The sequence below is a fragment of the Aythya fuligula genome, chromosome 5 (genome assembly GCF_009819795.1).
Source record: "Aythya fuligula isolate bAytFul2 chromosome 5, bAytFul2.pri, whole genome shotgun sequence".
Lineage (NCBI taxonomy): Eukaryota > Metazoa > Chordata > Aves > Anseriformes > Anatidae > Aythya > Aythya fuligula.
In genome coordinates, this window is record NC_045563.1 from 10,706,659 (window position 1) to 10,777,087 (window position 70,429).

Genomic DNA, 70,429 nt, shown 5'->3' on the forward strand with positions numbered 1-70,429 from the left:
ATACTGGTTTCAGACACTGCTTGATCCAAAAAGTCCAGGTTCACTGAGTAAAAAGCCAGCAACTCCTCCTTGTGTTCTTTTGATTTTTGTTCAGTCAAAAGAATAAAGCGGCCACCTCCCCGCTTTCAAATGAGATGGAGAAGAAAGGAGCATTATAGACACAGCAAGCCTATAAAGTTGCTGAGGAAGTGGGAAAAGGCTTTCTTGCCTTTTTTTCTTTTTTTCTGAATGTGAGTAGGATTGTCCCCAGCACCTGCTGGACCACGACTACACCAGAGCATGGCTTTGGGCTCCCTTGTGCCACCCACTTCTGCCACAGCCCTAAACATGGGATTTGGCCTTTTGGCTTCCTGAATCAACTAAGGTTGGTCTCAAATCTTAAATACACTCAGGATGCTATTGTTTATTTTTAAACATATATCTGTATTACCTGGATAACGAATATTGCTAGTAGTTCACTCTGAAAATGTCCATTTAGTTTCTCTGGCTCTTTGTCTTCTTTCCATCTTTCGATTTCCTTTTCTAAACATTTGTTCAGTGAATTTTTGATGGTTGCCTGTAGGAAACAAAGAACAACAGCATTCACCACAAAGCGTCTGCAGCATCTGCTGGTGCAACTCTCCTCACCCACCTAGCCTTTGTCTTGCTCGGCAGACTTTGTCCTCTTCCCTGGCTGAGAAATAAAGGCTCTTTGTTACGAGACACCTCATGCACCACTTCACGGCAGCAAGGACAACTCCCTCACAGCATCCACCCACTCAGTACGGAGTGGAATATTCCAGGGAAGGAACTGGAGGCACCAACATCAGGACCCACCACCTCTATACGCCAGCAGTGACGTCTGGGGTGGGGGGACAGTAGCAGGTCAGAGGCAGCTACACGTGCTGGAGCCCAAATTCTCCGAGCCATGTGCTGTTGGTGTGTAACACTCAGTACTACCCACTAGGGCTGTTTTGCAATCATTTTTCATAAGCACTTCTGACGTCTTATGAGCTCTGGTGTGAATCAGGATGTTCTCAGCTTTTCCCTGCCCCGACCCCCCTCGGTGCACGCTGTGCAGCAAGGCGTTTGAGGTGGTCAGTACAGGGGCTGGCGTACGTCTCTGCTCTCTGCCCTCTTCGTGCACCTCGCGGTCCATCTGCAAGCCATCACACACTGCAGCTAAACCTGGAACTTATCTACTCATTTTCCAGGAACTCCAGCCCAAAGTGCCAAAAGCACCGAGCTACGGGAGGGCTGTGAAAGTTGCTTCTTGTGTCTGCTAAGGCAAGAGTCATCCAAAAATCAGAGTGACTGTAATTTCCCGCAGACCATGTGATTCTCTATCAAAGAAGCAGACTTTTCAAGACCAGACCTGTGTGCTTTGTGCTCACCCAAGGTCTGGCACTGCTACAGGGACCAGACTAAGGCTGAAAGCATCACCTGCGAGTGGGAGTGCAGGCTCCTCCTTCTGGGGATTTAACACACAACTGGAAAGTTACCCGTAAAGATCTGTAGTTGGACTTTTTCCCACCTTCCTTACACCAGTTTTGCAAGAGCAGAGTGGCAATTTTGTGCTGACTCCCGGGGCAGAGGGTTGGGCTAACCAGAAGGCAGCAGGAAGTTTGCTCTGCATGTCCCAACCAGCAGCAGGCCCACCTGTCCTACAGGGAGCAACAAAAGCTTTCCTGCTTTTGCATCTCTCTTGAAGGATGTGTGGCTTACATGGATGGCTGGGAAGGGAGCATTCAGGACAAGTCAGAGCTCCTCCAAGGAGTCATGGAGCAGTACAAGGCTGAGGAGGGACCGAGCAGATTCTCACCTCTTCACTCTTGAGGTATTTTCTTTCAAGCTCTTTGCTCAGGCTTGATGGCAAAAGGCTTCCAAGCTTAACTTTCTCCAGCTCCTCTGCTAAAACAGGATCTTTCCTCATATCTCTGGAACGAAGAAGCCAAACAATCATATTTTGCAAGGTCAGTGTAATTCAAGACAGCTGTTGATGCAAACCACTAACACTCCTTGAGGCCATCAGTGGGAAACCAGATGTAGATGTGCACAACCCTTAGTGCAGGCTGCTGCACTGCTGGGTTTGGGGTCCCAGAGCAGCAGGAGGACTAGCTCTGGAATATGGCCTCTTGCCATCGATACAGCAAGGCGATCTGATGAAGAGCTGGTGCTTTGTGGCTGGTCTGTGGGAGTGGAGCAGGATGTTCAATGCCTCCTGTATCTCCCCGCCATGTACCAGCTGAGCAGCTCCAGAGGGATGTGGTGGCACGGAGCCACCCAGCAGGGACCTGCCAGCCTGGGGGCCTTCTGCAGAGCTCAACGACGAGCATTGCCTGGTTCCCATGCTAGCATTAGGCCCAACTCCATGTGACTATTTTGCACGGGCTGCTTATGATATGAAGCTGGAACCTCAGCCCTGTTTTTATGCAGCCAGGCCCTTCCCTTTTTCTCCCTGCTCCTTGTGCTCCTGCTCACGAAGAGAGGAGCACCCTGCCAAGGGGCTGTTGCCCTGGCCAGCACCATTCCCACCACCCGGCTGCACTGCTTTTGCTGGGTCCTGCTCCTTACAGCTGCCAATTTCCAAACACGCAGTAGTTCAGGCTGCATGTCCTGACCTAGAGCACAGCAGCAGCTGCGGAAAGCTTCCAGTATCAGCAGTGACTCATTATATTCTGTCAAGGGGAGAACCAAGACGAGAAACAAGCAGAGGTGAAGGTGGAATAGTTTTAGCCTAGTCGAAGAAACACTGTTTGAAAATTTGCTGTTTTTCACCTAAGAAATGAGAACCCTCAATTCCCCACCCAGTACAATAAGCCACAAGGAGGAATATGTTCAGTTTTATAACATACAGGGCTTGTGAGGCCGAAGAGTGACCCTTGACTCATGATGAGCTCCCACAGGGGTTCACCCTTTCGTATCCTAACCCAGAGGAGATCACAGACTGTGGGCAATGCCTAGAAAACACCCTCCATGCTCAGGATAATTACATCCCAGGCTGTTCCATTTACTGGCTGCCCTCTGCTCCAAAGGCCAGAAGGCTGGAGTTCCCAAATTTTCCAAGAATGAGTTCAAGTCTGCAACTGGAGTAGAGATCAGGGCAAGGGGCCTGCCCAGTTTGTGCCAGAAGTGAAGTCCTAAATATCTGTGTAGACGTGTTGCCTAGAGGTGTGTAATGAGACTGGTTACAGACCAGTAGCCTTGTGGAATTGCCTTCAGGCTGTTCTGGCCAGCTGGTGTAAATCAGCACAATGCCAGTGACACCAAAACCTCGCTGTGGATCAGACTGCAGCCACGGTGACACTGATACATAAATCCAGCAAATCCCTGGTTTGGCAGCCAGGGAGCCTGATGGTCTCCAGTATTAAACATGTGTAAAAGCAAAAGCATCACTTACTTTGGGTAAATGTTGTGCACCCATGAGAGGAGAAGGTAGACGTCCTTGTCTTCCAGCTGGGACTCAGCAGCTTTCTTTGCCTCGGAGGCAAAGTGATGGTGATAGAGTTCTGCATATGTACCGAACACGTTAAACTCAGGGGGATAAAGCTGTCTAATGCATTTTGCAACTACTGTCAAATCTTCTTTCATTGTCTTCCCCATGTGCAGGAGGTTTTGGCCAACTGAAGAGAGGTTCTCAGTTCTGGGAGTATGACTTGTGTCTTTCATTCGAGTCTCTACTGACTCCTTCACTGTAGCCATCCAAAGCTCTTTCCATTTTCTGGGTCTAAATTGCACATTTTGGTCAGGCGAATTCTCCGACAGCCAATTCTGATCTTCTTTCTCCTGTTCTTTCAGTACCTCTACTGCTTGCTGCAGCAGTTCTGGGTTTGTTCTTGCTAGAAGTACAGAGTCTTTCAAGATGCTGAAAACTTTGTTTTTCAGGATTTCGCTGATGGACTCGATGTCTTGTTGCCTGGTGTTTAGTCCCTCCTCGCTTTTGCTGGATACGCTCTTCTCCAGGGCAATCAGAAGTAGGGCAGCATCAGAAAGCTTGTGCTTTTCAAGGAGATCCATGATTTGTTTGACTAAGGAAAAAAGAACAGCCTTCCTTTACCCAATGGCAAAAAAATAAATTTCTGTTTTGTATAAAAAGATGGCTCTGGAATACTATTTTAAAAGTGCTTTTATTTCTATAATGCTAGCTCTTAGGTTCCTTTACCACAGAGAAAATCTTTCTATTTATTTAAAGATCAGATTATTCCTGTTCTGCCACTGAATGTTATAATGTTAATTCCTGTGCTAACCATGATTTTTTTCCAAATTTAGATTTTTTTTTTTATCTGTTTGTGTTTGTTATCCCTTTGCTTGGGTTGCCAAGCAAGGCTCTGAGAGTCTTTTGAGTTTTTTGATAGCCCTGAAGATATTTTGCGAGTTTCCCAAGAAAGAATATGAAAGGGGGAGGATAAGCTCTATGTATGTAAATACCTAATTGTTCCTTGGAGAGGAAGAGTCTCAAAGGAACTGGCACTAGAGATGCTACCTGCATTTTTTCCTGTTCTGCACAACACGGTTGGTCAGCACATGGACTGGATGTGTAGACCAAAGGACTGTTGTAGTCTGGGGCCAAAGCAAGGAAATCAGAGCAAACGACTGGCATAGGTGTGCCTAATCCTGAAAGAAAAGTCAAATTCCTTAGGGTTTTCTAAGTGCAATCTTGACACAGAAGTCTGTTTTGTTGGGTTATAAGTAGAGAAATAGCTGGTTAGCACTGATAAACTGCAGTGTAATGTTGCAGTTGTGAGAACAGATTAAAAATTAGCCTTATCTTTAGTTATATTTCTGACATCCACCCAGTTAATCCCCTTAATTAATATGACCTTAAGTAAGGAGCATGGCTTTAGAAAAAATGTAGATGGAAAGATGTAGCTAAATAAGAAGTGCTAGAGGAAATACCACGTGGGTTTACCAGAAGTAGGCTGGCACGATCTGACCTGTGACATTTTTTGGATGACATATTTAGTCAGCAAAATAAGCACTATTGAGATATCCTATCTGAGCTACAGCCACTTACTTGATGTGGTGCAATCTGGGAAATTATTAAACTGAGGAAGTTGTATCCCAAAATAAGTTCTGCTAGGTGTGCAAGGTTTGTATTAAAAACTTTGGGTGGAGGAAGCTTCCACTAATCATGAACCTCATTTCAGTTAGAGCACAAAAGCTGGGAGTGCCCTGTTGGCATCTGCTGATTACACAAAGGTCAGAGACGTTACTGAAACTGAGGGCTTGGTGCATGATACAGGAACAACGGGATAACTTCAGCAGTGAATGGGCTGAAGCTTAATAGCACAAGGTATAGGATACAAATCTAATAGAACAAAAGTTACTTAGCAACAAATAGGATTTTCTGCTGCAAGCTGCGTGTGCATCAGCTTGAAATGGAGGAGGAAGAGAGTTGCCTGAAGAATTTAAGTAAATTGCTGCTGTGTGATGATGGTGAAAATGTCAGACCTGATCCCAGGATGTATCTGGTGTGGATTTTCCATAAAGGACAGAAAAATGGGAATGTGTTGTACCAAGCCTTGGTCAGCTGGAGCATTTTCTGCAATTCTGAATGATTTATTTCAAAAGACATTGGAAATGGGGCCGTGCAGAGTTAAGACCAAAGCTACGAAGGGCCTGTTTCCAGTAAGCTATGCTCATTTAGCTGAACAAGTTGGAGGCTGAGAAGGGAAACCACCAGTTATGGAAAACAGATGACACATGAAGAAAGAGATGTGAATTTACCAGGAAAAGTTTTGCCTAGAAATGAGGTAATTTGCTCTAAAATGGTGAGACTTTGGAAGAGCCCCTCCAATAAAGGAGGTAGGACTAAAACACTGACTCATTTTAGAGTGCAGCTGGCTCAGTTTAGGGAGCAGGTAATGTGACACATCACCTGAGCTAGCAGGTGAGGTTGGAAGTGCCAAGCTCCTCACAGTCCTGGGTTTCTCTGAGCAGATATTTCCCGACTCTCTAACCACCCTGCAGGGCTGGAGCCTGGGCCTGGGGGACTTGCACATTCAGATACCACCCTGGGAAGACCCACAGCAGCTGCTCGCTGCTGTCCTGGGGAAAAGGAGATTTCACAGGGTGGTTGGTGATGGGGAAGGAGGGTGAGCACTTACTGCTGGGTGTCCTGGTCTTTATCATCTTCTTAAATGCAGTCGTAAACATTCCCTTGATTCCTTTCTTCCCCTTCTCCGGACTGTCCCCAGCAGAGGTGCAGCTCCCGGTGCTCGTGATGGAAGATGCCCGCGAAGTTCTGCCGTCTGCCTCTGGCCTTTCACTCATCTTCTCCTGGTTTCTGGACCAGATCTCCTCTCCAGAAGAATCAGGACAGGCAGGGGCTTGCTCAGCTACTGATGTTGCAGGGTTTTCCAGCTGCCCATTTACCTTGATGCAACCTGCTGATCCATTGCGTATTCCAAAGGGACCACTTTGGGAAAAAGGTAACATTTTCAGCATTTTCCTTCTAGCCTGCAAATTTCAGAAAGAACTGGTCAGACTATAACAGTTTGCATAAAAATCTACCATGGCACAATATGTCAGGATGAACTCCCGTCAAAAGAAAAGAGTTTCTGGGCTGTGTGGTGGAGTAGGACAAGGGTCCTGTGACTGTTCAAAGCAACTCAACCCCCTCTTACATTTATACAGGAACGGGATCAATTTCAGCCTTCCTCAGGGCCTGTTTGAGCTGGTCCCTGCTCATCTGGCTGCAGGTCTGGTTGTGGAAGCCCCCGTGTAGCTACTTGCACATGGAGTTTGCAAGTACAGCATGAAAATGAGGTGAAGCCTACCAAGCGTGGTACACAGCTGCTTTTGCTGAGGAATCAGTCTGCCTGTGCCAAACTTTTGCTGGTTTAATGCTTTTCCCACTTAAGTAAGTTAGAAAATTCTTAGCTTTCCTGAGAAGCCTTTTCCTTGAGAAGCTCTCCAAGAGTTCAGAAGTGTCGAGGGTCATGAAAAAATACAGGATGTGAAAAAACGTGGGAAGAACAACAGCACAGTGGAAGTAAAGCAACGTCTCCTGATATGAGCATAGCTAGGATTGTCATTGCAAGCCCCCAAATCCCAGCCAGATGTACGGCTTCAACACTCCGCTTGCCGCCCCCAGCCCTACAGTGACAGATGCAAACTCAGGGATGCATCCAGACCCTTCAAACCTGCTCACTGTGTGATCTTGTATTCAGAATGGTCTCAGGGTGACTACAGCAAAACAATGAGGCTGCAGCACAACTTGTTGGGTTTCTCCAGATGCCTGGGAGCAATTCCTGTCCCATCTGTTATGTGGAAGCGTGGAGGTGTAGCACGAGCCATGGCTTGTGCAGAAAGAAATTGTGGTGGCGGTCAGCTTCTGGCACTAGGGACTGATGAGTTTGGGCTTTTTCCACAGCTGTCACACGAAGCTAGTGCCAGTGAAATGAAAGACCAGAGCAGTCCTCTCCCAGCTGAGGGGGAAGAGGAAGGTGACACAGGGTCGGGGCAGCTGAGCCTGGTGTAAGCACGCTCTCCTGCCACAGTCCTGCTCCAGCACCAAGATCCTGGGTGCTCCTGCACTGTAAATAGCTTAACGAGAGATACATCTGTTATTGTAACAGTCTCTGCTAAAAACTTATATTTCATTGTTTTATTTACCTTTAACGTTTAGTATGCTGCTCTAGATTTGTTTACATCACGGTTAAATCATGGCAAGATTTATTATTATTAGCATTGATTATGAATAAATAAAGCGACTGAGAGTCTCCAGCCCCCATTCCAACAATGCTCTTTCTCAGTGGCTTTCCAGGAAACCGGAGCAATTCTGCATGAAGAAACATCAGGCAAATTTTGGCTTACACTTACCGAGTAAGAGCAGAGGAACTGGGATGTAAATGTAGGGGAAAAAAGAATGACTTCAGTTTTAAGACCACAACGGGGTCTTAAAATTCCCTTGTAAGTTTATGCTGTTACAAACCATCGTAGTTATTTCTGGGAACCTGGTTAGAAAACTGTAGCTTTTTGTTTAAAATGCAATTCCTCCTGCTGTCTCCCTGCAGCTTGGAGAGCTCTAAAGCACCAACTCAGAGGCAGCAAGCATGTGATATAAATTTTGGATCTAGCATCACTGAAAATCTTTCTTTCTCCATGCTTTAGCTGCTAGGTCGCATTCAGGGATCCTAATGCCTCTAAAGCGATCACACAGTGACGATGGGAACCCCTATGGGGAGGAGAGGAAGGGGTGCATCGGTTCACTGCTCAGCAGAGCCCTGTGCCCCAGGGACGTGGCACTGGTCCTGTGGGGCGAGCAGGAGGAACCTGAGCATCAGGGCTGCTGAGGAGGCAGCCAGCCAGGGCCCTTCCCTCTAGCAGAGATCCTGGGGGAGCGAGGGGGAAAGAACTGTCATGCTTCACTGGGGCCACTCGGGTCACCATGCTCCGATAGAATAATAAAATTAAAAAGGCAGAAAAGAGCTCTTTTTATTTTATTTATTTATTTACTTACTTTTCCCTTAGAAAGAGATCTCACGGTCACAGGGATTCTATTTCAGCGTTTCTATTTAAATGTTCGGGACTTTTCTAATTTTTATAAGGCTATTTTCCTAGCCTGCGTTTCCCAATACCACACTGTGTTTAGATTCATCCTGCCAAATTTCTTCCTTCCTGTTTGTGCAAGCACAAAAATCAACTGAGCCCTATTATTCCAAACAAAGCACTTTTTGTTTTTCTAAACAAATGAAGCACCTCTCCCTTTCGTATAGCAGAAGGTGACGTTCAGGGAGCAGTCACTTCTGCCTTTTGTTTTGATGAATGATGATCATAAAGATGGATTTCAGGATGGTATTGCTGCTTCTTGGATACAAAGAGGGATGCCATTTGTCTTAGAAAACCACATAAATGAGAGTACACATAAAAGAGTCTTTGGGGAAAAGATCAAGCTTGTTAAGAGCTTGGATTTTAATGGCCAGCAGAACTTTGTCCCATTAAGGCTCTGCAGGGGCTGGCCATGGGAACGTGGCAATGCTCGGAGCAAGGCTGGTGGCTTGGGGCGTGCTGTGGTGGCACATCACTGCTCCCAGTCCCACAGCCGAATTAGGAGAAAGATAAAACAGCTCCAGTGTGTTCAGCCAGGGGCTGCACATTGGCACCGAGAGAACTGCTGGCAGTATTCGCGTCTCAGGGTGTGCTTTGTCCACTTGAGCTAATAGATGCTGAAGCAGCTAAGCATCCAAGGAAGGCTGTAATTGCAATAGCACTAAGGTTTGTCCATCTTGAGTGCTTGTCCAGAGTTTATTAGTTTGCTGCTGCTGCTATTTTACACATCCTTCTGGCTGTAGCTCCTTGCACCCCTCCAGCAGCATCCTCCCTGGGCCACCACAGCAGACCACACCGTGGCTCAGGTGGCCGAGGGCTTTCATTCTGCTCACAAATCAAAGCCTGGTAAAAATGCAGCCGTCTCCTAATCATTTTAGCAGCTAGTACTTTGGGAAGTGCTGAATCATTTCCAGGACACAACACTCATAATTGTGTCTTGGGAAATTTAATGGTTTAAGATCCTGTCTCTACGTAGATCCCAACTCATCACTACTGTTAATTTACTATTAATAGTTTTTATTATCATCATCATCCTCATTATTGTTCTGTGGCAGTATGGTTTGAGGCAGGAGAGTTTCCAGCACTAATTATCTCTGCCACAGTGTGCTCAGCTTTACAATTCCTAACCAGAAGAGCAGCATAGCCTGCGCAGCATCCTGTGCTACCCCAGATCAAGGGTGGGCAGCAAGACGAGCAGGTGCCAAGGCAGCACTGGGAGCAGTGCTACGAAGCACAAGAACAAAACCTGGACTCTGGGCACAACGGGTTCCCATGTTCTCATTTCCCTCCTCAAACTAAACAGCCTGTGCAGAAGCCCTGCACTTTGGATGAGCTCACTGGTGAGGGGTGGCTGATGGCACGCCAGCAGAGATCTGCTAATTAACGCCATTCCAAAATTTTTGCTGATCTCTTTCTCAAGTGCTTTTTTCCTGAGCTGCTGCCATATGAACAGGCATCTGTTTGGATTTTCATTCCTTTCCTGTCTGCTGACGTTCTCGGTCAGAGGGATTTATGTTTGGTTCCAGTGGAAAGCCCCACTGTCCCACAGCCTCTCCAAAGTTATTTAGCAGAGTTTGTTTTCTGCGTTTCCATCAGCTGCTCCTTCCCTCCCCTGCTCCCCCTGGAAGTGGGATCACTGCTGCCTACACAAGAAAGTTGCAGCAGACCAGACCTTCCCATCAAACCTGGTGTGAGGTGCCTTAAACTGCCTTTAAACCATCGCCTGTCCTGGGAGCAGCACAGGGAGAGCCACACAGAGCTACTTGGGCACTTCTAAAGCAGGGTTTGGGTTCCAGAAAGTGTAATCTGCTCCTTTTACTTCTCACTTCAAATGCCAGCAGTATAATTTTAAACTGCTGCGGCTGAAAGACAAACCAGCTGCTGCTGTCCAGGATTTTGTTTTCATATTTGCTATTCCTGAAGCCAAATCCTGCACCCACACTTGGAGCGTGCCAGGTTAGCTGGTAGAGATAAACAGACCACGAGGACACACAAAGTCTCCAGAGCCAGACCGACAGCTCCTGGAACTCCTCCTTTTACCATCATTTTCAGACTCTTTGGCTTTCCAGACCTCTTCTTACAGAAAGAGCCACTGAAGCATTAGCAAACTCAAACCCAGTTTCTCCAAAGGGCTCTGCCTGTTTCATCCCCTGCATCAGAAGTGGCAAACCCCGAAGTGCCTCGGCTGGGGCAGGCAGTTGGATAATTTGGAGAATGACTGTTCCTTCATGGGTTTGGCTCTGAACTTGGGTGTGATGGCAAGGGACCGTGCCTTCTAGGTCAGCCACACACTCCACTCACAGAAAGCCTCATCCTCACTTCGCAGCAGCCCAAGGAAGTGCTATACTAAGGCCACCGAGGATCCTAGCCCTGAGGTTGAACCCAGTCTTCACCTTGGGGCTGGGGCAGTGATGTGGGATGGCTGCCCAAGGAAAAAAGGGAATTTCAGGCTGGTTCTTCAGTGCCATGGGGAAAGGTGGGTCCTAAGGGCACTTCCACTTCCCTGACTTGCACTTCTAGTCCCAAAGCTGCGAGCACAGCCATGCAGAAGTGTGCCAACTTGGCACATCATCCCAGCAGGGAGCAGGGCACGAGGGCAGTCTGGGACCAAACACAGTCCAGACACCGATAAGGATTTTTTTTCCAGTGCGGTTGGGATGAATAAATCATAATCCAATTGTTTTCCTGTGATATGGGAGGAAATCACATCCTTCTAAAAAGAAAGGAACGCAGGAGGGGTGGGAAGTGCCTTGCTGAATCTGGAGCCTGGTGCCTGATCGGGGTTGAGGATGCTTTGGTGCCCAAGATCCATGTTTGGATTTTGGGGAGAGGGGGTTAAAAGGAATCACTGCTGGCTGCCTGTGTTCATGCCCTGAAGTCTGGAGGATGAGCAAGAGGAATCGGACCCAGCTGTCAGGACGGGATCACCAGACACGCAGTCCTGCGGCCCCCAGCCCTGGGATGCATCTGGAGCTGGGACAGCGCTGCGACTTTATCCCCGTTCTGGCCATCACGAAGCGGGACCAAAACCCGTCACCTCGTCGAGGAACCCCCCCTTTAGCACCTTCCTTTTAACTCTCCCCCTACCCCAGGCGCAAAGCAGAGCCCGTGCGCTCGCCAGCCCCGCACGGAGCGAGGCAGGAGGGAGGAGCGGGAGCGGCCCCGCGGGGAAAGGAGGCACGGAGAGCCCCGAGGACTTACTCTGCTGCGGCTCCCGGGCACCACGGCGAGGACGACGAGGGCGGCGGTGGCGCTGGCTGCGGAGCCCCGGGGCAGCCCGGCTATAAGGGGAGGGCGCGGAGGCGGAGACCCGGCCTCGCAGGGAGCCCCGAGCCGGGGAAACTCCGCCCGCAGCCTCCGCTCCCCAAAGGGGCTCGGACCAAAGGGAAACGAGAAATCCCCTCGGCTGGGGAAGAAGTCCCCTTCTGGGGAGCCGGCCGGGAGAGGGGGTCGGTGGTGGTGGCATCTGTCCCACGTCGGGACCGCGTAATGTCGCATCCCGATGCGATGGGGCAGCGGGGTGTAAATGTGTCGTGGCGGGTCCCCAGCTCAGTGCTGGGCAGGTCACTCCGAAATCCCTGTTCCTGCAGCCCTGGGTGGGCTGGCAGGATGAGGTGCTCAGGGGAACGCACAGCTGGGCACACCGGGACCTGCATCGCGCCCACGGCAAAGTGCCTCCTGCCTGGGACACCAACCACTAAGGTCCTTTGGTGTGGTGGGGCACGTCCCTGCCTCAGGAAAGAGTAGGTTTAGATCAGCTATAAGGAAGAAATTCTTCACTCAGAGGGTGTTGAGGCACTGGCACAGGTCGCCCAGAGAAGCTGTGGATGCTCCATCCCTGGAGGTGCTCAAGGCCAGGCTGGATGGGGCTTTGGGCAACCTGGGCTGGTGGGAGGTGTCCCTGCCCATGGCAGGGGGGTGTCATCAGATAATCTTTAAGGTCCCTTCCAACCCAAACCACTCTACGATTCTATGAATGGGAGATGTGGTCCTCCTTCCACACCCCACCTGCATCTGCTGCTTGCAGAAGAGACATTTGCTTTCCTGATTTTTCTCCCTGATTTCATAGGAGCCCACATCCCTGGGCACGGAGGCGTGGTAAGCCTCCACTGGGGAAACCTGTATGCTGCCATAGCTGGGGGGTGTGGTGGCTGTGGGGGATCACTGCAGATGGTCCAGGAAGCCCACGCTGTCCCCCACCTCAATGTGGAGCATCTTCTACATCCACCTAGGGGAGATCTTGGCTGAAGCAGCTGCCCTGCAGGCAGAAAATCAAAATATAGGCCTCTTGCAGAGGCTGACCTCACCGCTGGATTACTAATGTCACCTCCTTCCTCTCCTGGGAAGCTGCTGTGGGGCAGCCAGCGGACTCAGCACATGGTTACTGCACCTGGGATGAGTTCTGGTTCATCTACAGCCATGGTCTAATGCAAAGTGACAAAAATGGTACAGAGACATAAAGCTGAGCATGAGTCATGAGCTTGCATGGTGTTGCTGGAGCTCTCCCCTTCGGCCTGGCTGCTGACACCCACACTCAGTTTCAGGAGGGTAAAGGGGGGAGAGCCATGGAAACCCGGTGTGGGGGCATCCCCTGGTGGAAGATGTAGCTGAGGACTGATGTTTGTGCTGGAAGGAAGCTCTGGGCTGAGCAGGCATGGTGTCAAACTGCAGATCCTTCTTCTGGTCTGTGCCACTTTGGCATCCCACCCTCTGGGGCTGCTGCTTTCATCTCTGGGACTGCCTCCCCAAAAACGAGCACGGTAGCAGGAAAAGAAAATCCACCCCCATGATATCTGCCAAAACAGGAAGCAGAAGCAGGGGGGACACTCAGACCCATGATCTCTGGTCACTGGGAAACACTGATTCATCTCAGGGCAGCCTGCGGGCTGTGCTGCCACAGGGACCCCTCAGGAATTGCCTGAGCCTGGGTCACCTGCCTGACAGTTTGTGGCATTGCCATGGGACCAAAACACAGGCTTGTGTGTCAGATTGAAAATCATGGGAAGGATGAAATGGTGCAAGACTTGGTCCTGAAGAGCAGCGACTGTGTGTGTCTGATGGCAATGTGCTGTTACAGCTGGTTTTCAGGGCAGCACGGTGCAGCTGGAGGCAAGCTTGGTGCTGTACCTGCTGACCCTTCTGTGCAGGGGGTTGGAGGATGTGGTTCCTGGGGGCTACACACACCCCTGGCTCGGGGCACGGCCATGCCGGTGGTGCTCCTGGCTGTCTGCAGGCAGAGGATGCTCTTCTGGACACGGCGGGACCCCAGGGCTGCGTTGCTTCCCCTGCCCTTGGTTGTGTGATCTTTGCAGGACACACAGATGTCTGTCCCCAGGTACGCAGCAGATTTGCAGTGGGGACTCAGTGACATGTCCCAGGCCTGCTAAAACCTCTCTTTAAATATCTGGGGAGTCCCTGTAGCTCAGAAGCTTCCCTACTGGCTTCCGAGACCAGCGTCTCACCCTCAGCTTAACATAGGAGACTCCTGCAGCAAGCAACATGGGACAGACCAAGAGAGTCTGATGCTCAGCTTGTGTTAGCAAATGTAGCTGCTGCAAATCTGCAGGCATCCTTGGTTTTCTTGGATAAATGTCTGTACAGAACAATTTATGTGAGCTACAAAGTAGATTCACATCATGGGGTCTGTTGCTGGGCCTCATCTTTCGCTACTGTAAATTAACTTCAGTGGGGCCAGGGTTATTCTGCCAGCATGCAGGGGAACAGGAAGCATCTTGTAATTGGGCCTTAAATTAACAGCTCGGAGCTTAGGTGTCATCCTTCAGATGCTGCATTTACCCGAAACAAATCTATCACTTCAACCCCCTGCTGATCAGCAGGATCATTGCGTTGCTTGTCTGCGTAGTCTGCTCCCCGAGACGGGCATCTTGTATTGATGTATATGAAGCTGTCTAGTGGCTAACCAAGTTATTCCAGGCTGCATATATTTTGGTACTGCATGGAAATTTTTATGTGTTCTGTAACTACTACTCAGAATGCACTGCATAGGGCTACACTTTCTGTATTTACAGTTTGTGCTATCAAAGAAGTTATGTTAAATCTATGGTTCTGAGAATTCCCGGCTTTTGCAGTTTCTTTGTTAATATGCATGACAAATTTGTCAGCTGTAACCTGTTCTTAAAAGCAAGAGCTGCTTCAGAGATTTGTAATTTCATTTTGCAGTTGCTTCCACAAGTTTGAACAGCGAACTCACATGGGATCATTCACCTCTTCCCTGTTGAGCATTGAAGCCTTTCTTACTAGCAATCCTAACACCCAGATTTAGATGCACAGAAGACTACAAAAGGGATGTCTCTACCACAAAAAAAAAAATGCTGTGAATCCTTTGCACTAGAGAATGAATAATTTGTTCTGCCTATGAAAATGAAGAGAATATAAACAAGAAGTATTCATGAGGGCATTATTCTGAAGAGAAGTTTGAATTTCCTCTTTCTGCATGCTGGAAAGCCAATATCCTTCTCTGTCAGCTAAAGGTGTGTCAAGAAGCAGATCATTACAAGGGTAAAGGTTTCCTTCCTGGAACCTGCTAATTCAATACATTTATACAGTGAATGGTATTGGAGAGTTTTGTTCAAGCTTGTTTTAATTACTTTTATTACCATACAGGGAAACTATTAATTTCCCTTTGGGATTTTCCATCAGCTGAGCTAATTTGTCCTAAGTAAATCCAGCTGTGCATGCTTCAATATTAAGGCAGCAAGAGGGCTGGGTACAGGTGGTTGGCAGTGGCCTTGGGGGTGAATGGGCATCACCTGGGCAAGTCAGAAATGCATCTTCTGGTTCTGCAACCTGCTGGGATATTTTGATAGAAGTGGTGTGTATGCAGACAGGGTTAATAAGAGAGAATTTGGGATGCTTGTTAAAATGTGGGGTGAAAAGCCAGGAGTTCACACTAGCCATCTCTCTCCAGCTCAGTTCAGGAGTTCATGTGGCTTGGGATCAGCAAAGGGCTGAAAGTCTGAATTCTGAAGACTTGCTTGGATCTGGAGCCCCAGCTCCTTGTCCTGAGTGGAGGGACATGGGGGGTCAGCAAGCTCTGCAGGCGCCTTTTTGGCTCCAAAGGCAGCATCTGCTCAACATTTGAGGCAAAGCAGCTGGTAACCAGAGGGAGGTCTGGAGGAGATTGTTCCAGCTCTCAAGATTGATGTGTATTTTAACTTAGACCACTCAGATAATAAAAGGATTGCTTGGATGATGTTCTCACCAAAATATGTTGCTTCTGATTGACTGGAGTGCCTTTGCTTCCAGTCCTGATGACTGCAAGCAATGTAAACGAGCTTTCTTTCTCCATCAGCAACCAAGCTCAGAAGATCTGTGGTGATACGCCCAAATATCAGTTGGAGCACAGCGACATGGAGGTTGTGGGCGTAGGAGTGGAGCAAAGGAACCGAGAGGTGAGGGTTACAAAGTAGATTGTTTCAGACTACTAACTACTGTGAGAAAATGTCCTGTGGTAGGTGATGATGCTTCCTGTAAAAGACATAAGCATTGGTAAGCAAAGCCCAGGACTTCTCCTTCTAGACAAATACATGAAATTACTGGGATGAAGTTTTCCTTCCTCTTGGGGCTCCTCTGTGTGTCAGTGAACTGAGAGCCTCCTTGGCTGCAGCTATCTGGACACCTAGATGTGCTAGGGGCCAGCTTCCGTCAGTGAAGAGTACCCCCTGGTGAGGGGTGTCCTGCTGGACCACCAGCCTGAAGTCTTTCAGGCTGACAAGACTGTTTGCTGACAGTTTGAGGACACTGTCTAACCATGGCAGCTGTGGGAAAGGGGTTTGTACAGCAAGCAGAAGTCAGTAGTAAGTTCACCTCAGTATTTAGAGAAACATCTAGTTTTTTTCTTAAGTTCTTGTGTGAGATAGTAGGATGTAACCTCATTTTTCCTCTTATTTCATGAATTACTTCCCTGGCCTAACCTTGTTTTCATTTGCGTCCTGCAGCCCTTGAAAGCTAGGCGTTTGCAATGAGTTGTTTGTCCATAGACAAGTGCTAAGATATATCAATTTTAAGTATGACACTTCTCTTTCAAAACTATCACAGAAACACATTAAGGGGTGGACTCCTAACTTTAAAGCCTGCTTGTGGCCTTCTCTGAACTCCTTGTGTGGGTTATATTTTGCAGTAGACAAGAAGCAGACTCTTCCCTTACAGCTGTGATAGCTCAGCCTGAGATTAAAGGGGACCATGGAGTTGGCTAATCCCAGTAACATCTTACTGTTAAAAGGTATCACCTGAACTCAACATCTGATTTTTTAAAGTAGTTTTGCAGTATTGAAGGACTATGATTTAGCAGCTACAAAGGTGTGATCCCCTTTTGAGAGCATTGTAACCACTGACACAAGCCTCACAAGTTGGTAGTTCTGCTGTCTCCAGCCACATTTGAATTGAATCAGCTGTACAGAGCTTTCCTGATTTTGGTTTCTACTGGCATCAAAAATCCTATGTGTCTGAGTCATGGACCAGGAATTTGAATCTGACAGGAATGCCCTAAATCTCTGTTGAAGGAGGGGCTTACGTGCAGTGTGGTCTGCATCCCCACCCTGATATTTCTGCTTGAGGAGCGGTCTGTAGCTGAGGCCAATGACACCTCGGCTGTGATATTTCTGGCAGGGGAGGCATCCATGTCCGAGGCTGCCCTGAGACCACCCCGATGTTTGTGGGGGGCAGGTGTGCATTTCTGGGGTTGTCCTGCCTCCCTGCCCTGATGGGGCTGCAGGAGGGGTCCGTGCCTGAGGTTTCAGGGCCCAGCTGTCCCTGACATGCCCACAGCAGTGTGCTGGAGCAGGGCCTGCTCACCATGACATCCCTGCCAGCCACATGGTCCCTGCCTGTGTCCCCTCGGCCTGGGACAAATGCAAATCCCCGTGCAAGGAGCTGCTGTCAGACCGGCTGGCACCCTTATTGCGTGCTGTGGTGACCTGGCGAGCAGCAGCGGGCAGTGAGGAAGGGTGTAGCTCCTTCCCTTCACCAGCGTGAAGGCTGAAGGAAACTGGAAGTGCCTTTCACTGTTGTGAAAGCCCAGTCATCTCCGCACAGAAAGGGAACATGGGTTTCCTGCTGCCCAGCACCACTCAGGGATGTATGGCATACTGTGGGGCACAGCCACAAGTTCATGTCTGTGATGGGTTCAGTGAGGGGCTTGCAGGAGCCTGGGATCACCTCTGCTGCTACCACAGAGAGGATGGGACACACTGCTGCTTTGGGGAAGCCTCAGGTCCTCTGAGAGAAAAGCACTGTTTTTTATCACCCCATTTTTAAGGTACTTCAGCACTTTCTACCCCATAGTTCTTTATTATTATTTCAGCACTTCCTCTTTATGTCACACTGCTTCTCTATCAACGCCTTCTGAATGCCCACGGTGAACACAGGCAGCAGCATAACATGGCAATCAGCCCTCAGATGATGTGTGTGTGCTTGCAAGATGCACGTTGTTTTCCTCACCAGCAGTGCCAAAACCCCTCTGCAGCAGCCAGGGCTCCTTCAGCCGTGCCAGTGGAGCTGCTGGAGTACCTGCTGCTGGTGGCTGTGGGGGGGAAATGCTTCCACTCGTGTCGGAATTTATCCTCACAGGCACTCAGCCCCTTGCTCCTCCCCAGATGCTGAGGGCTGTGCCTAATTTTAGGTCGGAGAATGGACGCTGATCCCAAAGGGTGCTGGGTGGCACCAGATTCTGCTTGGCCACCCCAGTGGTGGCAGCACCGTGTTTGGGCCTGGTAGGACTGAGCAGGGTGTCCCCAGCCCAGCTGCCTGTCCGCCCCATCACTTGCTGCCTTAGGTCCTCTTTTTGCACAAAGTCACCCCAAGGGGGAAAGTACAGGGTGGGAAACACATGAGAAACTGCAAAACAGTACCTCTTTTTGAGGTCTTGAAGGGAAGACATCAAGGAGTTCTTCTGTTTTAGGTTTCCTGTCGTGTACCCAAAGCTTGCCTGTTTCTATTCCCAGGCCCTCTCCTGCTGGGATCTCCTCTCATGTCCAAGCCAATTCAGGCTTGGCAAGTGCCACAGAGGGAAGTTTCCAGGGGAAATCCAAATGGCTGTGAGGACTCAGCAGCTGGCATATCAAACCCTCTGAGTCAGTGAGGAATAAATCCTGCACTGTTGAAATCGACAGTTTTTGCTACCCAGTTTACTGGCAGGAAGGCTCTTCATCTCTTCATAATTGCAGGCATATTCCTGAGTGGGGTCTGCACATCTCCTGAGGACTGAAATTCCCAACGACCTTTCAAAACATACTCCTGTTTCCTCAGCAAACATCTGAAGAACACTGCTAGATCTTCAGGATGATAATGGTTTTCTTCACCCCCACGTGCTTGGAGGAGCCCGTGCTGCTGCAGTGGGTAGGGTGCTTTGTGCATATTTGCTCTTGTGGGAGTTGTCCCAAGTAGTGCAGAGGCCAGATCTGGACTTTTCCTAAACCACCTTGGCATTAGCTGGGGTTGTCATAGTACTTCTAACGCTCCCCAGTGCAATAAGATTAGCAAACATTAGAGAAGGATAAGGAAAATAATATTCCAATGCCTACACAAGAGCAGTATTTTGGATGCAATATTGAGGTGTATCCTCCATGTGTGCACTTTTAACTCTTTCAGGCTTCTGTCTGCACTATGAAGAAGGAGCTTCACTCATGGGAGCTTAATAGGGCTGTTACTTATAGTGTTAAAGAAACATTTAATTTTTTATATTATTTTTATTTTTTTTACTATGGAAAAGAATATTCCTTAGAGGATTCTGCTCGGTACCTCCCATGCAAGCATTTTCCCAGAAAGAGAGCTGTAAAAGCAACAATGTGATTAATTTTTTCGTGTCGTGACTAAAACAATGGAATTTGAATCTATATACTGTGGCCCAAGGCTAACTGATTGTGGTGAAATAGCAGCTGTCATCTGTAATGGGTTGCAAATAACTCTGGCAAACTGAATGACATTGTTGTGAGTTTTGCTGCCTATCTGTAAACAGTTTTGTTAACTCAAGATTTTTCTCCTGCTATAGAAGTTTAATAGAGCAAAACTAGTTTAATAGAGCAACACCTATTCAAGTATTCTGGCCCTGTTGTGAGCAAAACAAGTCTTTTTTTCTTTTTTCTTTTTCTTTTTTAATTTTTTTTTCCTTTAATTACTCTGCTCAAGAAACACAACCTTGAGTTGTTTCAGTATTTAATCACTCGTAAAAGTCATTTACATGGAAATCAGGAACACCAGAACTGAGGGTCAGGGCCAAAAGCTGAGGGTTCAAATTCAAAGAGGGGAGGCAAGCAGCAGCCTCCTCCCCCTGAAACACCATGGTGGGACTGTGCAGTGGGGGCTATGTCACCATGATAGTGAATAAATGAGCAAAAGTAACTTGGTTTAAAAAAAAATAAAATAAAATAAATTTATTTTCCCTGAGTAAAACAGCTGCAGGGATGTAATGCCACCAGGCTGTGCATCCACTTGTAGGACTGGGGTAGCTGCAGGCTTCCAAATCTGTAGGAGCTGTTGCTTCTTGATGGAGTTTGCTGGGGAAAAAAATAAAATACTTTTTATAGCAGACAAATTGAGCCTGGCCTTTGGACTGTTCCTGCTCCCCGTGCGTCTTGCTGAAGGCAGCACACGCATCATCCTGTCTTTGTTTCGCAGGGTGACTAACAGCTGCTTAGCAAGAGCACTGCATGGATTCAGCCTTGAGATCACTGAGGGAAAGAGGCATCGAGGGCTTTTGCTCGTGCTTTGAAGGGCCCAAGGCCTGTTGGTTTGAAGGGCTCTCCGGATGAAAGCGCGTGTAAGGTGTTCTTGCACTGTACTCAGGGAAGCGGATGGTCTATGTGTGTAAGTGACGTGCTTTTGGAGACAAAAGCCGTGTGTTTTTTTGGCCTTGCTCCTCCTAATGATGATTAATTCCATGAAATCTGCTCAGGCACCTTCTGTTCACAACACAGGTCCTCCAGGAAGTATTTTTTTACCAGGTTTTGGAAAAATTATTATGGATGTCATGAGCTTCCTCCCTTGGAGATGATCCCTGTCGTTTTGTCCCTTGCTCAGGATGCCAGACTGTTCTGGCAACTTTGTTTTTCCTTAGATTACCCATGATAAACTTCAGCAGAAAAAACTGCTTGATACATGCATGTGAGAGGCCTTGCTCTTGTTCACCATGTGCTATGACCCATGATGAGGCCACACCTCGAGCACTGTGTTCAGCTTTGGGCCCTCACTACAAGAAGGACATTGAGGCCCTGGAGCATGCCAAGAGCAGGGCTACGAAGCTGGTGAAGGGCCTGGACCACAAGTCCTGTGAGGAGCGGCTGAGGGAACTGGGGTTGTTTAGTCTGGAGAAGAGGAGGCCCAAGGCCATGAAGACCTTACCGTACTTCATGATTGCCTTAAAGGAGGCTATAGCAAGGTGGGGATGGGGCTCGTCTCTCAGAAATCTGCCTCGACGGCTGCTAAGTGCCACCAGTTCCAGTGATGCCACACTGGCCTCAGCCTCTCAGCAGCGCTTTTGGTGCCTCTAACTGGATCTCCTTTGCTGTAGCACAAAGTCCTTTCTCCACGTCTGATCCCCACAGAAAATGGAGGGAGCTTCTTCCTTCCCTTTTGCAGTCATTTTTTTAACTGATTGGAAGATTGTTTGTCCTCTGCCTTTCCTGAAAGCACTTTTTTAGTCCATAGACTGATGAAAGTTGAAGTCCCCTGCTCTACGAGCATTAAGCAACCCTGTGTTTCCCTGCAGATGCAGTTCTCTTGGCTTTCTGCTCATGACCAGCATTTTTCTCCCAGCCAAAGCCCTTCCAGGGGCTGTGAGCAGCCAGGGGATGGCTCGGCAGGTCACATAAATACCCTTTTCTGCCTTCAGGCTTGATTTGCTCTATCTGTAATTGTGTAATGCTGTTCACACAAAGGCAGTTCTTTCTCCCTCCATGCCAGTCTCCCTGCAGTCCTGGGAATCCAGGCATGACCCCTCATCCTGTGATGGAGCTCATGGCAGCTGCCCACCCCCAGAGAACTGACACGTACCCAGGTGGTGAAATACTACACCGGATTTTTTTATTTTTTTCTGGGGGTTTCCTGCTTTTGTTCTTTTAATTCATTTTCTGAGATAGCACATTTGAATGAATTCACATGAATTTATGAATATAAACATCCAGTGCTGCACTGGAAGCCTATCAGCGGGTACTTGCAGTGCTCTCTTCAACAGAGTTTAATACAGGGCATCAAAGTTCACGTTTGTTCAGTATCCTTCGGCAAGTAGTCACAGTCATGTGGCCATAGGATTAGAGGATTTTTTTCTTTATGAATTTTTGTCATTCCTTAAAACATAACTCATTTTTACCACACATTGGTTTACATCAGTCTTGACTTTTTCCCAATACTGTCTCGTACTTTAAATGCTACAGCAATCTGACTGATCTCTGGCACTTTTGGGGGGAGAGGTGGGCCAGCCCCAGTGCTAATTTTGTGTCATCGTTAGCAGCATTGCCTGAAAATGTCCTGAGGGATGGAAGTGCACAGTGGTGCTGAGCAGGGTGCTGCTGAGCCTGCTCAGACCGTGTGGTTAGTCACACCAGTACGGGGGACCCAAGTGACTGGCTTAGCAGCAGTGAATCCATCCATAACAAGATTTCCTGGAGAAATTTGCAAAACATACAAGATAAATATTTGTCAAACACCAGTGCTTTGGAGAACCGAGATACAGAATTTCCAAAGTCATTAAGTCTAAAACTTATACAACTTTACTTTTCACTTACCCCTGAGATAAGTGACTTTCTTCCCAGTCATGTTTGCTGGGAGGTGTTGGGTCCCATTTCCCTGCATGTGGAGGGGCAATCCACCTCTCAATGCTCATCCTGAATATATTAACCCAGCTGAGCTCCTTGCCAAAAGGCACCACCACGCTGCGGGGAGCTAAACATCACGGTGCTGCTGCACTGAAGGGCATTGCTGGAATATGTTGAGGCGTTACCTTTCACCATGTTATCTTGGTTTATTCCCTCCTTGCTTGGCAGGAGCCGGACTTTCCCAGCCTGGCCTTGCAGAGGCTGGCCTGTGACAAGCCACAGCCTGATGGCCACCCTGGCTGCTGGCTCTGGTGCCCGGGACAGAGAGGACTGAAGGCATTGCTTTTCACCCCAAACCAGAAACAAACAGTATTACAAAAGAGCTCCCAAACAAAAATATTTGTCACTACCCACACAGGGCTGTGAGTGTGCCAGATCTCTGCCTGAAATGCTGCGTGATATCCTGAGAAGCTAAACCTGGACAGAGATTGTCTCTTCTGATGCTTTTGAGGAAGACTTTTTCACCTTGGGCACATACAGGGCTGGAGCGAGCTGTGTCTCCCGGGGCAGGGAATGCAGCTGCCTACTGGGGTGAGGAGAGAACTGATGGGGAAAACACAGGGCAACCACAAACAGAGGGAGTGAGCAGGGTAACAACTGAGCTCCTTGGCATTTTCATACAAGAGCAATGTATTTCGTAATAAAAGCTCCAGGAGGCCTTTCTTCTGTTTTACTGGAATGTGAAATATGGTCCTAATGAAAAAGGGATGCTTTGCAGAACAGGGCTAGATAGCAGCAGCTTATTTCAGAAAGCATAGACCAGACTGAGCATCCTCCTGCCTGGATATCACCCCCTGTCCACCCAGCAGCTCCCGTTCCTTTTGCATGGCTCTTGGGGACAGGGCAGAACCAAACCAAACCAAACCAAACCATGGGCTCACCCAGGTTTAGCCTTTGGCAGGTTTAATGCATGCAGGAAGCAGGCTGTGCTCCTGCGGCTTGCTCATCAGAAGTGTCCCAGGAAAGGCAGTGACAAAGTGCAGGTCACAGTGCCTGGCTTTCCTCTGAGACTTCAGGGTTGCAACTTGCCTTTATTAGAAAACAAGAGATGAGTTCCTGAGCTAATCCCAGGGCCAGCAGCTGGCTTCTGAGAAATGCAATAGCTTTGTGGAAAGACCTCCAGTAAAAAAAGAAGGTTGAAAATCTTGTGTACACCCAATGCCCTTGAGAACGTTTCTGTGCCCCAGCTGTCTTGACCCAGAGGTGCTTGGACCAGAGAGGCACACAGGACAGAGGGAAATTTCTGATGGACAAATCATCTCTAGATGTCCTCTGCAAAGGGCTTTCTTCCCTGGCTCTCTCCTGCCAGGAAGATTTTCTCTGAAGCTATGGACAGATGACACTTGTCAACAGAAGGGCTCTGCATATCTTCCAGGATATGATATATCACTTCTACAAATGATGTACCAGTTCTCCTCCTCCATAGCAAAAACAGAGTCCCAAAGCTGAGGATTTGCAGGAATCATCATGAGCTATGTAAAAAAAATGATGAAGGGCAGAAACTTCCTCCCAGGACTTCCTGCCTCAGACCCACAATTAATACCCAATTTTCAAAGCCATCTTTAGAAAAACACCTCATCTTTCCTGCAAAGTTAGCAAGTCTGCCTTGTACTATTATTATTATTTTTTTTCTTTCAAGGGATGATTGCAATTAAAGGTGCACTCTGAATCTCTTACCCTCTTACCCATCAGAGCACATTCTTGGCTTGTTACCAGGCCTGCTGCTCGCATGGGCTGAAGTTGATTCAGGTGAAAACAGGAGCAAGGGGAAAGAAAGAGAGGTTCAGCACTGGTGATCTAATCTCCCAGTGTCTGCAGCAGACAAATTAGTGCTCAAGGCTATGCCCTGTCCACATTTATCACATTAATTGATAGATCGTAAACATGTCTCCGTACAGAGTCTTGGATTAAGTCCTGCAGAAGGCAACCTAAAGGACAAATTGGATTAAATGAAATCAGATTTGTATGGCTGTAGGCTTCTGGCTGTTTCTTTCATTCTACCCTGCAGACACTGCGTGTAATGCTTTGAGTCCTTCGCAGAATAAATCAGTGTCGGTGCCCCCTGTTCAGAGGGGTGATGCTGGTCCATGCCAGGAAGGATCCTGTCTGTAGCACTGTTCCTGTCCACCTCACGTGAAGTTCATACCGCAGTCAGATTGTACCAGATTTGATAAAATACATTTGAACCTGCAAGAAAACAGGCTAAGGACAGGGTGGCCCTTTTTACCCCGGGGCAAGGAGGACTCACAGCCTTGCTCCACATAGCATGTCTGATCCGGACATGTTTGCCCACACAGGGAGGGAGTGATGGCATGAATGTGTCTTGGGTCCAACACAAGATTTGCAGTGAGGAGAATCTGCTGAAACACCATGGGGCCCATCCTGGAGCTCAGTGTTCCACGCACTGCGTGTCTCAGCCCTCGGGGCCTGGTCACCCTCCAAGGCTGTGCTCCTCGGGCAGGCTGAGGTGTGTGGTGTCAGGTCACAACGTCACCCACCTCACGTCACGCCAGCGTGGGCAGCTTGTTCACAGGGCAGGATGTAAGGTTTGGGTGCTACCACATTCCTGCCCGAGCCCTGCTCCTGGGTTGCTCAGGGACACTAATTACGAAGGAGGCTGCTGCTCTCATGCTGCTGTGTAATTAGGCGTCACGCAGGCCAAGCCTTAATATAGCCCAGCGTGAACTCCTTTTGGTTCTCTCCTCTTCTCCAAAAAGAGACCCAAAATTGGACCAGACAAGTCTCCTAACAGTAATATCCGTATATTGAGTGTGGGGTGGACAGTGCTGCCCTTGCAGGAGGTCAGGCTCTTGGAGCATCCATGGCCTTTGGTTTCTGAACCCAGGGCACTTTTCCCACAGCGGTTCAAACATTGCATTTGCAGAGCAAGGAAGGATAGCAGCTTCAGGATCATGCTGGAGATGCAGCATAGAGGAGGGAGGATGCTAGCTGCTGTGCTGTCCGTGTTTCAGAAGCAGCTGATGACTGCCGACACGTCGATTTCATCGAAGAGTGTGTTTTCACCCCTGCTGTCAGGGCACTCAGGCGCGCGGTGAAAGCTCTGCCGAAAAATCGCCGCTCTCCTGGTGTACCCCAGGCCCCGCAGCATGAGGATGGCCAAGATGTGCTCCTTCCTGCAGAAACCAAGCAAAGACTCTCAGCCCTGAGGACAAAGCCACCTCAGAGTCCAGTGACCACCGTGCCATGGCAAAGCGCCAGGGAGGTGTCCCCTCGCCCTGCTGGGGGACCAAGTAAGGTGCCACCAGGACCCTCAGGATGAGGTCTGCATCCTCTGGTGCTCAGGGGAATTTCCTCCTCTGTCTCCTCCCACACGTGACGTCTTTTGTAAGCATTCCCAGGAGGCTGCAGACCTTTTATTTAATCATTATTTTGAGTTAAGCAATAGAAGTGTTAATATTTAGGAAGCTGACAAGCATTAATTAGATTACAGCTAGGAAAGTGAGTCTGGAAACATACCCTGTTCCAGTAAGCTCAGTACACACGGAATCAGAAACCTTTTCAAGAGCTCAGGGGAAGAATTAACAAAGGCACAAACAGGAAGGTCAGGCTGGTTCTGCCCAGTTTTCCAAATTTAATTGTTACAAATATAATTGCTCAATAACGGAAAGCCAGGAAATAAATCAACCAAGAGGACGAGCCTTAAAACCTGTCATGGCTCTAAAGCTAATGATGAAAAAGTACCACAAATCACAAGCCTGTAAATGGCTTTTCCACCAGGAAAGTTATTTTCAAATAGCTAATTCTGACCAGCCCTCATTTACCTTCCCATCCTTCCCAGAACAGGCACTGCCTCCTCCATCAGCATACTCGGGCCACCAGCATTAAGGCATCTGTAGAACAGGTGTGCTCACCAAGGAAATTACTTGGTTTCTATTTCAAGTCCTCTCCCTGAATATCCCCACTCAGATAAGCTCAAGGCATACCTGATCCATTCAGGTTGAATCTATCTGTGAAAAATGTTGACCCTCAGTTTTGGGGAGAGTGAAATAAATGTAATGTCTTTTTTTTTTTTTTTTTTTTTTTTTTTTTTCTGAATATTTGAGGGTCCACTTCAGTGTTTTGAGCAATCTGTTAAATTTATGGTTTAAAATGATTGCGTAAACATTATCCATCAGGAATGGCGTAACCCAGTACAAGCACTTTGGCTCTTTTTCTGAAATGACTCTGTTGAAATGGATTTTCTTTCTAGCTATAATAATCCTTCTCAATGGCTGCTAAAAGAGCTGTGGAAGAGGAGGTAACTTCTGATATGCCGCTGCCCATCCATGCACAGTGCTAGTGAGTTTGTTATCTTTTCCAGAAGTATTACATTTTGCAGATGCTGCTTTGGAACAGCAAATGGAAAGTACAAAAGAAAGAATTTGCAGTTTATTCCAAAAGTTAGTGGTTGCGTTGAGCCCTTTTCAGGACCTGCAGATGAACTGTGTCAATGTCTAGATCACTTGGAGGTCTGGGAACAGGAGACAAACCATTTGCAGCAAATTGGCGAGCTGCACAAATGCTGCCAAAAGCAACCTGGAGATTTTAGAGTGCAGCAAAATTCATTTGGGATGGTAAAATGAAAAGGTGCTGAGGGAACTTGTGTGTATTATAAGATCTATCAGACAGGGGAAAAAAGAGAAGGGATACAGCCACCAGAAAGAAAAATAACATGTGACTCTCCCTTTTGCTGGCAGCTTGGTTTCTAATTAGTTCTACAGCAGGAGAGAGATGCTGAGGAGCTTGGCCGAGGTACGGGGTGAGCAGCCACTATTTGGGATGGAGCCCGGCTCTTGGCTGCTGCATGCAGCTCTGGCTGCTACCATTTCTCCTACCTGATGTCTGGGTAATCCTGGCTCAGTTCCTTGACGTGCTCCTTGATCCTGTCTTTTTTCTTCTCCCCAGTGATATTGGCAATGTGATGTAAGGCAGGAAGGAGCCAGTCGGAGTCAGAGCCCTGTAAGTAAGGAGATGCAAGGGGACATGGGTGAGAACGCCTTTGTCACCACTGAGAGGGACCTACCTTGGCCAGGAAACCACCCCAGTGGGATTTAACAGCCCCAGACACTTGACTTTCTGCAAAACCCAATAAATTCAACTTTGGCTTCCCCAAAAATCCCAGCCTGATGTTGCCTAGCCACAAACCTTGCAAAGAGCCACAAACTTCTCCCCATCACTCTCCTGTATGCAGGCTGTGCTGCAATGGACTCTCACTGGTGTCACCCCAACGAGCTACCCAAGTGGCACCCCATGGCCAAGGGAACACGAACAAGGTGCCACAGAATGAGTCTGGTCCCACAGCACAAGGACCAGCCTGTGCAAAGCTTTGAGATCTGTGAGCTAAGCTCAGAGTCACCTCCAGGATGGAAGTCCACAGTGCTGACCTGCAGCGACCACCTTGTTTGCTCTGGTTTAAGCTCTTTTACATTTCGTGGGGCTTGCCCTCCATGAGAGCTTGATGTCTTGGTGTCTTGGTTGCCTGGGGGCAAGCAGGGACATGGTGCCTCTGAGAAAGGGGCAGGCAGAGGATGCCAGGAGAGAGCTGACGTACCTGGTCAATGAACACTTTATTAAGGATTTTGGCTTCCTGGCTCATCCTTTCGCTAACTTGCTGCCGTGTCTCCCTGTTCATCTTCCTCCTGGGCTTGATCACCTGCACAATGTATTCCCTCACCACGTACTTATGAACATGACGTAGAAGCTCCTGTTTAAAGAAAACCAAACCTCATGGTTTTTTTTTCCGTGGTTTCTGTGCAAGGTCATGGCAATGAGAGAGGGCAGGGGAACCTTCGGGTCTTTCAGCAGCAGCTGAGGGGATACAGAAGATGCTCACAGCCCTGCCCTTGGCTGAAAGCTAAGGCAGTGCCCATGGGAATGCCATGAAAATACTCTTCACTACAAAAGAGTATGATTACGTGTTGGTAATTTGGCTCCTCTGTAGCAATGAGAGATATTTTGGATGGTTTTAAAAGTAGTTTTGGATGATGCTTGTAGATTTTAAATGTAGAGCTGTTGTTACATCCATTTCACAACCACATAGATGTGAAAGGAACATTTGAAGACATATAAGCCATGGAGTTACAGTGCTCAGTGCTAATATTCACCAATGTTTTTTGTTCCTCTTTAAAAAAATCAGTTCCCATATTTAAACCATAGAAAGGAAAGATATTGCACATTCTCACATGAACGTTGATCGCCAAAATGCCCCGTATCAGCAGTTCCCACAGCTCTAAGCAGCCCCTGCTGCTGGGAAGAAGGCTGCAGGTTGGACCACAGCCTGCAAGAGAAATCAGGACCCCCCCAGCATCACTGTGCCCGGTGTGGGATGAGCCAGTACCTGCCCCAGGGGCTGCCTTGTGTGCTGCAGGTGCTTGGAGAACTGCGAGACCGCTGCAGCCAGTGAGTCCGGCTTTTCCGTTGCCAAAATCCAGTCCTTGGTCAGGATTTTCTTGAGGAGTGGCTGAAAGAAAACATCAGCTTGCTGACGTTACCAGGAATATTCAGATTAGCTGATGCACGATGATGCCCTTGCCCCAGAGTTAACGTGCCTCCACAGTGAGCCACGGCTGCTAGGGGCTTCTGGTGGCATCCGGAAAGTCCCCAGTGGGCCAAGTTCAAAATACCCCTTCCCTGGCATATCCCCTTTGTACTTTTCTCCACTTAGCTCTCAGGATCTCTGTCTTCAGACCTCCTGCTGGCACTCTCCTTCCCAATTATTTCCCAACTCGTGCCCTCCTGCTGTGCTCCCAGCCTGCTGAAAGGCTGCTCAGAAGTGCCCTGGCACTCTCCGTTCTCACAGCAGCTCTCTTACTCAATGTCTTGGCTTGTCCCCTTTCTTGCCTGTCCCTAGGGCTCCGACATAAACCCTGCAGTCACTGGAAAGTCCCCTTGGCCAGACAGGCTTATCTGCAGTCAGAGGATGGCTCTTGATGTGTGACTGCCTTGGTTTCTGAAAGTTATGCTTGGTGTTTCAGAAAGTGAATTAAGATGAGTGGGAAGTGGTGGCACTAAAGGCTTAATTTCCCCAATCTCTCTTGTTATTCCAGCTAGAGCCAGCAGACCCCTGGCTAGCTGAGAGCAGAAAGCCCCATCTACAGCACCCGACAGGCACAAACTGCATCGCAGCACCTTGCATTTTAGGCCTTTTAACACAAGTTAGCCCAGAGCAGCAGAAACCAGAGCTCCATCATCTTGACGGTGAAAGAATTATCTTTTTCTTCACCATGGAAACTGACTGGAAAAATCACCCCAGCCAGAAAATAGCCTGGCCTGTCTGAAGAGGCCGTGATAGAGCTTATAGGCAGAGGTTGATAACAGAGCATGATAACAAATCTGAAGTCCTGACAAATCCAGATGTCTTGATAGAAGGAAAGATGCCCCATTGGTGTTGCCCAGCTGACTTCCCCGGTGCTCTACTATGGGTGAAGTTCCCACTCTGCTTTGCCCCAAAAGCTGAAAGCCACTGAACACCCTTTTCTTTTGGTTGCTCTTGTACTGAACAAATATATATGGTCATAATGAAAAGCTCCCAGGGTACTGGAAGGGTTACTCTGGATAAAGCAGGATTTGTACAAGTCAGGCATGACACATTTTGGAGAGACCCTAGCATCGTTTGCTGCACAATGAGGTCCAGTTGGACAGACAAGGAAAGGGCAAAGGCCCTCAGCTTCCGCACATACTCCTTATGTAGGGGGAATAGTGGGGCTGAGATCCTCTTACCTGTGTTTTTGTTCTCAATTTATTTAGAAACATGTTTCTGAAGTTCTTTGTCAGAGAAGCCAAGATCTTTTGCAGTTCCTCAGTGTTGACTTTAAACACTGTTTCCAAGCCTGACCTAAAGAGAATGAGAAACACCAGGGCTTCAGTGTTAAAGTATAACCCATTACATTGCCTTAAGCCTTTTAATCAGATCAGCATCTTCGGCATTTTTTTGTAACTTTCGTAACTCCTGCACTTCCTCTTGGAAACACTTAATGGGTCAGAATAATGTATCTTTTTGCACAATCTGAAAATTAATCACAAATGGGGAACTGTACTTGAAAATCACCTATTTCCTCATCAGATGAAAGTTGTTCAAACATGCTGAGCCATCACTCAGGCCTTTTCCCTTTCACTTGAGCAACACTTCTGATAAATGATCTCCAGCTACCTGAGCAAGCACCAAGGGTCCTGGTGGCAGAGCGGCCGAGCTCCCCGTGCGGGGCCAGGCTGACTCAGCCCATGCCGTGACTGCAGGGGCTGGGACGGGGAATTACGGGGGGTGAAACCTGTGGAGGTTTTGAGGGAAAGCGTGTCGTTCTGGGAGGTTTCACGGTGTCTAATGAGGAAGAAGGCACAAGTTCTGAGAGGTAAATGAGATCTGCAGTGATATGCGTTGGCTCTAGGTTCACGGTGAGGCCCTGCCTTTCTCATCACTTTACATCGTTGCCCTGCTGTAACACGGTCCATGGGAACTGAGGCGGCCCTGACAAACTGCTCACGATCCTCTGCATTGGGTCCTTCCATGCAGGAGTTTGCATGGAAAACCAGCCAAACTGAGGGGATGGGAGCCCCCTTCTCTGAGGACCCAGAGGCTGAGCATTTGTGCCCCGGTTCCTGCTGTGCTGGGGCACACACGGCCCAGGCTGGAGCTTGTGTTTCCAGGGGTCCTTCCCGCTGCCACTTCCACTAATGCTTTTTCATGAAGCTTTGGGTTTTGAGAAACAGATATAGAAGAGCTTTATCGGGAAACCCCTACCCTGTATCACCTTTCCTGAGGAAAAGGAAAAGCTGATGATGAGAGAGCATTTCACCGGGAAGCACCGCGCAGATGAGGGATGTTCAGACACTCAAATCTGTTCCCACCCTGCAGAGAAATGGCCTGGCCCTCTCCCAGCTGAAAAGCTGACTACAAAAAAACTTAACAGCAAACCCCTCTCCCCAGGGTGGTGCTCAGCTCTGTCACTGAAGCTGTGCTGGTGCTGAGCCCCTGAATTTTATATCCTCCCTACAACCTGGTGTCTCCTCACCCGCACTGCCCCTGATGCAGGCATGAAGCCAGCCCGTCACCTGCCGGCCCCGGACACCACATCTCCCATCCCATCCCATCCCATCCCATCCCATCCCATCCCATCCCATCCCAGGGGCCGGGGGAGGCAGGGCTGGAGGCTGGGCGCCGCCTGGAGCCGGCCGGCCGTACTGCGGGCAGCCGGGGGGCTCCTCCAGCCTCAGGGTGCCTTGCTGGGGCTAAGCTGCTAAACTCAAGAATATAAAAAAAATCAAACCCAATCTGTCCCCCCGACATCCTCCTCTGAGGATAAAATGCTGAAACTGAGCCGAACAGGCAAGCATCGGGAATCCCTGCTCTGCCTCCACGCCCGAAGGAGCTGTGCCTGCATCTCTTAGGGAACATCCCCCCCGTGAGGTGAAGCAAGGGCGAGAGGCGCTGCACCCTGTGCTGATGGGGCCGGACAGCCAGGCCATAAAGCTGCGGCACTCCGAGGCTGACACAGGGGCTCTGCCCTGCTCTTAACCAAAGTGTGGGCACGTCCTCCTGATCCGCCTGCACCCCTGCTGTAGCTCCAGCTCATCCCTGCGGTACCCCAAGGACACCCTTTTCTGCTGACCCCATCCCCTGGGGGCATCGCTTGGTCCTTCATCGCCCTATGATGCCCTGGCTACATGATGGGGGGACGGAGGACTTACACCAGGTGGTGGAAGCTGTTGGTGTAGGCAGCGAAGTAGGGCACGAACACGGGGCTGTCGTGGGCTGCATTCCACTCCATGAACTCCTCCCCGAACCTGCAGGAGACACACAAGGGATGTTATCCTCGGGGAACGGGGCTGAGCCAGGCGAGGAGTGCGTGTGCTGGGTGTGCACGGGCTGTCAGCACACGCTCCTTGCTGGCCCCATCTCTCTCCTCTGCGTATGCGGACATTTTTTGTTCGGTTGTCTTAACATGCGAGTGCAGGAGAGGGGAATACATAGCAGATAATTACTGGTTTGGGGTACGCTTGCCTGAATGTGTAAGCAGTGCAGATTTGGAGTGATTCCAAGGATCTCTGCACATGAGAGCTCCTGGGTGAAATTCCTGACTTTTCCTCACTCTGAGGGGATCTCTGCAGCTGGGATATGCAGGTCAATCTGCCCCATCCTTTCTCTGTCCTTTGGGGCTGTGTAAATTGTGCCCTCCTGAGCATCCTTTCCAACAGGAGCTGAACATGAACGAGGCAGCACGCCTGCATTGTCCCCCTTTAATCTCAGCACGCTGTGCTGGGGATCTGCTTTCTGCATCCCACAGCTGTTAGGGCTTTGGCAGCCGGTCCACAGCCAGGTGCCCACAATGTGCAGGGGGCTGGGGCAGGATTAGTGTGGGTTCACCACGGCTCTGTTTCTTTGGCAGTCCAATGCAACCTGCTCGGAGCAACCTTAGCACTTGCTGCTTGCATTTGTTTAAGGAAAAGCTTTGGTTTTAGTGACCCTTTCATCTGGGAGCCTTTGCTGCCCCAGCTTGCACTTTACATCAATTTTGTTAAAAAGAAAAAAAAAATAAAGAAAAGGAAAGGAACGTCAGTAAGCACTGCGTTTCTTCTAAAAAAGCAGGCAGACTTCAAAGCCAAACAGCTGTTTTGAACTGCCCTGATCAGTCAAGGTACCAGAGACAAGTTGAGATGGCTGGGCAATGAGGGTTTAAAAGGGGAAGCCTTGCCTTTAGCATATTTTGAAAACTTGCCATGCCCCAGGTTCATGATTGAAGCAGGCAGCGCTCGGTCTCCCCCACACGCGCTCCAGCAAAGCGTCTATTAGCAAACTACCCACTCAGCGCCTGCCGGAGGTGTGAAACTCCAAAGGTTAATGCAGAATTATTTTTAGGCTCGCTTGGAGTTGATTCATGCTGAACGTCCTTTCTTCTCCGCTCCGGTGAGCGGCTGCAGCCCTCCCCAAAACACCCAGTCTCTACCCCATAGCTGTGCCAAGGGGATGGTGTGGCTTCATCTGCCAGACAAAACCTTCCCTGGGAGCATCCCCAGGGCCATAACTTGGGGATTACACTCATGTCCAATGTGGCAAGGGTCCTGGGTAGGTGGGACCATGCTCCCTTTCCAGGTTGAAGCTCTGGCCTCAGATTTTGGGACTCACAAGAGTCCCATCTTGGTCTGTTTATGACTCCCCTCCCAGTTGTTTTGCAGCTTGCCCATTACTGGGCTTATTGTGATCTCTATTTCTCCTAGGAACGGGCCCATGCCTGCTCTGTGCCAGCATTTGGCCCAGTGCATGGACCTTTATTATTATTATTATTATTATTTTTTACCAATCTGGTACTCATTTGAAAGGAATGCACTGCCCAGAGAGGTGATGACCTTGGTATGAATTCGTGCAATTCTGCCAGGCACAGCTCCAGTGTTTTTGCTTTCAGGCTTTTGCTGATGGCTCCAGAAATCTTCATGTGCTCCCCAATGATCTAGAAAAGGGCAAGAAGAAGTTCCAATGAATGGCACAGGCACGGAAGGGACATCCCTTGCAAGGATCTCGTGCAGCTTTGATTAATAAAAATGTTAACAGCCAGCCTAAGAGAGGGGAAAGCAGCCGACTTGGTGCCAGGCGGTTTTCATTATCCCTTGGTAGTTTCAAAAATAATAATCCATAATGGGCCGAGAGGCACAAACTTTTTTGTGTGCGGGCTGCAGCTCCCCAGTGCCGCCTGGATCCTTTTGGGGGGGTTGCAGCAGGGACCAAACCCCAGCACAGCACCCAGGGGAGCCAGGCTGTGCCCGCTCGCTGCTCCAGCTCTTCCTAATCCCCCTTGAAACAGCTCTCCTGCCTCTCTGGAGCTGGGCTGTGGCCCTGCTCGGGTGCTTTCTGAGCATTTTTCTCCCTCTGACCCAGCTCCGAGCTGCCTTCCTGGTGACCTAACAGCGTGCATCAGTCTGCTGTGGAAATGAGTCACGGCAACAGGCAAAAGTCTTTCATTTTCTTGCTGGCTTTCGTTCTTTCTCTTTCACTCTCTGTCTTTATTTTAAGGTATTATTTAATTGAAATGACTCAACCCTTTGAAAAGCAAGGAGAATGAATCCCAGCCCCTCCTGGATTTATTACCCCGTGGTCCCTAACGCTAGCAGGAGCTTTTGTTTTTTCGTGCTGTTTAAATTGGAGTGGCTGTCACTGCCTACAGCCCCTGCACGGCTGCCGCGGCCCCGGGACAAAGTCGCCCTTTCAGTGCAGGGGCTTTTCTACCAACCCTTTTCTTTCCGCCTTCCTTTGCCCCCTCTTTTCTTCTTCCCAATCAAAGAGGTTTAAGAACTTTCAAATCAGCTGCCTATTATGCTGCTGACACAATTGACAGCGGGTTTAATTTGCAGCTAGGAGGCAAGCCGTAGAGCTAGGAGCTGTAATAAGCGGCGTTTTGGGCTGCAATGCATTCTGCGGGCGCGTGACTCGCACACGTTACAGCAGGAGGCAGTGCTGGGGGGCACTGGCTCTGTTCCCCGGGAGCCTCAGCACACCCAGAGCCCTGCCCGAGCTCGCCAAGTACCGTTTGTATGTCGAAGGAGAGCGAGGAGTGGTACAGGTTGTCCTCCACCTCTGGGTGAACCTCCTTCTCCCACTTCTCCGTCACCTCCAGTGTCAGGATGTTTCCGAAATAGCTCTTGATTTTCCCCTAAGTGTTAAACGTAGGAAGAAAGCATGCAGCTCAGGAGATAAAGCCAAGCATGGGTGAAGCAGCCAGTGGGGATGTGGGGATGGGCAGAGCCGAGGGCTCACAGGACCCCGTCCCCCACCAGGGCAGTGGTGACGGAGGGGACCGACATGGTGCAAGGCTGTCCCGAGCCTGTGCTCATCCAGGGCTTCTCCCTCCCTCTTTCCCCCCATGCCTGCTTTTGCAGGAGGCAAACGAGGGCCCCCGGCACCTTTTCTCATCCAAAGCTGTAAGTGCAGAGCTGGCATAATGACGTTGTGCTTAACTGGAACACGTGAGATGCACATGTGCAGGGCAAAAAGATAAGTGGAGTCAAAGGTCTTGCTCCAGATCCTGTCAATCTGCTCTGGAAAAACAGGGAAGAAAAACCCCGGGCACGGGGTACTTCCAAACTGAGGGGCAACAGCTCCCCTGGCAGGGAAATGCGTGCTATCCCTCCGCAGGAAAGGTATGTGATCCTCCAGATCATTTACTTAGGGCAGCGGTATTTTCTTGGCCAAACACAGACTGCCTGCCATAGCTGCAGCTCAGTCAGCTGTTTTACTGCTCGTTGCAAAGTCCTCCTCCAGCATGTGCTGTGCACAAGGTCAGGACAAACGATCAGCCCGGTCCTTTCTGGCTACACGGTGCTTTTTTAAGTGGTCAGCCCTGGCTGATAACTCGGTGCTGTTGCTGCTGAAATGAAACAGTCCTCGCCAGCACCGTGGAACAATATTGATCTAATTTATCTGGGTACCTTGAGCTCACCTGGAGAAATTTCTGGAATGAAAACCATTTCAGGAATGGTTTGCAAGAAAATGTCTGAGCCCACCAAGAAGCTTCTGAGAAGGTGCTGGACATCTCCTGGTGGCAAGGTGCCCAGAGTTGCCTGTAGCACCCCTTGTGGTTCAGCAGTGCTGGGGGAGCTCACAGGCTGTAAAAGCAGCAGCTAGCATTCATTTATCTCTGGCTTTGCAATGATTTTTATCTGATGAAGCACAACCATGAACTTGCATTGTGGGTCTGGTACCGTCACATTGGACCTGCGTGCCTGCCATCATCCAGGCTCTGCCCTAACATTTAGGTGGCCTGCTTTGGTCCTAGCATTGGTCTCAAGGACTTTTTCTGCTTTTGATTAAAGGTTTCTCTGTGTGGTGCTGCCAGGATACAACATACACGGTCCTCCTGAGAGGCCCGTGAGGACAAGGTCTCAAACCTTACCTTCACAGAGGTGATGTAGTCATTTTTCAGCCTGTCCCAGTCCGCCGGTGTGAGCAGCAGGGACAGGTTTTCTGTCTTAACTTCTGGTTTGAGATCAGGGTGACCAAGAAAGAGTTCACTGGAAAGATTAAATGAACAAATGACGCTGCCTCAGAGCGTGAGTAAACCGATGGAATATTCATGGGGCATGAGCTGCGTAATTATTAAGCCGTGAGAAATATACTTAGAGCTTAAATTGTGATGCTTGTTTTCAAGCTTTAACAAGAAAATCTTTCCTCACCGTTCAAAATCCTAATTATTCAAAATCAAAATGATCTAAGGTTCCAGCCCACCTTAGAAATCATGAGACTTCTGAGTTGTTTGGACACGAACAGTGCTATGAGAATTTACTTTTTTTAAAATAAACAACATGAAGCTGATTCATTTGACTATGAGCTTGTGCAGTGCCTTTCGGGGTGATTCCTGCAGCAGTGTGCTGTGTGCTGTGGCTGATGTCCCCGGGGTCCCATCACAGCAGACACCAGCCCATCGTTTTTCCCCCTGTGTGACCCAAACCAAGGGGAGATGGCAGAGCAGGGCTGGTGGCAAAGGGCAGCCTCTGGAAAGCCCTCACATGCCCGGGACGTGGGCAATCTCAGCATCACGTGTCCTCCCTGTAAGGTGGTGGTGGGTGGACATTGAGCTCTGGTTTCTGAGTGCAAAGTGTGCCCAGCTGGCACGTGGCTCGGCCGCTTGCTTTCATCTTGTTTGGCGTCAGCAGGGCCAGCTGATGAGCAGGAGGCAGTGCCTGCCTTCCTGCCTGCATGGCAAGGAGCCTGCTACGAGCCCCTATAGCCAAAAGTGCTGCCCCTGCAACCTGCCAGTGGGCCACAGAGGCTTTGCGTCTATCGCTGTGATGAATGTGGGGAGAAAGAAGGAATTCAATTAATGTGGGGCATAAATTGCAAGAAGTCAGCTGGTTAGCAAAAAAAAGAGAGCTGCAAAGGCAGTGCCCTATACACTGCCTGCTCACTTGCCTGACCACCAAAAAGGGTTCCCATAGCCTTTTTTTTTTTTTCCATTTGTTTGAATTGTAACAATAATGGGCTTGGGCCAGGCAATTTATCCTGTTTTGGGATGGGCCCCGAAAGAGGATGGTGTTCTTTTAGCATGAGAAACTGAAATGGAAGCCATCCAACACAGCAAGGTGATTGCAAGCAGTACCCAAAACTGCTGCAAGCTCTCAACAAGTCTTTTCACAGCAAGACGGAAAAATAGGATGAGGGCACTTTTCTGGGGTGCAGAACCTGGCTGCTGATGCTCTTTTCTTCCCCCCACTCCTGCAGGGGTTGTTCCCATAGTGATCCTGCCATAGTGCTGCTCAGCCAGTGCCCTGCTGCTGAAGGGGTCACACATCATAAATGGGGTTTTAGGAGCAAATAACACGACTTTGCTCCGACATGGCTGCACTTAGGAAGTTATTAACAGACTTGTCTCCTGTGGATGGTGCCTCTCTCTCCTCCTCCCCACCACGCTGTGTGTTCCTGTTGGGTTTTACTCAGTGACTCTTTGAGGCTGGGGTGATGGGCTGAGATCTGTGCCAGTGAGCAACTGAGGGCATGCAATGCCATGACCTTTTGTGGGTACCTGTCCTAGATATCTCCTCCGGCTTTAAAAGGAGGCAGTGCCCAACAGCACAGCTTTTACTGCTCTTGTAAAGTATTCCTGCCTTTATCCCACAAATCCAGGGTGCCATAAGGATGGTGTTTGATGTCTACGCAGCTCCTGGAATAGTTTAGTCACCACTGAAGTACAGAGACCTTTAAGAGGTCCCAAAATCATGGACCTCCCATTCAAATAGCAGACACATCTGAGCCACGGCCTTTGTTTGAATGTATCTAATTCCCCACACTGATATCTTGGCACCTCCTCAAGATGAACATGACCCCTGAGCACAGGGGTGAAGTGGATTGCTTCCAAATGCATCACGCTTTTAATTAAACAGGAAGAAGGCAGAGCTCCCCCACAGGTCCCTCCCTGTGCCTGGAAAAGTCACTGAGCAGCTGCTGGACGTGGCAAAACATTACCAGAAAGGGAGGAGGTTTTTCAGAGCTGCAAGGGGGAGCTTCCTGCTCAGTGAGAGCAGCGAACTGGAGAGGGAGGGGGGAGCAGGGAAACTGAGCTCTGCGAAAAGCAGCGAGCATTTTATCCACAAACCTTTGTCCCCGTCTTTGGTAGATCAGTTATCTGCTTCTACTGTATAAGCGATTATCTCTCTGCTTGCTCGGGGAACTGAAAGCAGCTACGTGGGTTTGAAGCAGCTCCGCTGCCCTGCTGCTCTCCGGGGAGGTGACAGCAGCAGCTTACCTGCGGTAGGTGTTGGCCACCCAGTCCAGCAAGGAGTAAAGCTCATTGAACTCCAGCACCCGCTGGGAGAGATCCTGCAAGTGCGAGGCGATGGCCTTGTGGAAAGCCTCCACGTAGATGTCACACACCTGGTACTCCTCTGGGTAGCACTTTTTTACCGACAGCTTGATCTTCAGCAAGTCTTCACTCAGGTGTTTCTGGAGGAAACACAAGTGGATGTCAAGCCAGGAACTCTCTTCTTCCTTCGAGGCCAGGGGTACCCTCAGGACTCTCTTTCTGGCGCTCTCGTTGATAGCTTCCCTCCACTCCTCCCTCCACCTTCTGGGGGAGCCGAGCAAGTCCGACCCCGGAGCACTGCCCGCGTTGGGGTGCGCGGCCTCCTCACGGGCAATTAGAGTCACCAGCGAGGACAACGTGGCCTCCTCGACGGTGGGATGCTCCAGTGTTCCCACCACGATGGACTGGATCATGTCCTTGATGGAGTTGTAAAGCAAATCCACGTCCTTGGTTTTCCTCACAAACTCCTGGGGGTTGTCCTTGTATTTGTCCGCATCCCGCTCAGCTATCGTCTCGTCTTCCATGTACTTGATGCTTGCAAATGCTTCCAGAAGTTTCTGCTTCTGAATGAGTTCGTTTATCTCCATTACTGCAGAAAGAAGGGGGAAAGGGGTCAGGAAAGGCAGGTGTTAGGTGATGGGCAGGTGACTAGCAGGACGGGATATCCCATAGGACTGCCCTGGGTAACCAGATCCCAGCGGTGCATGTGGGGCTGCTCCCTCCTTGAGAGGAAAGAATCACTTCACAGAGACTGCACAGTCAGGGCCATATCTCTAAAACACTGTTTTCAGACACGGGAAATGCCAAAAAAATGGATCATAGCCCTGCAGGAGAACCCCAAGCAGTGGCTAACGAGGCTGCACAGGGGGCACTGTGATCTCGGGTTGTGTAAGACCGCCTCGGGCTCTGCCCCTCTGCTGATTTGGAGCCAAAGTGGGACTGGCAGCGGGGACAGTTCTTGATATGACCTCCCAGCAATGCTGCTAGCAGAGGCACCCTTGTTTCCCAGCATATCAAGGCCCTGTCGTGGGGGAAGCTCCTGATATTTTGGGAATATCCCAGTTAAGATCTAACCTTGGGCTAACCCCGGGCTCCCCTCCTGTCCTGATTTTGTGTCTCCCACAATATTTAGGTTTTCCTGAGAGACATCCCCGACTGACATCATGGCTAAACTGTCTCCTGCATTTCTGAGAGCTGAGCGAAATGCTAACACATCCTGCAGAGCTTGTCGCTCGTGATTTGCATTGCGAGGACTCCCTGAGACACAGGGACTGAGGTAACAAGCCAGAGACCGGCCCATCTGTGGCTCACTGCCTTTTCCAGACTGTGCATTACACAGCAGACAGCTTCTGAGAGATGCCCCTTACCCTTTCCGGACATTTAGATATTCTATCAATACCTGTGGTCTTCAGCCACTCAAAAAAAAGCGGGATCAGAGGGCCAGAAGCCACAATCTCAGCTCTGTGGTTTTTGAAACCTGCAATAACCCTCTGAGCAGAGAGGGAGAAGGGTCACTGGGATGCTGCCCAGGCACATCCTTGCCTGGAGTAGCAGTGAGCATGGCATAAAGGGGCTGTGGGAGGGCCTGGAAAGAAGGAAGAGGGAGAGGTGGGAACAGAAAAGCATTCTGTGCCCTAGGAAGCCCGAGGAGTGGCAGCAATGCAGCTCCAGGGGAGCCAGCAGGAGGAGATGAGAAACAGCAGAGTACACCTGGTATGTGGAGATCGCCCTCCTGGAGAGGTGCAGGGGGAACCTGGCCAGGGATAGGCCTCCTCCGCCTCCCACCAGCAGCATTTGTTTCCCTGGAGGTGAGCACTGCTGTCCCTGGCTGCCTGGGGAGGCTGTGTGCATTGAGAGGGGCACCCCAACATGTGGGTATGTCCTCCTGCAGCTCAGGTCTCACCTGGCTTTTCCACATCTCTTTGGCTTTTGGAAGCTGCCACCAGTGCTGGCTGGTGTTGGCTGAGGCTGGAGGAAAAACATCAAATACTGTTTCCCCCAAAGTGCCTGAGGGCTTTTGGGTTTTCCATTTATTTTTCAAAACCTTGACGGAGCAAGAGCCACGACCTATCTGCCAGCAATGCAAGGGGTGCTGGCCGTGGGCTGGGGAGACCCAAGAGCACTGCTGAGAGGCCTTGGGAAGCCCACACCACCTCCAACATCGTAACAGGTGCTCTGCACAGGAGATCCCACTGAGATATTGGACACAAGGCAAATTTTAGAGAGGAGGAGGGAAAGGCTGTTATTTAGGCATGTGTGGCCACTGCTTTTGCTGTGCACTCATATAAAGTGAGATGGAGAAACTGAAGAGCACTCACAGAAGAGATGAAGGACTGGCTCTTAATCCATGATTTATGCTCCAGGGCTTTTCTACACACAGATTTTACACCAAATGCACCAAATAACCTGCACAGTGTGGAGCTATCTGCATGAAGACAGAACATGCCGAATAACCCAACTGCTGCCTACAGTACATGGAGCTTTGAGTGCCTGTATGGAGCTGCAGCAGCTTCTGGACTCAGAAGGAAGGAAGATTGTGCCAATTAACTTAGTCTCTTCTATATAAATTAATATAAAACCTGTGTTTGCACAAGTTCTTGCAGAGAGAGACTAGAGGAATACATTTTGTTCTGTTTATCAAAGTGAGAAAACACCATTTAATCACCATCTAGGATAATTATTCAGGGAGGTGATGTTGGGTGCTAAATGGATCTTTAATTTAGCAATACAAGATCAGCCAGCTGGTAATTGGAGGAAGACAATTGAAAGGCAATTAACCATTATGCAGCTTAATGGTGCACATGGTGGAGTCTCCATCACTTGCCATATTTATCTCAGGATGGGATGCGCTTCTGACAGAGCTGCTCCAGTCCAGGCTAATCATGAGTTATTGGGCACAGGACGGGTCTTATTTGTGCAATTCCTCAACTTGTGGATTGCAGGACTTGAAAAGGGTTTTAGCTGGGTAACATTTCCTGTAACACCTCCTCTGTGACCCTTTGGGAACAGACTGGCGCAGCTTATGGCATGGGCTCAGATCCAGCTCACCAGCCTCACAGTGTATCAGAGCATAGCAGTAAATAACTCCATAGCACTGCAGAGCACGCTATAGCAGTGAGACAGCTTCAGTCCTTCTTGCTGATACCCATGGCATCTGATGCAGCAGGACAAGAATTTATTTCTAGAAATTTAAGCTGAGGAAAGGTCAAACTACGTTGACCCACCTCAGTCCATCTCCTGGAAGTGCTGTTGTATTTCTGCCTTGGAAATGTGGAAGAGAACAGTGCAAAAGATAAAAGTCATTGCAGTCTATCCACACTTGGGGAATTAAAATTTGACCAAGACCTCTCTATATAATGCTGACAAAATGTGTAAGAGAAACCAGCCTGGGGAAAACAAACCAAGCACATACTTGCAGCACCACAGTTGTGAGAATAGATGGAAAGTCAGCATAAGGGAGCAAAAACCTCTGTGGAAGTCCCCTTGCAAGGCTGTAAGATTGAGAACCAAGGTGGAGGTGCCAGCCCAGACCATATCCAAACCACCTTTTTCCCCACCACGGAGGAAGGAGCCTTTCCTCCCAGCCCCAAATGGACTAACCAACAATAACACTTGTTTCTGAATTGCTCTGCATTCAGCAAGAGTGAAAAAACTGGGGTCTGCGAATGTGGCTGACTCACTGCATTTCTCATTGCCAGCCACATGTGCCTCTCATCCAAATATTTTATTTTAGGACTTTACTTAATGGGACTATTTATCAAAGCCTTGTAGAAACCAATCGAGTGCAGGCTGGGGATCATCAGTCTGAGAGCTGCCGAGCAGAAATTATCCAAAAGTGCAACACAGGCAACAGTGTAGGAAGAGCCCACACTGTGCTTGTAGATGCTGTCAGACAAGCAGTTCCCAAACCGTGCTCGGCAGATTGGTGACTGATATGTGTGGTGTGTGCTATGGCCACTGACACGTGAACCACCGGGTCGGTGCACTGATCCTACAAAGGTGGTTGGTAAGGTTATCACAGCACAGTGCAGGCTGCAGGTGACCTGCCCCGATGAGTTTGTGCAAGGGGAAATGGTTATCCCTACCCCATAATGGGGTACCTCTTTCTTTAGCATCTCTGTAGAGCCCAAGGCTTGCAAAGTGTTAGTTGCTTGAAGGTTATATATATTTTGCTTCTTACCTGAAAGAGGCTTTCCTTCAATGGGCTCCGTTTCTATTGTATCAACAACCTCCTCCAAATCATTAGGGACCGTGGTTTTGTTCTCTTCATTGCTCTTGGAGGACAGAAAAGAAAGTCTTTTTTTCCTCAAAGTACCAGTGCCTTCCTGTTCTTTCTCTTTCTTCAGGCTTCGCTTGGATTTCCGGATGCTTAGCATTGTTTTAAGACCTCTTTCAAGGAGTCCTATGTTCTCGCCATGCAAAGTCGGGCTGTCCAGTTCTGAAGCGACCTCCATCTCCTTCCCTTCACTCTTTGTTGGAGAGGCTGGTTCTGAGGCCACTGTTGTTGGACTCAGTTTCATTTTTATACTCATCTTGTCTTTCAACAGCAGGTTTTCCAAAAAGGTCGACAGTAGTCCCTGAAATAAACAAAACCACAGGGTGAGATGAGAGGATCCTTGTGGCCTTGCAGTGTTTCCAAAGCTGGTCCTGGACTGGAAAATCTGGTCCGTACCTAATCCAAGGACAGAGAAAGCGGTTCTAGCCTGTCACCACCAAAACAGCCTTTCTACCTACATGGTGCACATGCTGGCCTGCTCGTAGCCCTGCAAGGCTCCAGCTAACTCCTTAGATGAGGCACGTGGCAGCTATTCCTCCAGCACAAAGCAATCACTGAATGCCAAGGATGAAATCTGCCGGGCACACCATTTCAGCTGGTAACAAGGCATGTTTTCACTTCCCTTTCTCCAGGTGGATTTCCAGCCCTGTAGTCTTTACAGGAATTACCTGAGGGTAATTCCCACTTTCTGACGTGGATGGAGTGAGTGTGGGCTGTGCCACTGCCCCTGCCCTGCTGCAGCCCCAGGTGGCTGCTGCTGGGGGTGCCCAGGGAAAGAGGGTTGAGCAGATCTCCCCTCTCTGCTCCTGCCCCTTCCATCCCAACCACCGCAAGCTGGCCTCCCCAGATCGTCATGGTTACAGCACGGCAGGCTTTACGATGCCCTAAAGGTTCACATCACTCATCTGCCTCATGTGGTGCTGAGGCTGGGTGTCTCAACCGAGCTCCTGCTTGAGCTGAGGGGGGTGATGTGGGGTGCTGTGCCTCCAGGAGCCCAGGGCATCCAGATCTCAGCAGCAATACCCCTGCCAGTGCTCCCGGGCAGCAGTGGCACCCCTGCACTTGCTTGGCTCCCACCCTGCAGCACAGAGACCAGCTCCTCTCTGCCCGCTGAGGGCTGCCTGGAAAGGGACGGTGGGAGAGGCTGTGCCCTCCTTTCCATCCCCATCTGCCACCAGGTCACTGCCAGCACGGCCAGGCCACGGGGACGTTGTGCACTGCAGGTCTGAGGATGGTAAGAGCCACTTTCTCCCAGAGCAGACTCAGGCAATCAGTTTAAATCATTAGAAGCAGCTATTCTTTGAGGTCACCCTGGCCTGTCTCAGGTCTGTCAAGCTCACAGGAGCCAGAGATTGAAATACGATTACAGAGAACAGACCTGCTGGGACTCTGAAAATACTTCTCAGCCCTCCCTGATCCTAGCCTGGCCAGATTTCCTCTCCCTCGTGCGCAATTATTGCCCAGGTTATGAGCTGCAAGGTCTGCATCTTCCCGTGGGTGGGCTGAGCTCCTGGCACAGTGGGGCTCGGACCCTGCCTTGATCTTTTTTTGGAGGAAATATTTGGTCAGGGGAAGGGAAGAAGAGAAGGAGGGGGTGTACCCCGTTCCCGGGGGTTCAGCGGGAAGGGAACAATTCCTGGCTCACACCCCGCATCATGGTGGAAGGGGCAGGGAGACAGGGCAGCAGGACCTGGAGCAAACCCGCGGGCAGGGGAAGGGAAGGAAACACACCCCGGCACCGATCCTCTCCGCTGGGATAACCTGGATGTGGTCCACGGGACTGGCGAGCAGCTCTGCGCAGGGGACGTGGGGCTGGCTGTCAGGGCGAGCTCATCTGCCTCCATCCGCCTGCGTGGCCGGGGGGCTCGCTGCGGGCACGGCGCCTCTCTCCATCGGGCTCTGCCCTCTGCAGAAGGGCTCCTGCGGGTGGTAGGGGGTCCCGGCCCTTCCTGCCCAGCACCTCCGTCAGCTTCACCTGCCTGCTTCCAGGGAGAGCCTCGGGCTTTCACTCTTTCACTTTCATTAGATAGGAATTAAAAAGAAAAGAAGGTAAAAATTCTCCAGGGTTAATATTTACCCAAGGGGTGGGGATGGAGAGGCAGCCTCTGTGCTGAAGGTGAAACAGGGATTGAACGGGGTAGGGGGGAGCAGGAATCCAGCCCCTGGCCCTGCCTTCAGTGGGGTGAAGCCCTGCGGGGTTTGGGTACAAGGGCTCAGAAGCTGGTGCGTGGGCACAGCTGCCTGTTTCTCCTCGTTCTGCCCCATTTCTGGAGGTCACAGCCAGCCCCAAGTAATGATTGACAGGAGTGGGTGAGAGACCGGGAGTGCTGTGACCCGTGGTTATACATTTCCACATCCACCCTCCTGCTCCTACCTTGCCGTGGGCACTTATTTCCATGGGGATGCTGGCACTGGTTCTTCCTTCCCGGCAGTGTTTGGGCACGTCAGAGGGAGCTCAACGTGGCGCAACAAGGACGTGAGGGTGTCTGGGGTTTTCTGCTGCATTAAACAGCCTCAGGGCTTGCCACCGAGGGGTGGAGGTGACCATCAAACCTCATCCACACAGCCCAGCACTGAGCTTTTTGTCCCCAGCCCCTTCAAAGCCTGGTTGAAGCAGGAGGTGCTCGGTCCCCTGCTGCGCTGGGGAAAGCTGCGAGGGGCGACACTTCTGCTCTGGCACGGTGACAACAGGGACAAAGGGAGGCAGCTGTTTGAACAGTGCATGCCCAGGTGTGGAAAGCCTCTTCTGACACAGAGTCCAAACAGCTTTCCATCCGGGTTGGTGATTTCTTCCCCCTCCAGGCACCTACAGGGTGCTGCTTTGCACAGGCAGCTTTGCTCCCACCAGCGTGCAGCCCCTGTTTGAGGGGCAGGACCTCCCCAGGAGCTGCCAGCTACCCCAGAACACATCCAGCTGCAGGTCCTGCAGGGCTGCTGCTGAACCCAGCCCCGGGGAGATCAGCAGACTTGGTTTAGGTCATCCTGCTCCCCATGGCTCTCTGCAATGCTCTGACCACTGCTGGCTGCTCCTGGGCATGCCCTCAGGGCAGCACTGACTCCGAGTCTGCCCCAGAAGCTCGTGAGATTTTAAAAATTTACAGTGTTATGGAGTTGTTTGCCATTTTCCTTCGATTTTGCTGAAGGGTCATAACCCTCAAGCTATCTGTGAGGGGTCATTTTCTTTAAAAAAAAAAAGAAGTCTCGAGGTCTACCTGTGGCAGGAAGGTGCTTCAAAGAAAGAAAAAAAAGTGCTCATTGTCATGAAGTTTGATGACATGGTGAAGCTGGGTAGTGCTATAATACACGTAACCCTTCCTGCTCCTGGGGAGTGAAGTCTTCAAGAAATCCTGCTCCCTTACAAGCCACCCTTAGCAGCCTTTCATTATCAGCAGGATGTTTTCTCAGCCAAGAAACACCGGTGAGCACTCAGAGGACTTTGCACTAAAACCCTTATGGTCCCTGGTGCCATGAGCACCACATCCCAGCTGTCCCCAGAGAGCTGTGGGCCAGCCCTGCCAGGCATCATCGCGACCTTGTGAGGCTATTCCTTCCCTCCCAGCCCTCTGAGGCTAACCCACAGCCTCAAAGTGAACTGGGAAAGGAAAGAAAATCCTTGTGGAGGATGTTCTGCTTTTCCCTAGCAGTGTTTTGGGATGCCTCCTGCTCAGCCCTCAGCGCAGCAGCAGCCACGCAGTGTCCTGGCTGTGCCAGCCCTGGTGCCCAGCCGGCACGCTCGGTGCTGTTGTTCAGCCCTGCCATCAGCAGGAACGCGTGTTCCCAACAAGATTTTGCCATCTGGAGGAAGCTTTGTGAAATTACCTTCCACCCAGCAGCACCAGCCTGGTTTCTTTCCGGGCCCACAGGCACAGCGGTGAGAGAGGATTAACCTGAGCGTGGTGGACCAGGCGAGGCTGGGACCTTCCCATCAGGACGAGTCAACAGGGAGAAGAAAACAGAAAAAGAGGCAGAAAAGAATTGGGAAATAAGGAAGAGAGAGCCCAGTAAATTCAGGTGACAGCACCAGTGCCACAGGGCTATGGTTGGGGATTTTATGGCAAGCAATTGCTGCAATTCAGTAGCCAATTCTTGTAAACTATGGATCAACGAGAGATTTGTAGCCTGGCTTTAATGGAAAACCAGGTTTGTTCTCAGCTGCTTGGCTGCGTGGACCTGGCTCCTTTTTCTGACTCCTAATGCACCATGTGGTGATATTTGTATGTATGGTATATATATATGGTATATATGGTGTGTGGTGTATATATGGTATATATATGGTTTATATATACATTGTATATATACATATGGTGTGTATGTGTATATGTATGGTATATGTATATGTGTGGTGTATATATATATGGTATTTATGGTATTTATATTTATAGTGTTTTCACTCTGCCTTACAAAGGTCAGCCCAATTAATACTAGGTGCTAATGGTGAGGAGGTGCTGAGGTCCCGATGCCGGGCTGATGGGGATGCAGAGGTGGTGGGGGCAATCTATAGGCACGATGTAAAGCTTAGGAAATGACATCCGAGCACCGTGTCCCTAAATACCTGGATATTTCTGGAAACGTTGGCAGAGGAGGGAGCCAGGACTGGGGCAGAGCGAAGGCTCTCTGTGTGCTCTCTGCAAGGCTGTGCAGGCGCAGCCCGAGCTCCCACTTCACAGGCTCTCCAGCACTTCTGTCTCTCCCCTCGCAAAGTATGGTGCCATTGCAAAAAGTGACAACCGAGCCGGCCTCGGGGGTTTCCATGGCGACCCAGCCTGATTACCCATCCAATTTGTGCAGTCGGAGAGAAAAGTGATTTTTCTTTTTGCCTCCTCGAGGTGAATCCGTGCTCAAGTCCAACCCATTTCTCCCTGGTTCCCAGGCAAGTGCTCTTGCATCCCCACTACCCCTGGGCTCCTGTGCCATTTCCCTCCCATCCATAGTATTTGGAGTTTTTTCAGGTGCAGTCACATTCATACATAAAAATACGGCTCACAAGCATATGGAAGCCTCGATTCCTTCAGAAATTATGTTGAAAATTGCTGGGAACACCACTTCCTACCTTTCCTTTCCCTCTGCTTTTTAAGGCTCCCAGGCCACATTGCCGCGCTTCTCCCTGGAAGTGCAGAGCGATTCAGGAGGGAAAGCTCATGGCTTTATCCCATCAGCTGCCTCCCAGAGCTGGAACTTGGGAAAAAAAGAAACCCCAACCCACACTGCAGGAGTCGTGGTAAGCACCAGGGCTTGCAGCCAGCCTCGGATGCGATGCTGCCCTGGGAAATCCAAGCACAGGCAATGCTGCAACCCCAAAAGATAGCAGAGTATGTACTTGAAGCCAGTCCTGCACAAAAAATGAAAAAACACCCATCAGGTGCTGCCAAGTCCCCTGGCCCGTGGTGCGTGGCGGGGCAGCTGCCCTGGGAGAAGGTCGCCTTTCCCTGCAGTGAGGGGTGCCAGCAGAGGAGGCTTATTGCAGCCTGGATGTTTTTAGCAGCCTTGGCAGCGATGGATGAGGCAAAGGCATGCACGGAGGCTGCGTGCGCCTGTGTGGGTATCACCTCCTGAAATGCATTGCTCCACCTGCAGCATTTTTCTTCCTGATCACAGGGCATGTGGGGAGGTGTGGGAGGGCCAACCCTTAAGCCAAAAAACCCAGCATGATCTGTGCAGCCTCTGCTGGGGGGCACCAGCCTGTGAAGCCAGTGGCAGAGCCCCCAACCCTTGGAGCAGCCTCGGGATTGCAGTGCCACAGCTCATCGCCCCCAGGAAGAAGCTGCCGTCCTTTAATTTGTGCTTTAATTTGACCTGCCGAGTTATTGCAGCCTTGTGCTTCCCTTCACAACCCTCCCTAGGCGTTTGCAAAAATATTGGCTTGACAATCAGCACAGGACCAGTCCCATGCTTGTCTCCAGACAACGAGGGCACTCCATACCTCATTTAGGGGATGAAGAGCAAACCCCTGCTGGAGCACAGGCCTCTACCATGCCACCACAGCCCCATGTTGGGTGCTTCAAACGTGTCAGCAAGGCCAAGGGCTGAGCTGGGGCCTTGGGGCCGTCTCTGCCACAGGGGACGGGGATGTCAGTGCTGGCAAGAGCTTGCAAAGGTCTGCCTCACTGCACCTCCAGCCCACCATGCTCCAAAATTTTACCCGTGCCTGGTTAATAGTTTTTGTATCCCTGGGCTGAAGCTCTGGAAGGATGGATTTTCCTTACCTTCGTGCCTGGGAACAACTGAGAGCTAGCTCTTTATTTAAATATATATTTCTGTACTTTTTTTTTTTTTTTAAATAAGTGTTTTTGAAGTCTCATGGAAGATGTTGTCACTGGAATCATTATATTTCTATAGAGATCATAATGACTCCTTTTGAAGAGTTAGTCTCAGTCAGTCAGTGCTTAATTCACATATCAATGACTCCATAAACCCTAAATCCACAAATCTGAAACTGCTCCGATCCGCTGTGGCACGGCGCACCTGCAGGGGCTCCTTGGTGCGGGGCCGTCCCCGCAGAGCTGTTGGCTGACCAGAGTCCATTTAATTATGCCATTATAAACAGGCCCTGGTGGTTCATCCTTCATTTCTGTTAAAGCATAATCCCCATGGAAAACTGGATACCAGGACACAAAGGTCCTGGGACCCCTGGAGCAGCTCCTGGGGAGGTCGGTGGCAACGGCTCTTGTTTGCACCCCACTCATTGCCTCTTCTGCACCAAGCAGCTCAGGTGTGCAGCCCCGAGATCCCAGCCCCGAGCAATGTCTGTCGGCTGTGTGCCCACAGCCTTCCCCAAGAGGACTGTCCAGCTGGCATTTTGGCTTTTATACTCAGAGGGTATTTATACAGCCATATTTTGAGACCTCCTAACGTGTGGGGCTGTAAAGGAACTCTAATCGCAGTAGCATAACAGGTGCTGCTATAGAAATGCAGCTTTCTTTTTTTCACAGAGTTTAATTTGATTTAAATCACTGACAGGGACACAATGAATCGTGCACACACTGGTGGGTTTTGCCCCTCCTCCCTGTGTCCCCGGGGTACAAAACCGGCACAGGCATCGCTCAGATGGCAGGCATGCTGCAAACCCTCTGGCTGTCCTTGCACCCCTCATCCTGCCTCTGCATCCCTGGCCCTGCCTTTCTCCAATGATGTGGAGGCTGCAGACCCATCCTGGCACAGCAGCACTGGTGAAATTTCTGCTGCTGTGCCACGATGGATGCCCAGGTGTTTCGGTGCTACCACACAAAACCCAGTTCCCAGTGATGTTTGCAAGCTCCATGTGGCCCTTTAAGAAAGCCCCTATATCAGCTTTCCCCGGGGGATAAGGAAAAAACAAAAAGCTTGATATAACCAAGGAAAAAAAAAATCTTTGTAAAAAGCTTGTAAAAGCTTTGATGTCAACTAAAGAGCTGGATGTAACCACCAACTGTGCGTGTCCATGTGCCAGCAAAAGCATGCAGAGGAGGGAGCCAGGAGGAGGGAAGCCCTGGCATGATGGCCTGGTGGGGTGTCCCCTCCCTGGGACCACCACTCTGTCACCCTGCTGTAATTTAACCTGTCTGCATGGACGGGCAGGTGTATTCACATGTGTGCATGTGTAGGGTATGGCAGATTTTCTCCCTTCCTACAAAGCCTTGCAGAGGTTTCATCCTCCTCTAGTGTTTCCCTCTCATTCCTTCCGCAAGGCTCTAGTGCTGGCAAGTTGAGGAGGATTAAAGCACACAATCATTTCTATTTTACTCCCTGAGTCATGTTGGTGAGAAATCATCTACTGCTGGGTCTGAAACTCAGGCTGGCCCTGCCCAGCAAACCTTGCAGGCGTGGAAGTGAACGATGGTGCAGACTGCAGACCCAGCTTTCCTCCCTGCCCAGCTGGAAGGGGAGGAACCCAGAGCTCACAGAGGCAAGGTGGAGGTCTCAGAGGGCCGTCTGCCCCTGTCCCTGTGTCCTGCCAGCCCACAGCAGACCCTGCTGCCATCCCGGTCCGCAGGCGTGAGGATCTCTCACCAGGGTGAGGTCTGGGACCCTCACCACGTCTTGATGCAGCCATCACCAGACGGGCTTCCCTCCGCTGCTGCAGGGACAGGAAGGGAAGGAAAATAAAAACAATTAATGGTGAAATCAGCAGATGGGAGTGAGCTGAGCTTCCTGCCTGTTTCTATGGAGCCTGCCCCAGCTCTGGGTGGCTCTGAGTGCCGTCCCTTCCTGGAGGGACACCTTTCCCTGCAGGGAGCCACAGCGCCGATGGCAGGTGGGCACCACACCATGGGGCAGCCCGCTCGCCTGGCTGCCCAGCAAGAAATTTGGGAAAAAAATCCATTTGTGGCTCAATCAGATTGAAAATTTTCATTTGATCTTTTTTTTTTTTTTTTTTTTTTTTTTAAATAATAATGTTCCTGTGCCTCTCTGTTCTGCTCTCAGCTACCTGTGGGCAGAAGTGGAGGGCAGGAGGGGAGGTGACGGGCTATGATGAAGTCGGAGAGACAATTAAAATGCAGGAGACAACTTCACCAAGCCCAGCCCTAAAACATGATTGTTTTTTCCCTGGCTGAAGCTATTTGGAGAATCCAGCCCCCATCTGCGATCCGACTGGGGTGGTGAGGATCACCTCCCCATGGGGTGCTGTCCTGGCAGCAGCACATACACAAGTGGCATTCCCATTCTGCATCTCTTGGTTTGCTGCTCTGCAAAGAGTCAGGTTTTGCAGGAATCTATAGGTGCTGTTACCAAGCAGCTCCAGTCGACTCAGGCTTCAGCCCTCTTTACACAGCAACCTGAATTTTAGGCCATTTCTAGCTTTTCTCCAGAAAAGCAAACTTGGATGTGCTAAGATGTGCTATTAACGAAGCTCCAAGGACATTCCTCCATCTTTCTGCATTCCTTGTTTTCTAATCAGCCCTTTGGGAGTCCTTCACTTGGAAGGGGAGAATGAGGATGAGAGAACATGACACTGAGGGGGAAAGGTGTATAAATCCTCCCCCTCTCTGGCTGCAAAGCAGCAATCAGACCGACGTCTCTCATTTTAAATCCAAACACAAATTTCATCCCCAGCCTGCTAAAGAATCAAGGGATAAACAACAAAGCCAAATTTGTATTGCTTCTGTGGCTATTGCACATTTTGTCTCCTGCATTTTAATTTTCTCTCTGGCTTCATCTGCTAAACTGATGCTGAAGTGTGTTTGGCTTGGTGGTAATTATCTTTGCACCACATCACAGAGGAACATCAGTCGTTTCCTCTTCTTTGACCTATTAAGCACTTCTTTCTAGTGTTTTATTGACTTTGATCAGATTGAAAGAATACAGCCAGGAAGCCTGTTCAAATTTCTGTATATAAACTTTTCTGGGCTTTTGTTGTTTTCTTTTCAGCACTGTACTCCAAAACACATTCACCCCCTTCTCCAGCTGCGATGACTCCACGTTAGTCAGCGCAGGGGCAGCTCGGTTTCAGATTTGCTACACACTGCCTATTACTTTCCAACCCACCACACTGGGGCACTGTGAGGGGGTGAAAATAACCCCAGCCCACCCCCAGGCTGTGATTCAGGTCACTGTATGCAAACCAGTAACTGTGCTTGTGTAATTCCTCAGATCCCTCCATCCAGCAGCATTGCTGTGTGGAGACAGTCATTCCTGTGAGCAAACTCAGTAATGCCTGAGGATTGCTCCTGCTTGAGCCTGATACTTCTAAAATATCCCTTGTATTCTGGTGTGAAGTCGAGGTGTATTTATTGCAGGCCCACCAGCCCCAGGGGGAGCAGAGCTAGTGGCCACTGGGCCCTTTGGAGAAGCCCTGTTAGGGGTTGTTAATTCAGACTTCCATGCATTGTGGGGTCTTCTAGTAACAGCAAAGGTCAATTGGATGTGGGAAAGCTGATCACAAAAAGCCAAGCTTCAGCATACATCGCATGATATTAGAACTTAATAAATTAGAATTTAATTTTGTCCATGGAAAGCCGAGGAACACCTCTGGGTGGCCTGGCTGTACCGCGCCTGGCTGTGTCTGAATACAGTGGTCAGCAGCCAAGATTGTTAGCAAGATAAGACACAAGACCTGGCCTTGGATGTTGACCAGGACAAATTAATGTATCCTGTTTGGTGCTGGCCGCAGCCAGCTGCTGAGTCACAACCCATATCACAGCCTTGACCCGAGCTGACCAGGGCTGTGGACAGATAAGGGGCTAAAAAGCTGCAAGGTAAGTCCTGAGAGAACCTCTGCTTGGTACAAATGTCTGCGTGAAGTGTTTGGGATCCTGGAGGATGAAGCTAACTCCTGGATCTGAGCATCTTCCTGCAGCCAGGGGTGTGAGTTTTGGAGCAAGACGGGAAGGTGGTGGCAGTGCTCCCTGCCCACCACGGCCACCGGAGCAGTGAGCACCTGGGACCACGTCCTTCCACTGCTCCCCTGCGGGCACACAGCCTCTGCCAGCTGTCCTCACCCCCTTGCCACCCTGGTGAGGACCTGTGTCACCCAAACAAGCTGTGTGTCACCCAAACAAGTGGCAGTGCTGACACCACCAGCCGTCGGTGTATGGGCACAAGTGGTTTCTGTGCTGCTCCAGCCGAGCACCATGCCAGGCACGCATAGCCTGGTGCCGGGAGGCCGTGCCAGCAGTGGCAGCATTTCACTCAACACACCTTTTGTTTTACTTCCATAACCTCTCATGAACCATGATCCTCAACAAACAAACCCGTACGCAGGTTCCCAGACGTGTAGGACGCAACCACCAACATCCTCGTCACACAGGGTCCCCATCCTGGCTGTAGTGGCATCTCCTGCACGCACAGGGTGGACACGGAGCCACCTGATGTCCTGGGGATGGGAAGAGGCAGCCATCCACTGCTGGCACATGCCTTGGCACTGCCCTGTCCCCATCCCACCACAAATCCCATTGTATTCCAGTCCCATGGCAGGAGTAAGCCGAGGCAATGTTCGGCTGGCATGCAGGTCTGGCTGCGGAGGGACCCCCAGGGACACAACCATCAGGGAGGGCAGCGGGGCCAGCCCTCTGCCCCGCAGCCTCCTCCTGCAGCCCCTCTCTGTCCTGACATCCTTCACAGCCCCAGCTCCCCAGGAGAGGCTGCAGCACCACGCTTCCTGGAGACGGGGGCTCTTAGTCCCAAGGGAGAAAGCAAAGTGCATGAAATTCAGTCAGGCTTTCAGCTCTGAAACATAATCCATTCTGGGAGGGAAAACAAGTAAAGATAGAACAGAAAAAAAAATAATGAAGGCAAATGGCAGAAAGAAGGATCTTCCCAGCAGAGGAAAAGAAGACAAATGGGAAGACAGGAAAGAGAATGAAGGAAGGAAGAAGTGCAGAGAAGTCGAGGAGGGGCTGGGGGAAGGCTGTGCAATCATTTGGCACTGGCTCTTTGCATTAGTTCCCTGAAAACGGTGCAAAGCGGGGGCAGAGAGCTGTGCATTGCTGAAGTGTAGCACCACAATACAGTGGGCTGGCCTCTAAATTACCATTCGGAGAGTCTCTTGGCTTAGCCTCACTGCTGCCATGAGGAGGAGAGGGATGTGTGCTGAAAAACAGATCTATGGGGAAGAGGGCTGAGACTAGAAATTCCATTATATTCTTGGCACTTTGACATTTTTCCTCCCCTTTTGTGAAATCTCAAGGGAGTGCTGCCTACTCTTGCAATAATAATAATAAAAAAAAAGGGGTAGTATATGAGTTGGCATGGTAACTTCATCTACTAAGTAACTAACACGTAGGATTTGCTTCTTGATCTAGAATAATAATGTCAACAGCCCCCAGGAAGATGCTTTCTTGTGACTGACTGCCTGTTGCTGGCTGGATTTCGTGCTTTGCTCACGCTTGGTGGCCTTGGTGGGACTCACCACGGTGCAGGGACAGACCTGTGCCACTCTGCCACAGGGGTGAGCATTGGCTGGCTTCCTCCACTACACCCTTCAGATCAGCACGACTCAATTGATCACGTCCAGGCAGTGGTTTGCAATAATTACTGCTGTTCCTTGGGTTTTCTGAAAGATGTTGAGAGAGGATCAAAGGTCTGAGGACCGAGCAAGCTGTCCCTGATGTGCCCATGCTCAAACACCATGCTCTTTTCGTGCCATCAGATGGGCACAGTGCTCTGCTGCCTCGGGGGGCTGGGAGAGCTTGGCTGTGCAGGGCAGCACATGGGACAGCAGTAGAAACTTTCTGATGGTGCTGTTTTTAAAACACAGGGGGAAAAAAGCATCCTGAAGCTGTATTTTGTCAGTGTTATGGGTTGGAATTAGCTGCATGGTTGGACTCTGCATCTGCCCACCCCCTGCTCCTCCACCCGGGCTGCTGCTCCAAGAGAAATGGGTGAGAAAGGCTCTGTGCACACACACGGGGCTCCCATCAGGAGGGGTCAGCAGGCCCTCAGCCCCAGCAGCATCTGGTCCTTTCCCATCTCCATTCCTACGTCCCCACAGATGGGTCTCCTCCTGGGACAGTGTCCCTCCTGGTGCAGGAGCTGGCCAGCTGCAGCCATCCCCATGGGGGTGCAGGGGCAAAGGGGTGGGCAGGGATCATGCAGAGAGTCACAGAAATACAGAATCAGAGAATAACGTTGCTCTCCGTGGCATGGCTTCTCCAGGGAGCTGGCTTCTCTGTTCGCTCCTCGTTTTAAATTCCTGCCTTCCTCAGCCTTTCCTTTACACGGGTCCCACGTAGTTTATTTTGGTCCCAATGAACAGACACTGTCATGCTGGTGTAAAGATGATTTGGATCAGTTTGGCTTGTTTTAAAGGAGCATAAATGTGGCTACAGAGGATCTGACCATAGGCCCATCTAGCGAGCATCCTGTCCCTGAGAGCCATCATGAAGGGATGTGCAGGGAAGAGAGCATGAAGAAAGCTTCAGATATTCTCCAGCCCCCAACCATTTTCTGCTCAGGGGCTTCCTGAGATAACTGGGGCGTGTAGTGAGCATGCAGCAATCCCCAGCAGGTTTCTTTTCTAGGAATGTCTCCAGGCTCCTCTTGAATGCATCCAAAACATGCAGCAAGGAGTCCCACACAGTCACCTGGTGTCTGAAGATCCCCTTTCTTTTCCTTGTTTTGAAGCTGGGTGCTGCAATCTTTGTTTCCTGCCTTTAATTCCTGTACTGGAAGAGACAGAGAATATTTCCTTCAGTCTACAGGAAAAAAAAAAAAAAAAAAAAAAAAAAAAAAAAAAAAAAAAAAAACACTATTCCAAAAGACAGCTTTTAATGACTGTGTGGCCCGACAAGTGAGCTCTCCTGTTGCAGCAGCCATGTGATGGAGCGCAGCTCAGCAGAGCCCATCAGATCGGACAGCAGCAATTCATGCTCTCCGCAGCCTCCGCAGGCTCCATCCCTGTGAGACAAATGAGCACAATCACAGAAGACAGGCAGAGCCCTTCCAGGCCTGGGTTTGTCTTCTCCTTCCAACACATCAGCTGCTGCAGTAAGGATGTATCTTCCTGCGCTGCTTACCTCTCCGGCAGCGTTACCCCGCTGTTGGCTCAGTGCAACTGCTCCTTGCAGAGGATGCAGTGGTCCAAGAGCTCAGCACAGCCAGATCCAGCATCCCCGAGCCACCACGCTGCAGCTCCCAGCCCCACCGAGAAACTGGGGACTGGTTGGGGACCATGACGCTGAGCCTCACAGTGAGGAGGGGCTCATCAGTGAGAGCTTTTCCAACCCAAACGCCCCCCTTTCTCTGTGCAGGCGTCTTCTAGACGCCAGCGGTGCCTGGGTTAAAGATTTTTGTATCACACAAAGTTATTTAAAGCAGCCGAGTGATAGGCTCCTCAAAGGAAAATTTATAAATGTTAGCACGCATTCCTCAGTGGCACAATAAAAATATGTTGTACTTTAGGTAGCTGTTTTGCCTAGGGGAGTCCCAATAAAATCAATGATCCTTTTTCTTTCTTTAAAGTGAGCAAGATGCTCCAAGGCCCTTTATTTCCTTCACTGATCAGTGACTCAGAAATATTCTTCAGCGCAAATCTCTTCCCCATAGAGCTCCCTTTATCTTTGCTGCCAGTGCTGGAGAAATGGGCTATCAAAAGGGAAAAGCAGTGACTGCATGAATTTTCTTCTTGCTTTATCTGTTCTCTAAAGAAAGTCTGGGGCTAACAGGGTCCCTCCATGCCACAAGTCAAAGCAGTGGCCAGGGGAGGCCAACAAAAGGAAGCTTGGCCCTGTTTGCTGAGTTATTCCCTAACACAGGGCAGGGAACAGGGCATGGGCAACCCAGCTCTTGTCCAAAGCTGAGAGGCGAGTGAGGGATCCCCTGGGATGGAGATGCAGGGTGTGATCTGTGGTGGGTGATCTGCTGGGTGGGTAACCCATGAAACAGCCCTGCCAAGGGACCCCTTTGTTTTCTCCCAGCAAGAAATCATTATTCTAGGATTATCCTCATTGCATGGGGAACCCGTGAAACAGCACAGTGGGAACCCACAGTGAGCAGCACAGGGCCCCACAGGAAAGTGCTCGTGAGAGCCACGTTATTTCGGGAAGGTGAGAAGTGACACAGACCAGGTGCAATCCCTTCCCTACTTTACTATCAGTATCACTGAGCGATCCTGAGGGCCATTTGTTTAATCTGATCTTAATGATAAGAAAACATTGCTGATCAGTCGATGACTTCCAGCTGGAGCATGTGAGCTAACAAAACTCCTTAAAGACTTCCAGAGCCCAGACTGCTGTTTTTTTCCACAGCTGTGTGCAGCATTGTTAAAGCAAACCAACCAGAAGGCATCTGTGGAGCACTGAATTTGTGCTTTGGGAATGCACTGGGGGAAGTGAGCTGTGCCATCCCTCGTTCCCAGGTGGGTGATGCTTCTCTGTCCCCCTGGAGGGGCAGGGAAATCTGGAGGGAAGAGGCACTGAAGCTGAATGTGGTTGTGTGCAAGCATACAGAGCTACTAAAATGTTTTGAGTGAGAGGGCAGCTGGAGCAGATGGCCTTAGGGTGAAAAGATGACTCTAGGCTGAGCTGGGATTGGATATGCTCAGATTTGTTAGCACAGTGCTGCAGCAGCACCCGCTGACATGGGAAGCATCCTCACCAGGGCAGCCTGAAGCTGGAGGGGTCTGAAGTTATTAGATGAGATGCTGGAAGCTTGCTTTTACTCATTAATCTCCTGGTTTTCTGAGAACTTATGGCTTTTGCACCCCTTGGATTTGGCACTACTGGAACTTTGAAATACTTCAAAGCCAGGTCTGAGTCTCCTTCCCTAGCTGGCAGGTGGCTGTAGAGGTACTCCTGCAGGTGTGGGGCTGCTGGGTCCTTCATGTCTGACATAAGGAGGCCCCAAGCTTCTATACCTGGGCTTTGAGGCCTCCTTTCAAGCAGCTTTTGCTCTAGAGTCTCCAGAACTTATTTTGCTCCCCACCAAATACCTGCAGAGATTGTGGCTCTGCAGCACTGCTAGCAATAAGCCCTGCCCCAAATGCTCTATGTGCTTATTTTAGAGTATGGTCACATCCTCAAGAAGGATTAAAAAAAAAAAAAACTTTCTATTTTTCTTTCTATTTATATATGTGCTGCTCAGGCTGCCGCAGCAGACCCATTGTACCAACTCTTTGTTGGTCAGTTCTGGGACCATTTGCAGAGAAACAAGACCTCCTCTTTCGTTTTGTGTTCCCACAGAAAATAATTTTTCCAGGAATTTTCATTATTGCTCTCTATATGTTTACTTTTGAGTTTATTTCAGAGTAAACTCTTCTACTCTTGCTGAAGCCAATATTTTGCCAGAGATGCTCAAAATGTTCTGTGAATGAGCCCAAGGAACAGATTTCCTGGCTGATACAAACTGGCAAGGCTCCTCCAAAGTCAGGAGATATTAAGAGACAATAATTTTGGATTGCTATTAAAAAGCTTACAAGTCTGTAAACTACTGCATGAAGTTGTCTAGCAATGTTACCCCCTGAAGTTATATAAGCCTCCAGTAGAAATTGCTTTAACACTTGTATCCCTTTCTTTTCCAATGCTGTACCATGCAGCACAAATCAAAGTAGCTTTAATGCACTGTTTTGATCTCAGAAAAGTGGCTTTTTAAGATTACTTTTAATGTGTTGTTTTTCTTTTTTGTTTATTTTTGTTTTTAAATAAAATGAAGTCTTTCTGACTACGTGGGTTAAGCAGCTGTGTGAACAGCTGAGACCCTTTTTGTAGCAGCGCCTCTGATGGTGAGTGTCATGAGACGGGATACAGGTCTGGGACATGCCAAAGCCCAAAATTCTATAATGAGGAGGCTATAGCAAGCCAGAAAAATAAAACAGCGTCTAAGGGTTTTGTTCAAACTGTGGGGATCATGATATTTGAGATCTTTTTTGGTCCTGGTGCTCCTGGTAAGTTTCAATCCGCCCTTTGGTCATCCTTACATGCGTCACCTGCCAGGTCCGGCAGGCAGAGCTTGTTCCTTCCAGCCAGCTTTGTAATGACCCGATTCTTTTAATTTTCATGAAGTGTTCCCTTATAAAATCACTGCTATTGTTGCTGTAAGGATCACACTGGGCTGATTTTCATTGGGGTTCGCCAATAATGGGGTTGGTTTAGAGGTCCTGTTGTCCAGCTTTTGTAGGATGTACCCATGAGAGTTCTCCCCGGTGCTGTTTGCACAGCAGTGGAGTACTTACACACTCCAAAATCTCAGCAGCTTTTGTTATTTTATTCTGAACATCTGCTGCAGGCATTCTCAATAAAAGCTATTTAATAGCTGTTGGCTAGACTCACCTCTCTTCTAAGGCTCTGACCTATGCCTATTGCACTATTGCTGAAGAGCTGTATCTGTGCCTTGGGGGTGCTGGACTCTCTGCTGATCTAGCAAAAAAAAAAATAGTGCTGCCCTCTATACTGTGAATGAAGCCAGCAGATTTAGGAAAGTTGCTGCCTAGGTAAGTAAATGCATCAGAAATCCTCAAGGAATCCTGTTTTTAGGAAATCTGAGGACATACTGTATTTTTTTCCACTCCTTTCTGGTTTTAAGATGTTAGCTCCTAACTGACTTAACCTAGGTTGCCTGCATGCTGTTACACCCTGTTTATCATTCAGGAGATAGAAGTTATTAGATAAGCCCAGACTACTGCCCATGTAGTCCAAAACTGGAACTAGTAGACATGAAAAAGACTGGTTCTTTCAGAGAAGTATTGATTCCAGCTCAGAGAAGGAGAAACATTTGATTCTTATGCCCACTGAGCATTTCTCCCTTCCTGAATGGAGACCACATTTGGTGGCTGGATGATTTCTCTAGATGTATGCAGAGGTCTATGAAATCACGTGAGGCAGTGGAAGAGTTGATTGCAGGATGACCATACCCTTCTCTTAGCACAAGAACTAAAGATCATCAGGTGTGATTATCAGGAGGCTGGAACTTTCCCCCTGCCACACAGTTCTGCTGTGAGTTGCATTGCTAGAGGATGTTGTAGGTGATGGAAGTTTATGACGGTTCAGAGTGAGTAGATAGCCATGGAAAATGAAATTCCATTGATGTTGGTTAAACAGTGACCCAGTTTGCTCTAAAGCTGGAGAATATCTACCGTAGAAAGTCTCCATCTGCCCTGTGAAAGACTTCCTAAAAGCTAATAACACATGATGGTTGCTGTTCTTCAATTTGTTTAAATGATGTGGAAAACACAGTCAATGCAAGAATAGAACAAAACCCAAGTTGCACTGAAAGCCTGTTCTTGACAGTGCTGTGGGCTCTGTTTTGAGAAAAGAAATGCCTTGAAACAGGCAACTGCATGCTTCCATCACAGTTGTTATAGTAGCTTAAATCTTTGTACAGAGAAAATTTTGAATATATTTTTCCCATATTTAGGGGTAGATTCCTTTCCCAGGCTCAGCTGTGGAGATGTAGTCATGTTCTGAAGCTTTCTTTACAGAGCTGCTGGAAGAAAGAAGGAATTTTATCCTGGTGTGTTTCTCTGTGAACCTTTCTTTGCTGGAAATTGCTTTGAAACCCTCTAAGGTTGCTTGTGAAGAATACCGAATCCCATCTTTGTGCTGATAAAGGTGAGTTTTGTTTCAAGTGACATCTATTCAACATAATAAGTAAAAGGTCTAAGTAATATTTGCTTTGTCCTTCACAGCCAGAAAGTTATTTCTGTGTCAGTTTTGATTGAGTCACTGCAGTTGCAACCGGTTCACGTGTGGGTCTCTGAGGTCTGGAAGTGCTCTCACGTAGCATTTTGTACTTGCCACCTTGTGCTCCTGGGCAAACCTGTCAATAATGCTCAGCTCTTCCCAAGCTGATCTCTTGCAGGTTCAGTTGGATGGTTGGATGCACATTTTTCATCAGTGTTTTTTCTCCTATCTATTAATAGTGAGGACATTTGGAGCAGCCTGCTTATTTTCACGAGGGCTTCTCCTATGTTATTTTGACATAATTTTTGTCTTTTACCTCCTGTCCTCAGGAAATCATAAGGCTCTGTAGTATTCACATGTGTGTGCCTGGCATACATTACCAAGAACTGTTTCCTACGTGGATAAGTGGTTTGAGGGCTGAAGTTCATGTTTTCTTGCATGTGTTAGAAGGGTTTTGCTTGCTTGTCTTTTTAATAAAACTACTTGGAAAGGGAGGAGGGGGGAATGTTTGCATTCCTGGCAATATTAGCTAGAGAGGCCTTGTATGCTCACACAAGCTCTTTATAATTATGAGAAACTTCACCTGGTAATGTTTCACTTCTAATATTTCTTGGGGAGAATGGTAAGAATTATCTTTTTTAACATAAAATGACTTGTTGGCAAAGTTCCTGTCTTTATTTCACAAAACATTTCCTTGTGGTTCAATGATATTCCTTATTTCATCCTTACCTATCTGTACCTGCACAGTCACCCTGCCTGTGAAAGGTTCAGTATTATGACCTTGCTGTAACGATATGTTTGAGGACATGGTAGCACCTGCCTCTATCTTCGTCGCACCCTTTTTGTTTATGGATAGTGCTGGGTGGTTTTCAACAGCATAATCCATGCCAAGAATCTTGCATCTATTTCTGGTCTTTCCTTGCATGGTGTCCCTCAAACAAGGACCTCCTCCTCTGGCCAGGGTGCCTCCAGGGTTCATTACTTTCTTGTTCTTTTGTTTGGTGCCTGCCCCTGGCTGTCTGCACTCACTCATGCTGAGCATACCAGTGCTCTCTCCATCTCTCCTCTGACTTGAGCTGATCTTCCAGCTGGTGTCTCCATAGGTACATTCTGGAAACCTGTCTCTAATGAATTGATTGATCCAGGCTTGCTCTTCAACATCCTGACTTCTGGCTAAGACAGTTTGGCCAAGACCAGTCAGTAGAGGACCACCAAGTAGTCAAAAGGTCAGAATAGCCATCAATGTGCTGCTTTCTCTGACTGAGAAATATCTTCTGATGGGTCAAGTTATCAGCCTTGCCCTCCATCTAAGAGGCTCCAATCTTCCTCTCCATTTGTAGAGCTGAGAAACCAGTTCTGATAGGGCTCTATGCTTCCATCTCCCAGACGCCTGTCACTGTCAAGGCCAGAGATCCCCATGGTCCTGTGTGCTCCAAGCAGGTGGATGGTGAGGCTGTCCTGCAAGGGGAAGTCACATGTGCTCCTTTCTCCTATGGCAGGAGGAAGAAATAGGAAAGAATTTAGAAAACTAAGGAGAAATGGGCACTCAGTCAACTTCTTAGTTGTGTGAGAATGGTTAAAAAAATATATTGTTTTGGTTTTTTTTTTTTTTTTTTACATTAGCAATTCATGTCTTGTCTACCCTGTTTGTTTTTTCTTCACCGGAGAACTAATAGTATTATGACAGTGCAAGTAAAAGCTGACGAATTTCGAGTAGAATTGCTTTTCCTACAAAATGTTTTAAGCAGTCTGTATTTAGCTAACATTTATCTAACTCCACTCCTAACCAACAGTTGGAAGAGAGAAATCTTTGCAGTTCAACACCTCCTCCTCTCCCCCTTTCACTAGAAGCTGCAAAACCTCCCACTCTGCTTCTCTAGATCTTCCGAGTAGACCTCTGCCAAAACACAACTTGATGTTTGGTATTTTTTATATAAGAAAAAGCAGAAAACAAAACACATCCAGCCTCTCATACACAAAGAATCAGAACAGGGCATGAGTCCAACTTGTCTCCCTTCCCATATTTCCTGATCATCTCCTCTCGCAGAGGCAACCAAGGCCCTTTGCCACGTGCTCTGCCCACCAACCTCGCTACGTCTCTGTGGCAGGAGCAATATCAAGGCCATCTCCTATATCATCCTGTTCTACAAGGCAGGCACCAAAATGGGGACTTTCCTAAGCCCTGAGCATTTGGCAGCAAATGAGATCTTGTCTTTGACAGCTCAGAATAAACTCCCCGGTGATGCCACCAGCTCACAGTAAGGACATTGCGTCTGCCTTGTAGTTATCATTTCTTCATCCATTAACTGTTTCTCATGCAGCTTGTAGGTGTGGAAGCTTTTCTCCAAAGCAGAGCATGGCCAGGCTTCCCAAGGCTTTGGCCAGGAGGTGGCAGGCAGAGGGCATCTGCTCCACAGTCACCTGCCAGCACTGGGGAGAGGCTGTGTTGGAGCAAAACAGGCTGTGCCCAGGCCTTGGAAAATGGGCTTCTCACCCCTCTGTGGGCCAAGTCAGCACAAAGAAAACAGAGCAGGCTCCATGCCCGGGCTTTTGGCCAGCCTGTGGGTGAGGTCCAGTCTGGGACAATTGAAGGAGCCCTGTGCAATTAGCTCCTGGCTGGCATGAGGTGATGTCTGCGCCAGGGTCACCAGGCACTCTTAGAGCACCAGGTTGTAGACATGCCACGTTAGAGCTATGGAAGGGAAGCAGCAATACTAGAGATTATTTTGCTTATTTTATCTTGTCTAGAAACTCTCTTCCCTTAAGCCTTCTGACCAGCTGGGAAACTTCACTGCAATCTCCTATCCACTGACAGCAGCCAGGCTTTCTTCCTTCTTACCACATGGGGAAGTTAAATGCTGCCCACACTGACATGCAGGTAATATCAATAGCAGCACAGAGGCCCTCCAAGCACACCTTTTTCAATGGGATGCTTTTCCTGTGAGACCACCTCTTTCCAGCCTTTGCCAGCCACAGAAGAGCAGCAGCTCTGGCACCTCAGGCTGCACAACTGGCACTGCCCAGCCAAATCTGCATGGATGGTCCCAGACAACTCAAAGCTGTTTGGTGTGGTAGGTGGGCTCACCTCCTCCTCGGCTTCCATCCCTATATATTCTGAAGCATGTCTTATGAGGCCTTTTTGTGTAAGAAACCTAAGATGTACACCTACAGATTGGCCTTCTAATCTCCTTATCATGACAATCTCCTTATAGGGCCTCTGCCACTGTAGTTTGGCTGCTGGTTGAGAAATAAAGTTCTTCCAGGTAACTATTAAAGAAATGGCTCAAGTCCATCAAACTCCCATGACAGTTTCTCTTCCTATGCTGCAAAGCAAAATGAAAGCTTCAGCGTGTGGTGAGCAAGGGAATGCAGAGTCCTGGTGTGTCCATGAACTGAGCATGTGCCCACATCACAGTGCTCCTACTGCTAGAAAATGAGATCGGTATTTTCTGCTCTTGGAAGCCCACAGTCCCACCATGTCAAACCTGCTTCAAGCCTGACTTCTCCTACAACATCCCTGTGACCAGCGGTGCAACCTGCTGAACATAACATGCTACGTTTCCCAAGCCTGTCTCAGGACAACCTGTATCCCAGTCCGGGGTTTTCAGGCTGAACAAGCAGATCTCGCCAGAAATTTTGCCATGTTAGAAAGCACAGGCAAAAATTCTCCCAATTATTAACAGCTTACACCAGGTTAGGACTCTTGTGCCTCATCGTGAAGGTGGATGAAATAGCCTTTCTCCCCAGATGTTTTCTCCAAAGCTCCAGTTTGCAGGTTGGAGGTTACAGAGTAGGTGGTGGCTGCTGCCTTCCTGAGCTGCCTGTTCTTTGGAAATCATCCTGGTAACTACGTTATAAAGAAAGTCCTCCAGAATTGGAACATTGTTCCATCTATCTAATATTTTTGTGGCTTGTGAAGGAAGCCTTGACAGCTCGCAGATGTAGATGCTGGGAGAAGGGTAACTCGCAAAGAGGAGCCTGGAGCTGGAGCCCCTTGGTACGTTCGGTTGAAGAAAGTAGATTGGTTGTGTCAGTGCAGCCAAGCAGAACGATCCTCAGCCAGAAATGAGAAGTGGGGGCAAGGCTCATTGTGTGGGAGGGGGGTTCATGAAAGCCAGTGCTTCTGAAAGCTGCTGGAGAGACAGAGGGGGAGGCCTGGTGGACGGTAAGATGAGGGGGTGTGAGGGCACGCTGTGCTGCTGGCTGGGAGCTCATACAGTTCCCTGGTGTGTATAGCAGGGAGTGGGTGGGAGCAGGGAGATTGCATTACCTGTTTGACACTGCAGCTGCTGTTAGGATGCTTTATTCAGCCCCCATGTGCCAAGGTTTCCTCCTTTGTCCTACTTATCTGGGGAGGGGGAGAAGGGGGTAATGAGGAAAGGTGGGAAACTGAGCCTCATGTATGGCTGGGACCCCCACCTAATATTAGGCACCAAAACAGGGTCTCAAGGCTGTCTTTGTACAGCTGGTTAAGAGACAGGTGCCTCCAGGGGCAGCTCAGCCCCTGGGAGGTGCAGGGCAGGTAGGGCTCTGGCTGGGGCACCCTGCTGAGCACCTCCCGGGGTGGTTAAGGGGAGATGGCATCGCACGCCCACAGACATTCGCCAGGGAGGGGTGCTTGGTGGGGGAGCTGACGGATGAGTGCGTGCCTACATGAGTCCATTTGCCCTTGCTGCACTGTGAATTGCATTGCCATTAACCTTTGCACTGTTAACTGCCTCTCATCCATCCTAATTACCAGTGGGAGCAGTGATGGTGCCTTACAGAAGCAATCCACACAATTGGTCAGGAGCACACAGCTGATGTGCATGAGATCCAGCCTGAAATCAGAAAGAAAATGTGATTCCCTTCTAAAGCAAAATCCTGCCTTCAAGGGCAGACGGAGCTAGAAAGCTCTGAGAAAAGCCGGCCCCAGGCAGCAGGATGCCTGGTTATGGTGGGGATTTTCCACGTGGGGGTGCAAACGCCTGCTCTGCCAGCAGTGGGACACGGGTTTGTCACAGAGCTGCCCTGTGATTTATGGGAAAACCTGCCCTGGACTGCAGGAGAAACTCCCCAACAAACTTCAGGAGCCACGGCTGGTGGTGGAGCACTCTCATCCAAGTGCCCGGTCAGGTTTTGATTGTATGGTTTTTAAACGGGTAGCTCAGATTCCCCCCTTCCCTCTAGTAGGGTGATGAACTGTGAAGCCTGCATGGTATGGAGACAGAAGGAGGGAGGGAAACTTCTGGCTGGCCATGTGCTCATTCCCCTGGTGACTTTCTCTTTCAAACACATACACAGAAGAAACAAGCAATTTCAAACTGAAAATGCCTTTTTTTGTCAGAAATTCTGATGTAAAGATTTGAAGTACTTTTTTTTCTTTTTTTTTTTTTTTCCAGCTGGACCTGTTGGCTGACCTCAGCGTGGTTTTGTTTGGAGCAGCACAAAGTGCCAAGCCTCCAATTCACCGAGCACTGCTTTTCCGACCCGCCCTGATTAACCTGCCCCGTACAAGTGGCCGATGAGGATGGGGAGCGGAGCTGCTCTGGGATGATGGGGATGGGTGTGCAGCAAGCCAGGGCAGGCAGCCAGAACGGGCGGCTGCTGTTCATGATGACAGAAGAGGGAGAGCGAGTGCCACAGCTCGCGTTCATCATCGATTGGTGACCTCCAAGGGAGGGTGAGGACAGAGCCAGCTGAGCTCTGCGCTTAGGTTAGTGAGGCTCCAAGTAAGACTCGAGTGAAATTCAGTGTTGACAGAGGCTAACTAATGGGTCTTCAGAAGATTAATTTGCAACGCTTATATTTTATTGAGCTTCCCAATTAGCTGTGATGGCCCAAGGAGCAAACAACCTGGCAGGCTGCTGCAGAGAGCTGGCTCCCCGAGCAGGAGTGACAAGGACACGGCGAGCAGGGTGCTGGACTGCTGAGATGTGGAAAATGAGGCTGACAAAATGCCATGCTGCAGGATTTGTAATAGAGCGGGTCTGTGATCCTTAGTCACCAGCTGGGGAGGGTGACAAATGCACCTAGGATTTGTTCCTAGCCTGGTGTGGCTGAGAAAGGCAGAAAGGAGATGAGGTGTTTCTGCAGCCCATCAGGGTTAGGTGAGCTTGGAAGCAGCCAGACCTGCTGGTGGGGTGCAGCACCAGGCAGCTGAAGATGATATTTCCGTGGCATCCATCCTTTCCACATCCTCCATGGACACCCTGGCAGCCCGATCAGATCCTACACCTCCCACAGAAGGGGGCAGGAGCATCCAGCTGGGGACTGAGGATGGAGGGAGGCAGGGTGGCAGCAGCCCCCCCTCAGGCAGCTATAAGCTGCCATGGAAAACAGCACCTCTGGCAAACGGGAGGAAGAAAGCTGCTCTTTTGTTGTTGCTGTTGCCTGTTTTGTTCTTCCATGCTTGACAAAGCTAGGCTTTGTACTCATTCACTGTAAGTAAACAGAATTGCACCTGGGACACATCTGAATTAGATTCTCATTTTTTCCAGTGAAGAAACAACCTTATGAATTCCTGACTATTAGCTATGGCTCCTTCCAAGAGAGTAAGAGTATAACAGTGCTATTAAATAATATGCTTTCAACGTTTGTCTTCAATTGTGAGCGCAGCTCCATGACCACGCTTCCTGCAGGAGCGCCTCAGCCAGGCACCTGGAGGTAAAGGGGGCAATCTCAGGCTCTGCCTCACCCCAGGTTTCCCTCTGCATTTGGGTGCCTGTGGGCTTCAGCAGAGGCAGGTGATGTCTCTAGAGGTGCTGAGGGTCTGTGCTGGGAGACTGCCCTGTTTTCCTGCCTTGGAAGAGATAGGTAAAGAGGTGTCAGGACTGCAAAGCATCAGGGCAGGCAATAGATGTGAATGCCATTCTGTACAGAGACAGCAAATTAGAAAATAATTAACCTTATGTAATTAGGCTCCAAGCAGTACACTTCTCTAGCTCTCTCCTGATAACTGCTTGGGGACCTCAGCTGCTTGGTTTCTAACACTCATTACCCAGGGCCCTTCTGTGCATGGGAGCACATTGCTCGTATGGTGGCTTGTGCCTTATGACCACAGGTTGCCGAAACAATTTCCTCCTAAAACTAGGCTGTGAAGATGCTTCTGCTCTGCACATTTAGCTATCCACTTAAATCATTAGTGCACAAATAACTTCAGGTGCACAGTCCAACAAGTTCAGTCGGAACAGAGGATTAATCCATAGTGTTTGGGTTTATTTTATTTCTTTTTATTTTTATTTCTTTTTATTTCTTATTTCTTTTTATTTCTTTTTTAATTATTTTATTTTATTTATTTTTATTATTTTATTTATTTTTATTATGTTATTTATTTTTATTATTTTATTTTTCTTTAGTCTCCTGACATTGTGCACTCGCTTTTACAGAAATGTGATGGGCCTTTTAAAATATGCATGGCAGAAGTAGAACAAAGCCGTATGACTTGTGTGCAGGCAAAGCTGATTCAAATAATTCCTGAGGTAAATCAAGCTTGTGAAATTCAAGGTTTCATAAAAAAAAAAAAAAAAAAAAAAAAAAAAAAAATTGGCTGAGTTTGCAAACAGTGTAGTTAGCTTTAAAAAGACTTGAGGGTTTTTTGGTCTTCAAAATAGCACAACCAGATGGCAATAGACTATTTTTGAACTTCAGTTACATAATTTTGCTAAATGTTTTTCTTCCCTCTGTAATTTGAAATTATCCGTAACTCAGGCTGCGCTGCTGCTGCGTGTGGGGGACTCCTGATATCAAGATGTTCACAACATGCTGCCCGTGTCAGGCAGGGGAGAGGCGCCAGGAGCCATGGTGGCCCCAACCTGTCAGTGGTCCCAGGCATAGCAAGCGATGGACCAGGTCCATGCAGGGTGTGGTGGGGGTCCCTGGAGAGGCAGGTCACAGCCAGGAAGGTGCTTGGGTGCCCAGGGAGAAGGTGCATGGACCATAAAAGCAATGCCTGGGAGAAGAGGAGATGATGTCCATGTAGTTAAGAAGGGTCCTAAGTAGTCTTATGCAAAAGGACCACAAATGCTTTAGGGAAAAGGAGCGAGGTGTTTGTCCTCCCCACACCATGCTGCCACACCAGAACATGGTGTTGTTTGGAAGAAAAAGTCTTAAGTGACCGCTGCCATCACTTGAACGGTGAGAGGGGAAGATATCAGTCCTCCTCAGCTCTGAAGTGACACAAATGTAAAACTCCATCTGAAGCAAGACTGGCATGAGGGCCTGCTGACAAGCAAGAAATCATGCTGCTCTGAAAACAGTGAAAATGGGTTTAATTGGTCTTTTTTCCTCCTTGGGAGACCTCAAAGAGCTTTATGAAAGAGGTCAGTGTTTATTTTTCTTGTTTCAGCCTTCAGCATAACTAGAACTGAAAAGCCATTCAGGTAAGGAGAGTTTTCCTTTTTCCAGTGTGTGGTGTTTGGGTTTGTTTGTTTGTTTGTTTTCCTTCTTCCCTGCTTCCTTGGGGCATTTGAGTACCAGTGTGGTTTTTCCTATCCTGAGGACACTTGTGGATCTGCAGAGGAAGTGAAAACTAAATTACGATTTACAGGAGTTTAAAACAGATTCTAAGTCATGCCAGTGAAAAGATGCTTTCTGAAATACCAATTTTGGTTTTAATTCAAAAAAAAATCTGGTTGTTAGCTTCCTATTACACCATGAAAATAACTACAACTCCGGATAATACAAATAAAATTTGTATCTGCTTTTTCCTCTTCTTAGTAATATTCTCCTGTTCACTAGGCCATATGCATGCCTTTGTCATGTGTCCCCAGTTGTGCTGTACATTCATCATGTAGAACAGCAAATAGCTTCCAGCACCATGCCAAGCTGAAAAAATGACAATAGACAATTTTCCACCAGAAAACTCAAATTTTTGTCAGCAATATTTTTGAAAAGATATTATTTTAATAGTCTAACTGATATCACTAGGATGGAATTGCAGAGGATGCAGGATGGTTCAGAAAACCTTGTATTCAATTTTTATTTTTTTTAATACCAAAATGAATGTCCTAAAAATGTTTCTTAAAAATTTGACTCAAAATTTTGACTGAAATCATTCTTGAGATTTTAAAATAGGGCATTTGTTATGAAGCAGAGGTCTGGTTAATTGCCGACTACTGACAAGCTCTCTTCCCTAGGTGGCCCAGTTCTGACCTCCTCACACCACAGACTATGCTGACAATGATCACCCTGCTGACAATGACCACCCTGCAACAACTCCTGGATCAAGTCTATACAAACCCCATCAGTCTTTGGATTAGTGAGATCAGGGCCTCCTTCCAGGCATGGGCCCAGTCTTGATTTCTCCATTTCTGTGGTCTCCCTCCAAGATTTCCATTACCTCCCATGTACTTGTGAGTCTAGCCCTGGCTCTAGTGTTCCTGAGTGATCTACATGGTGGAAAAACCTTGATGTGGCCAAGAGGCCAGGACACCGGCCATGTGCCATGAAGAGCAAGGAGGGGATGCTCCCACAGTTATTTGCAGCAGATGAGAAGACTGCCTT

General features: G+C 49.1%; 2 protein-coding genes across 2 annotated transcripts in view; both read right to left on the reverse strand.

Moving 5' to 3' along the window:
- The window catches only part of TNFAIP2 (TNF alpha induced protein 2), a 17,440-nt gene extending 5,662 nt beyond the window's left edge, over positions 1–11,778 (reverse strand). The window contains exons 1-5 of the mRNA XM_032189363.1: positions 11,734–11,778; positions 6,087–6,438; positions 3,380–4,007; positions 1,802–1,916; positions 431–556 (exon numbers count right to left, since the gene is read on the reverse strand). Of these exons, the coding sequence (XP_032045254.1) occupies positions 431–556; positions 1,802–1,916; positions 3,380–4,007; positions 6,087–6,426 (1,209 nt within the window). The 5' untranslated portion in view covers positions 6,427–6,438; positions 11,734–11,778. The remainder of the gene's footprint in view (positions 1–430; positions 557–1,801; positions 1,917–3,379; positions 4,008–6,086; positions 6,439–11,733) is intronic.
- Positions 11,779–25,329: 13,551 nt separating this feature from the next.
- On the reverse strand, positions 25,330–43,173 carry EXOC3L4 (exocyst complex component 3 like 4). The gene is made up of 11 exons (XM_032187877.1): positions 42,822–43,173; positions 38,585–39,230; positions 36,239–36,356; positions 34,874–34,999; positions 33,702–33,802; positions 32,046–32,141; positions 30,081–30,195; positions 28,699–28,821; positions 27,913–28,065; positions 27,197–27,318; positions 25,330–25,495 (listed from the first exon to the last, which is right to left on the reverse strand). The coding sequence occupies exons 1-11, from the start codon at positions 43,171–43,173 to the stop codon at positions 25,330–25,332; spliced, it is 2,118 nt and encodes a 705-aa protein (XP_032043768.1).
- Between the last annotated feature and the right edge of the window lie 27,256 nt (positions 43,174–70,429).

What these genes read in the sequence shown, in the direction of transcription:
- EXOC3L4 (XM_032187877.1), bottom strand. Translation starts at nt 43,173, where the DNA reads ATGAGTATAAAAATGAAACTGAGTCCAACAACAGTGGCCTCAGAACCA. An exon ending in TTGCACGAATTCATACCAAG is followed by an intron (nt 32,142 to 33,701) that starts GTCATCACCTCT and finishes TGTCTCCTGCAG; the next exon opens with GTTCGGGGAGGAGTTCATGG. An exon ending in ATAAAGTGTTCATTGACCAG is followed by an intron (nt 27,319 to 27,912) that starts GTACGTCAGCTC and finishes CCTTACTTACAG; the next exon opens with GGCTCTGACTCCGACTGGCT.